Source organism: Bidens hawaiensis, unplaced genomic scaffold (assembly GCF_021521415.1).
Source record: "Bidens hawaiensis isolate Kalapana, Puna unplaced genomic scaffold, B.hawaiensis_p1.1 tig00046799_1, whole genome shotgun sequence".
Taxonomy (NCBI): Eukaryota; Viridiplantae; Streptophyta; class Magnoliopsida; order Asterales; family Asteraceae; genus Bidens; species Bidens hawaiensis.
In genome coordinates this window covers 2,038-65,055 of record NW_027498356.1, presented here as the reverse complement: position 1 = coordinate 65,055, position 63,018 = coordinate 2,038, and the positions used below count along the sequence as shown (strand labels likewise).

At 37.8% G+C, this 63,018-nt stretch overlaps 2 protein-coding genes and 1 long non-coding RNA gene across 5 annotated transcripts; all 3 read right to left on the bottom strand.

The window, feature by feature from the left end:
* Window positions 1-24,159: 24,159 nt before the first annotated feature.
* LOC143596632 (uncharacterized) lies at window positions 24,160-25,396 on the bottom strand. Its single transcript, XR_013146744.1, has 3 exons — window positions 25,227-25,396; window positions 24,384-24,467; window positions 24,160-24,252 (listed from the first exon to the last, which is right to left on the bottom strand). It is a non-coding gene; the product is annotated as an uncharacterized LOC143596632 (long non-coding RNA).
* A 6,765-nt stretch (window positions 25,397-32,161) lies between these two features.
* Window positions 32,162-32,698, bottom strand: LOC143596629 (uncharacterized). Its single transcript, XM_077075353.1, has one exon. It carries the CDS (start codon window positions 32,696-32,698, stop codon window positions 32,162-32,164), a length of 537 nt encoding a protein of 178 aa, XP_076931468.1.
* Window positions 32,699-48,338: 15,640 nt separating this feature from the next.
* LOC143596631 (uncharacterized) lies at window positions 48,339-55,288 on the bottom strand. 3 transcript variants are annotated; one of them, XM_077075354.1, is made up of 4 exons: window positions 55,058-55,288; window positions 49,588-50,170; window positions 49,406-49,504; window positions 48,339-48,604 (listed from the first exon to the last, which is right to left on the bottom strand). In XM_077075354.1, exons 1-3 carry the CDS (start codon window positions 55,142-55,144, stop codon window positions 49,437-49,439), a joined length of 738 nt encoding a protein of 245 aa, XP_076931469.1. In that variant the 5' UTR covers window positions 55,145-55,288; the 3' UTR covers window positions 48,339-48,604; window positions 49,406-49,436. The 3 variants fall into 3 exon arrangements, with proteins under 3 accessions (XP_076931469.1, XP_076931470.1, XP_076931471.1); XM_077075355.1 differs by having other exon boundaries at window positions 48,339-48,597; XM_077075356.1 differs by having other exon boundaries at window positions 48,339-48,558.
* Window positions 55,289-63,018: the final 7,730 nt, after the last annotated feature.

Sequence of the window (63,018 nt, the reverse complement as noted above, 5' to 3'; positions counted from 1 at the left end):
TATATATTGTAAGCAAATTAGTAATATACTTAGAGCTTGATGATAAAAGGGTTTCACAAATAACTAAGATGTTATATCCCGATTTAAAAGTTATCTGGGTTTGGTGTGACCCAAAATCCGCTTATTTTTTTACTATAAAATTGTTTCTTAATTATAAATGATATCTTTTTTAAAACAAAAATCATATAATAATTTTTAGTATATCCCTATTTTATAGGATTTTCACATCAATAATTTGGTGAGATTAATTTTTAATTTAATGAGAAGTTAACCCGTTTAAGGAATATCTGGGTTTGGTAATACCCATACTCGTGAATTCGGGTCAAATGCATGAGAATCCTTCGTTTACAAATAATGTAATCTGGTGGCTTGAGATAATGTAATGAACAACCAGAGAACATTTAGAGCTTTCGTTTATATATATTATAGATACCGAAGGAAAGTAATATTTTTTTTTCATGTTATTAGACTACTAGCTTTATAGCCCGTGTCACACACGAGATGATCCAAATTATAAATTACAAGTAAAACAGATAATTACATAATGTATATGAAAAATGTATTACATATATACTTGTATCTATATTATGTGTACATAAATTGATTTCATTTATATCACAAAATGATTTTTTTAAATGAACTTAATAAAAAAATACACGTGCAAAAACGTACCCGAGAATGCCCTTTCTATTGAAAATTTCATTATCAGTGTCATATGCGTATAATTGAAAGAATTTTGGTTATGAACCAATTTCGGAAATAGACTTCTCATACAATAGTAGGTCTAACCATTCAACATAAATACAGAAGGAACGTTACCTTTATTGTTACCTTTGTTGATATATTTATCAACTTACCACACATCGAAGGAAATGAGAACATTAAATTGTAACGACAGATGTTTTTTAAGAACTATGTTTTTCTGAGCTACACTATGAAAAAGATTTTAATAAGTTTCAGGAGGCTTCTGGACTTTGTCATAATGACAACATAAAAAATAGCATGTTAACCCATTTAATTTTGTGAAAAATTTGTTTCGTTTGAGCATAGTTTTGCTTGACATTCTTCTCATACAACGTTCTGATCAGTATTGAAGGAAAAGTTATTGCGGTCACAAATATTTCAAATTTGATCAAAGTTAAAAGCATTGATAGGTCTGGGGGGTGGCATGTCGAAAGTGTTCGCAATCATTTCTTAAATTTTAATAGTCGTGAGAATAATAATCAATTTGCCAAATCCCGAAACTTTTCATTATTTTCCAAAAATTCCTATGAAAATAAATTTGAAACCCGAAACTTGTTTAAAATTATAACTTTCATCCGTTTGTCACTTTCAAGTCAACACTTTGAACCCGTAACAAATTTGACGATAAATCTATTTGCATTCTCAAACTTTTAAAAATACTCAGATTTCCCACTTTTGATCCATAAACCTAAATGTAGTTACCATACAATATATTTACCAACTCTTGACTCATAAAAATCAAATTTAAGTTCTATAAAAAATCCGAAACAATCCTTGATAGAAAAAACAAAGGAATTAAATATGATAAACTTTGTTATGTCTAAAAATGATTGGTATATTAGTATATATTATATAATAATTTACAACAACAATAATATAATAGATAAATGGATTGATTTTAAAAAAATTGATCGACATATAAGAATATATTTATGATTAATGATTAAAAAAAATACTTTGTAAAATAAAAGCATATTCGGGTTTTGTTTTTCTTTATAATCTTGTACAATATACGTAGTACAATATGTTAATGATAAAATTTGAAATTATATTCTTCAATCTTCGAAAAACATGTTTTGTTGTTAATTTTAGGATTTCACCAAGTATTTGGAATGTGTAGTGAAATAATATGTTAATATATATTTTTATAAAAACGTATAAAAAAATATAAACAGAATGTAAAAAAGGAAAGTGAACAATTATTGATCTATTACATATATTACGGTCAATCAAGATTTTAGTTTTTAAGGGAAAAGAATTGTGAGAATGAACCAAAAGATGACAAGTGATAACAGTTGTTTTACTTTATTAGAATAGGGATATGTGTAGTGGATGGAGCCTCTTTGTGGACGCTGTGCGACATGTGGCGCCACGTCAGCATATGGACTTTTAGGCTAAAACACGTGTAGTGGATGAAGCTTTTCAAATCGTTACCACATTATTATTTTATTATCAAAATAAACCCACCAATCACATTCCATTATTTCCCCCCACCCGAAAATGTGTAGGAAGCGCTCCCCCTCAAACGCGCCCCTAGGGGGCAGTGTTCCTGGCGCTTTGGGGGCTTTTTGAGTGAGAAAACGTCCACTACACATAATCTTAAAGCGTTACATTACAACTATGTAGACATGAATGCTTTAACTAACATACCCTAACTACTATATTTTGATGTAAGTATGAATAAATGAATAAATAGCATTAAGCCATAAATTATATTTTTTAATATTAAACAACACAATAAAGAATAAATGCATGGCTAATACTCTATATTATTATTAGGATTGTGTATGTCTTTCTATTTGCTAATAGTCGGTGTATTACGTACCTCATGCGTTTATTTTGTATCCATGTAATGTAAACTTGGAGAAATGGGGACTCTATAAAAGGGTCACTTTACCCATTTCTTCACTATCCTTTCAAAAACTCTCATTTGAAATAAACACTCTTGGAAATAAAGAGAATTTTTCTCTCCACTAAACACTTCAACTTTCTATCTTTTTTTCCTTTGTTTTTCAAACTAAGATCTGAGATCCGAGTGTTGTTAGTTTTTTCGCTAATCAACAACACAGATTGATCCGAATAAGGTTGTGAGATCCATCTAGAGGACCTACAAGTGATATCAGAGCTTTCGGCTTAACTTTTTGTGGTTTTCGGATCAAACTTTTCGGGTTTTAATCTTAGTTTTTGTTAATTTTTAGGTTTTCATGTTACTCACTACTTTTGGAGTACTTTACATCTTAGAAATACCAGAAGATCATCATATCTAAGTTTTTAGTGTTTTTGAGTTTTTGTGTCCGGGCTCAGATTCAGTTGAAAAACTCAGATCTAGGCCGATTTAGTGGTTTCTAGACTAAAGTCCTTTTGACTTTATTGTTTGTTTGGGTTTTATCTTTGCAAAAACAAAAAAAGTCAACCATTCGAATTTGACCCGTTGACTTTGACAAAAAAAATCCATTCGAATGGTTAAACCATTCGAGTTTGACTGTTGATAGTTGACTTTGACAAAAAAATTTCCATTCGAATGGTTAAACCATTCGAGCTTGACCGTTGACTTTGACTTTGACAAAAATCTTTCCGTTCGAATGGTTAAACCATTCGAGTTTGACCGTTGACTTTGACAAAAGAACATTTTCTTAGTTAAAAAAAAATATGTCTCACGTTCCTAAGCTTTGAGGAAGTCCGAATATGTGGGAAGGCCACAATGACACTTTAAAAAAAGAATTTAACATGTTTAAACATGTTCAAGGAGAATCATTTACCTCACTCATCAACAGATACGAGTCACTCATCACTAAATTGAGAAGTGCTGATATCATTAATGATTTGTCAGAATTCAACATGAGGTTGTTGAATTCACTGCCTTACACATGGTACGACAGTGTGGCTACCATCAAGAGAACCACATATCTGAATACCACAACACTCTCAGAGTTAACTTCTACCATCAAGTCTTTTGAGTTAACGGATGCCAAGCTCCGAATAAACAATTAGCCAAAAAAAAAAAAATAAAGCTGGGATAAGGATTGCAAAGGGAAGCAATCAATCAAGTCCTATTATTCCTAATTTTGCTACAGGTCGAAGCAGTCAAGCAAGTCTTATCCTTCCCGAGGTACACACACATGTGCTCTCAAGCTTGTATTAATAAGGTAGAATTATGTAGAACTCATAATGCCGCAATGAATAATGAAAATATTAGCCTTAAATGTCAAAACACTGATTACAAAAAGGCTAAAAAGATTTTTGCCACTAGGATTAAAACTCACAATAATGATATGACTAAATTAAATAAGAAATTGATTCAGTCTAACAAGCTAGCTGAATTTCATGAAAGATGCGTTGTAGAATTAAATGCTAAACTTGAGAAGCTAGAATTAGAATTAGCTCAAAGAAAGATAGCCGTAGAAAGATTTGAGTTAGCTTCTGATAAACTGAATGAAATTATTGGGGCACAGATTGAGGTGAAACAAAATACAGGTATAGGCTACAATCACACAGCAGTTCCACCTCCATTTAATGAGAATTATACTATCCTACCTCATTTTGGCTTAATACCCTACTCGAGGACGAAATAGTCTATTAGGTCATGTGCCAAAACCAAAGACATTTATTCCTCTTGCCACCAAAATTGTTGATCCCATTCCTTCAGCAGTTTGTTCTAGTAGTGATTTATCTTGTTCAACATGTTGTGTAGAAGAAAGTGGGTCGCTGGAAACGGACATGAATTGTGATTATGAAACTGTCTTTGATGAAACTTTCCTTGAAAATTGTGTCAATGATAAAAGGCATGTTGAGGTGAATATATCAAGTTGTTCATTATCAAGTTGTAAGCCTGAGGATAATTCAAGTAAAAGAAAAGTGTTTGAAAATGATAATCAAACGAGTTCATGTAAATATGTGCCACAAAATAAAAGATCATTTTCTCAAACAACTAATCAATCACAAAGTCCTCAGTCATACAACTATTTTGATAATAACTACTATGGTCATTATCAACAAAATTATGTTGATCCATATTACACCAGTGTTTTTGATGATCGAGGTCCCATATCAAATGGGTTTTATAACCATGTTCCTTTCCATGGATCACCTTTCCTACTACACCAACCATATTATACTTCTGATGAGTTTTATGGCTCTCCAAGGAGAAAATGTTATTTTGTGTGTGGTAATTCTTCTCACATTGTAAGACATTGCAAGCACTTTTTCAAGCAACAACTTGATATTCAAAGGCGGCTTAGTCAGTCCTCAAAAGGAATTTTTTGTAGCTCAGATTCAAGGACTGATCAAGCTGATAGTGAACCCAGTGAAGTGGATGTGAGATCTAAAGTTAATAAAATAAAACACAAGAGAAATCTTTTTTGAAAAACTAAAAAGGATAAAAACAAAAAGGATCCTAAGACTGAAAAGTCTAAGGATTCACCAAAAATAATTTTAAAATCAAGAAAAGAAAAGTCCAAAATATAACATCCCAAAATTTCTAAAAATAATATTAATTATATTATTTAATATCGGTGGGAAAGTTTACTCGAGTTAGTGGAGAAATAATAAAATAAAGTAGGAGTTATTATGAGTCGGGCTTGTGTTGGGTTAAATAATATGGGTAATGGACTTGGATTAGAAAGGGAGGAAGATGGACCATGGGCTCAAGCCCATGATCCATAATATATAAACAATAATTAACCCTTAATCCATTCATTTTACACATATTCCATACACCACCCAAAACACACACTTAGCTCTCTCTCATCCTACTGTCTCTAGCCAAAATGAAGAAGGAGAAGAATCGATTCCGACCCGAGGTAATGATAGTATGATATTGTAGAGATCCAAACCCGTTAGATCTAGTCGCGAAACGACGAACCGACACCTTAAACCGTTAAAGTTATGAGATCCGGATGAATCGGGTATAAACCAACCAAAAGATGAGCTTAGGGATCACCCTAGCTCAGATCTGAATCGAACGAGACGAAAAACGGTGGTGAAACAAGCGAGATCTCGCTTTTCCGACGATATCCCGTTTTTCGGGCAAAGCGGCGCTGGAAAGGCTGCGCCGGAGGTTGAGTCACATCAGAGAATGTTCTGAGGTGACATCTAACGAAATTTCAGAACCCTAACCCTAATTCGTTACGGGAATCTAACGAACTAACCCCAGTTCGATATGCCAATTCGCTTGGAATAGATGATGAAATAACTCCAATTCGTTATGACCATTCGCTAAAAGGAATTAACAAATTAGAAGCGGTTCGTTATGTGGTTCGTTAATGGAGGTATAACGAATGAACCCTCATTCGTTAGAAGGTTCAATTCGTTACAGAGGGGTCATTCGTTAACCATACTAATTAGTGAAGGTCCAGTTCGTTATAATAGTTAGTTCGTTATGACGAATGGGTTCATTCGTTAAGAACCCCATTCGTTAAGGGTTGTATAACGAACTAGAAGTTTGGCAGAATGACAGAAAGGTCCCTGGACTTAGAAAAGGATGGTTTAATTACAAAGAAGCCCTCGAACCTTCTAAGTTAGCCAATTAAATAATGATTTAAAAATCTAATGGAAAATGTGTTAAGACAAGTTATGTAAATAATGATTTAAGAGCTCAACCCCAGCCAGGGGCTCTGCCCCTTGGACCCTGCTAAGGGCTGCCGCCCTAGACCCTGCTGCCAGGGGCGCTGCCCCCGAACCCCGTTCGTTGAGGGTTATGATTAGACTAGAAACGCAATGTGGGTAATGATAGTTAATTGATACGTGTAATTGTTATACAGTTAGTCGCACACAGCTAAAGGGAAGGACAACCATTAACAGTGAACGTAACCGAGTTCAGATGAATTTCTAGCCCCATTTTCTTGTTATGTATTCGGGGCTGTGTGCATACTCGATGTGAAGTGTAAATACACTTACCTTAAGTGGTAAGTGTATGCTATAATGCTTGATATGATATACATAGATAGATGTTATGAATGGATGTCTATCGACGCGTGAACGATCTTCGGATATTGCGCGTATCGCCGACGAGAATGATCTCCAAGTGGTTATTAGCGTGTGTGAATGTTATGATGTAACTTGCTTATTATATAAATGATGTAATGATAGAAAGTGTGTTGTAGACAAGTAGAAGTAGAGTGTGATAGAAGTGGCAAGGGTCTAGTAATGGTGTTAGTGGCATGATGATAGTGCGTGGTAGGGTGAGCCTATACGTGCCTTCGTTATTAAAGTGGCACGACGTGAGTGCGTGGTAGGGTAAGCCTATACGTGCCTTTGTTATTAATGGCATAACGTGAGTGCGTGGGAGGGCAAGCCTCTATGTGCTTCCGTAAAACTAGTGGCTAAGACGTAGGGGACAGTTAAGTGGTTAAGTGTAAGGTGAACAGGTCAAACAGTGGACTAATGGTTGTATGGTAAGTTGCTTGATTAACTAAAATTCACTCAGCGTAGCTGATTTTTAGTATGCACGCAGGTAAACAGGTCTAATGAGCTAGCACGAGGATGGCACATGTCATGGATTGAATGACTGGCATCTATTGATAAAAGAAATGATGTTATAACACGATGTTTTATGTTATGATCTAAAGACAAGTTTGTAATGTTTCTTAAAGGATGATCGAAGTTTTATTTATTCCGCGAAAGTTTTAATTAACTCTGATTGTATGAACTGTGTTTATGAGTAAATCAGACGCTAAAGTAAGGCACCGGGATTGGGGCCTTACACAAAATTTCCAAAACAAAGGAACAAGTTTCTACTTGAATTCCTAAGGATGATTTTTCATCAAGTGAAAAGGTTAGGATGGTGTTTAACACATGGGGGTTTAGAATTGAAAAGGTTGAGCTTGAAAACCACCACAACTATCTCCATCATGCTAGATGAGATCATTTCTAAACTAACAAACCCGTAATAGATGATTGGAAAGTAAGGAGAAAAGAGAAATTGTGGAGGAGGGGGGGGGGGGGGGGGTCATCAGATGGGGCTTAGGGTTGAAAGGGTTAGGCGTGAACAATGCAGCAATTGCCTCCATCATGCTAGATTGGACCAATTTGGGATGATTATGGGGTTCACAAACCCGCATTGAATGGGTTATGTTCTTGAGAAACATGAGGGTTTAAGCAATGGAGCTAAAACATAGTCACAAGTTGGCATGAGATGATTATATCTTATTGGTCAGGACCATGGAGGTACCGGTCCTATGTACACATGAGGGTTTGTGAGTATTTTCACTTTTGGTTTGGAATGCATATCTTATGGCCAAATTCATTACGTATCTTTTTGACCTTTGAATATTGATTAATTAAAATACTAAACGACTTAAATGTATGGGCGGTGGATGAGATGAACACGGATACCATTCTCTTAATTCGTGGCTAAGTTACCTACCTAACACCACTTATATAATATTCACAACCTCTCACACCTAACTAAACTACCACCACAATACATACACTTGACCAAAAGAAAACAACAACATGCCAAGATCACCACCTCACCACCACCCACACCACCACCACCACCAGTAGTCCACGTTGTCCACCCTCCACCACCACCGGTGGTTCACCACCCACCACCTCCTGTAGTACATGTTGTCCACCCACCACCACCAGTAGTTCACCATCCTCCACCACCACATAAACCTCATCATCATGGCCACCACCCCTAATTACTAAGATCCACTTGTTGGTTGCAGATCTACAAGCACTATGTGTTGTGTACTTGTCTTATGGTTGCTATGTTATTTTATGTGTTCATAGCATAAAGTCCATGTGTATTATTAGACCATCTATGATCTATCTATTTCCTTTTTCTTGTTTTATTTTTGGTTTGGTGTCAATAACTTTGTTGGTTGTGGATCTGCTTATTTCTATGTAATTTGAATGAATTTTAACTTAGTTATGATAATAAATATTATGTGTGTAAATCTCATCCTTTTTTTCTGTGTGCATGATCATGTTTTCATAACGGAATTGTTGTTGAATTTAATTGGTTTACTGGTTGGATCAGAACAACAGTAGAAAAACATGTTTGTCTTATCAATCGTTTAAAACGTTAAAATTATAAATACTAATTTGAAAGAGATAAAAATATCCATAATCGTTTATGATTCACTGATCCAGTCAACAGTTATAAAACTTCCGGTACGTATAAATTAGAAGATAGGGATGAAATGTTAGCATCAATTTGTTGGTTGTTACACGTCTTTGTCGAAATTAATTGGATCGAGTACACACTATAATAACCAGGTTTTGGACCCAACTTTGACACATGACCTTTTTTTAAATGTTTTGTTAAGATCAAACACAAAATACAATACCCTAACATGTGTACTTATACTACAATGACTTATTTCTTATTCTAACAATAACAATTAATGATTTTGAGAATAGAAGTCTTTCGAAATGGTGATGGATCAAATCCTATTAGTATTGGTGACTAATAAAAAACCCCGATAAGAAATATATAAGTATTTAGGCATACACAACAACAAACCTATACAAACCGCCACATCGTCGCCACATCATATTCCAAACTTTTTTCTCAAAATTCATTTTTTTCCACAACAACAAACCTCTACAAACCCCATAAAAAATTATCAAAACTATATATACATAATGTATATATATATGGATGTGAGATAGGGAAAAGAGAAATATGTCACCTCAAAGTTCATTTTATGTTTGTAGTGAAGAACTTTCAATCCAAGAACTTTACCTTATAGTGGTGAACTTTGTTTTCTTTTGTTTGTAACCCGCCACGTAGTTTCAAACCTCGGAACTGATACTTGTTGTGGATGTCAAAAAAAATTTACATATGGAACTTTGTTGTTTTTAAGAAGAGTATTTTAAGTGAGGTTTGTACTTTAATTGTTTTTTATAGTTTAATTTGTTTTTATTTAAGTGTAGATTTTGTATAAAGTAGTCTGTTTTAAGAGTATATCAAATGAAAATCTTGCACTTTCATTTTACTTTTGGACCACATGCTATTTTGAATACTTTGTGAGGTGGAAATGACTACCGAAACTGGGAGGAAAAAGTGGTGGCTGACCATGGAAACTCCACCCAATATATAATTGGAACTGAGAAGACCACACCTTTAATACTCTTATCTTAATCTCAAATCAAAGTCCACTAATTATAATGGCTTCTTATCCATCCTCTACATCCATCGCTTCTTCCTTGCCAAATCAAACCATGTTTGATGTTTTTCTAAGCTTTAGAGGTAAAGACAGTCGTCATTCTTTTACCGATCATCTCTATACAGCATTACAACGAGTAGCAATTCATACGTTTAGGGATAACGATGAAATAAAAAAGGTCAAGATTTGGAGCCCGAGATTGTTAAAGCAATAGAAAATTCAAGGCCTTGAGGAGCTTTCGTTGATCCTTGAACAGAAGAAGAAGGGCGATCATTTTGTTTTGCCAGTTTTCTATCATGTTGATCCCTCGGACGTCAGGAACCAACGACAGAGTTTTGCCATAGAAGCAAATGTGGGAATCGAGGTGTCAAATTGGACATGGGATGATGTAAATCGGTGGAAATCAGCTCTAAGAGAGGTTGCTAATTTAACTGGCATGGTTGCTTTTGGGTATGATTACTCTACAAGTTAAGCTTTAAAATATGTCATCAACCAATGGAACTAGTTAACTTAATTTAATGTTTTGTATCATTGATATATTCTTATGGTTATACTAATTAGCATGTATGCAAAGTGAAGTACACGATGTTTAAATAATCTTGTGATCGCACAAGTTAATAATCACATAATTTCTTAAGTAGTTATACAAAGTATTTAAATTCTAAAGGGTTCAAATATCATACTCTGAAGGCTCAATTTCTTTCTTTTGTTCCAGGCCTGAAAGTTGAAACAGAATTCATTGCAAATATTGTTGTCACAATTGTTCATGAACTAGATTTGACACTTATTAGTACTCCCGCCCATCTAACTGGAACGGCAACTCGAGCTGAAGAGATCAACTCTTGGTTAAAAAATGAGCACTCCGATACCAATGTGCTGGCCATTTGTGGAATGGGAGCTAGTGGCAAGACAACCTTGGCCCAATATATCTTCAACTCAAACAAGAACAACTTTGAAAGCAGTTGTTTTCTTGAAGACATTGGAAAACATTTCAAAGAAACTTATGGTTTGCTTGGACTACAGAAGCAACTTCTCTCAGACTTGTTAGGAGGGAAAAATAAAATGATATCTTGTGTTGCTGAGAGCACGGCTAAGATTAACGAGGTATTGCAAATGAAAAAAGTGCTAATAGTTCTAGATGATATTGATGAACATGACAAATTAGGCATGTTGCTTGGAACAAAGGCCAACCATACACAAAGCAAGATCATAGTAACAACTAGGCTTCTAGATATACATTCATGGTTTGAGTCCATATCTTGGAGGTGCCGTGTGCACGAATTAAAATTGTTAAATGATCATGAATCGTTAGAGGTGTTAAGTGGCCATGCATGTGGATTGAGATATCCCTTGAAAGGTTTTAATGACCTTGCAGTAGAGTTGACACAATATTGTAGAGGAAATCCACTTGCTCTTAAAGTTTTCGGTTCCTCTCTGTTTGTTAGTGCCAACGACCCAAGGGAAAGGAATAGCATAATAGAAATATGGAGAAGTAGACTGAATTTACTGAGATCACTAAAAGGAGACCTTGATTGTAAAATCCAAGTGTACTACAAAAGAGCTTTGACTCATTGCCATTTGCCTGTTACAAAGAATTATTTCTTCATATTGCTATTTTCTTTGTCGGCGTAGACGAAGATTACGTGGTTAAGATTTTGGAGCATGACTTTCATGCAAAAGTTGGTATCATGACCCTAATCAATAGGTGCCTTCTAACTGTTTCATCAAATAAGAAATTGATGATGCATCAATTGCTTCAAGATATGGGAAGAAATATAGTTCGTGTAGAGTCGAAAGATCCAGCAAAACATGCCAGAGTCTGGTGCAGTGATGAAGCTTTCCGTGTGTTAATAAAAGGAAACATATGTAATATGCTTTATTTATGTATAAGATTATTTTTATTTTGAAACCAACTTTTTGAACTTTATTGATATCTTTTATGCCTTTCTTTATAGGTTTCAGAAACAATTGAAGGTTTAACACTTGATACACGAAAGCTAAGGAAAGAGACAAAGGTAAGGCCATGAGAGTAATACGAGCAAGATGCATTTCGCCTCTTGATGACTTTTTCTCAATTAGTTTCTGATGCAGTTGTCCGCCTAGCGGACCTAATTCCAGAACCCGGTGTCGGCCCAGCAGGCCAACTAAGGTGGACGGCCCGATCGGCAGCCCCAACTAGTCTGGATGGATATGATTTGTAGCTGGAACTATTTAATAATTTTTATTTCTTTGCATATCTTTAATTTAGTATTTATGTTGGACTGTTCAGTTCATATTCCTACTGTCCTTTTAGAGGCCTATGGTTGTCTTTAAATTGTTTGGGTTTCTCTTTGTTGAAGACAGATTTTGATTAATAAACTTTCAAAGAACCGTTCCAGCTTGTTTTCGTTTTCGTGTTCGATCCAACTTGGTTTGCATAAGAAAAACTACATCAGTTGGTATCAGAGCTCAACGAGATCAATGGGCGACGGTGGAGGACGTACGTATAGACATCCCCGTAGAAACGCCGACCGAGGCAACAAGGGCTATCGTCGTGACCCACGAGACATCGAGGAGATTGCACGCCTGCAACAACGGGTCCGGGACCTTGAACTGCAGCGAGAGAGTCGATCCGATGAAGAAACCGAGACTGACTCCCTCATCTGGGATGAAGGGGGCGGCCCTCAACCGTTTTTCCAAGATGAGCGGAGGAACCCATTCGCGAGAATGGAACCCCAACCTGACCCGTTGCGAAACTTGAGGGGTCAAGATTGACATCCCGAAGTTTGATGGAAAAGCTCAACCCGATGTGTTTGTTGACTGGCTTCAAACTGTCGAACGCATCTTTGATCTACGTGACATTCCCGACAGACTCAAGGTAAAACTCGTGGCCATTAAACTCCGTAATTATGCATCTTTATGGTGGGAACATGTTAAGAAAAAGAGGGCTCAAGAAGGGTAGTCTAAAGTTAGAACGTGGGACAAGATGAAGAAGCTACTTCGCGAAAAGTTTTTGCCCGTTAATTTTCGCCAAGAAGCGTTTCTGGAATATCAAAGCCTTTCACAACGATCAACCACTGTTGAGGAGGTGATTTGTGAATTTGATAGACTACGAATGAGGTGTGGTGCTGAGGAGGAGGAAGAGCAGATTATTGCACGTTTTTTTGGGGTTTTACGACCTGAAATCGCCAATATTGTCCAATTGCAACCATATTGGACATATAATGACGTATGCCAACTAGCTCTAAAAGTGGAGAAACAACTCAAGGTAATAGGAAAGCCACCGTTTCCCGGTCAAACCCAAACCGATCCGAAGTCACGAGAACCCCAGCCCCACCAGGAAACCGATTCGGACAGGGCCAAACCGAAGGAAGCTCCTCGTCCGCTACCCCAACGGGATCATCCCGAGCACCGGCCAGATGTTTTAAGTGTGGCGGTATGGGCCATTTCGCAAGGGAATGTTCTAACACTCAAATGGTTACTCTCACAAAGGACACGTTACCTATTTATGATACGGAAGATGATCAATCGAAAGATGAGAAAACTGAAGTTGTTTACCCAGAAAAGGGCGAAGCTCTGGTTGTTCAACGGGTTTTAAGCACCAATCCGACCCGCTCGGTCTATGACAATCTATGGCTTCGCAACAATGTATTTCGAACACGGTGTACGGTGAAAGGAAAGGTGTGCACTATTATTATTGATGGCGGTAGTTGTGAAAATATGGTGGCTTCGGTAATGGTGGAGAAATTAGGATTAAAAGTAGAACCGCATCCCGAACCTTATCAGTTGACCTGGTTAAAAAAAGGTAATGTTGTGAAAGTTAATCAACGATGTCTTGTACAGTTCAGCATAGGTAATCGCTACTCAGACGAGATTTGGTGCGAGGTTCTTCCTATGGATGCGTGCCATATTTTGTTGGGGCGACCATGTCAGTATGATCGGCGCGCGAAGCATGATGGGTTCCTTAACACTTATAATTTCAAAAAAGAGGGGTCAATGTTCAGTTAGTTCCTCTTGACACACGTGAATCGGGAACGGAAGCGCTCATACTTAACAAATCAGCTTTCTTGGATTTCACTAGGGCCTCAAAGCCCCCGTTAATATTTGCTATGGTTATCACCGAAACCAATCCCACAACCAGTGATTCCCCACCCGAGGTACTACCAATACTTTCCGAGTTCCATGATGTCTTTCCATCTGAAATACCCACGGGTCTACCCCTTGTTTGAGAAATTCAACATTGTATTGACTTTCTGCCCGGAGTTGTCATCCCGAATAAACCGGCATATCGTATGAATCCCAGAGTATGAAGAACTACACCGGCAGGTCACTGAACTCCTTGACAAGGGGTTCATTCGAGAGAGTATGAGCCCATGTGTGGTTCCAGCTTTGTTGGTTCCAAAACCTAATGGCACATATCGGATGTGCATTGATAGTCGGTCCGTTAACAAAATGACGATCAAATACATGTTTCCCATTCCCCGTTTTGATGACCTCCTTGACCAACTACACGGAGCAACGATTTTCTCTAAAATTGATTTAAGGAGTGGGTATCACCAAATTCGAATGCGCCCCGGTGACGAATGGAAAACGACTTTCAAAACATGGGATGGGTTATACGAGTGGATGGTGATGCCCTTTGGCCTCTCGAACGCTCCGAGTACTTTTATGAGACTAATGAATCATATATTTAAACCACTTATTGGTCAATGTGTTGTCGTTTATTTCGACGACATACTTGTTTTTAGTCGTGATCTCCCACAACATCTCTATCACTTACGACAAGTCTTTACTATTTTGAGGGATCTAAAACTTTATGCAAATCGTGATAAGTGTTCTTTTTTGTCATCAGAAGTCTTATTCTTGGGCTATCTAATTTCGGGAAACGGCATACGCATGGATAAATCGAAGATCGAGGCGATCACCACTTGGCCCACACCAAACACGATTCATGAGGTACGAAGTTTTCATGGGCTATCGTCTTTTTACCGACGGTTCATTCGCAATTTCAGTACCGCCATAGAACCTATTACCTTGTTTAAAGGGGAAAGTCTTCTGTTGGACACCCGCGGCTACAAAGGCGTTGGAGGAATTGAAACTTTGTATTACACAAGCACCCGTCCTTGCATTGCCTAACTTTCAGATGACGTTTCAAGTTGAGTGTGATGCATCCGGGCTTGGCATTGGGGGCGTTCTTAGCCAGGAGGGACGTCCGATCGCTTTTTCTAGTGAAAAGCTAAGCGAGGCCAAACAGAAATTCAGTACTTATGACAAAGAGTTTTATGCCATTATACGATGTTTGGAGTTCTGGCGGCATTATCTCCTCTACAATGAGTTTATTCTATTTTCTGATCATCAAGCGTTAAGCTTTGTCCAGGGGCAACACAAACTCAACCCGCGCCATGCCAAGTGGGTCGAGTTTCTACAAGATTTCTCTTTTGTCATCCGACACAAGCCCGGCGCAACTAACACAGTCGTTGATGCTCTAAGCCGCCGCCGCCGTCGCGCGCTGCTCACATCTCTACAGGTTCGGGTTGACGCATTTGAATCCTTTTGTACTCTATATCCTGATGACCCGGAGTTTTCTACCTTATGGGTCGCTTGTCAGGTTGCTCTGGCCCATGGATATTCACTTCAAGGTGGGTTTTTGTTTAAGGGTCTTCGGTTGTGTGTTCCTAAGTGTTCTTTACGCGACGCTATTATTTTAGAAGGACATCAAGGGGCGTTGGCGGGGCATTTTGGTTGAGATAAGACGCTGAAACTGGTTAAGGAACGGTTTTTCTGGCCCAAGATAAGCGTGGATTTCACTCGGATTGTTGAAAGGTGTCGTATCTGTCATATTGCTAAAACCCATCACTCGAATGCCGGGCTCTATACACCGTTACCTGTTTCAGAAGGGCCGTGGGAAGATGTTAGTCTTGACTTTGTGGTGGGTCTACCTCGGACTCAAAGGCAGAAAGACTCTATAATGGTGGTTGTGGATCGTTTCTCAAAAATGGCGCATTTTGTACCATGTGCCAAAACTTATGATGCGAGTCAGATTACTCGTCTATATTTTGCAGAAATTGTGAGGCTACATGGAATGGCAAAAACATTAACTTCGGATAGGGATGTTAAGTTTGTTGGGCATTTTTGGCGAACGTTGCGGAAACGGTTGGGATCTCGCCTCAATTTTAGTAGTGCTCACCATCCTCAAAGTGACGGGCAAACGGAAGTTACAAATAGAAGTTTGGGTAATCTGTTACGCAGTCTTGTTGGATCCAATCCAAAACAATGGGACACGGTTCTTCCCAAGGCCGAGTACGCCTATAATCGTTCTACCCATCGTTCCACCGGGATGAGTCCATTCTTGGTCGTTTATGGGCGGAATCCTTTCACCCCGCTCGATCTTGCGCCTTTACCAGCAACAGAACATTTCAGCGCTGATGAAGAGGACCGAGCAGCTCAAATAAAGCTTATTCACCAACAGGTCTGTGACCGTATTATTAATAACAATATTGTGTACCAATGACGGGCCAATGTCAAGCGAAAGAAGGTTGTTTTTCAAGAGGGTGACCTTGTTTGGATTCATTTAAGTAAAGATCGTTTCCCGGGTGGTCGTTCGAGTAAGTTACAACCGCGGGCGGATGGCCCGTTTAAAGTTTTGAAGCGCATCAATGATAACGCCTATAAGATTGATTTTCCAGGGCATTACAATGTTTCAGCCACCTTCAATGTCGCTGATCTTTCACCGTTTGTACCCGAGGTTGATGACCCGTATGACTCGAGGACGAGTCCTTTCGAAGGGGGGGAGGATGATGCAGTTGTCGGCCTAACGGACCTAATTCCAGAACCCGGTGTCAGCCAGCAGGCCCAACTAAGGTGGACGGCCCGATCGGCAGCCCTAACTAGTCTGGATGGATATGATTTGCAGCTGGAACTATTTAATAATTTTTATGTCTTTGCATATCTTTAATTTAGTATTTATGTTGGACTGTTCAGTTCATATTCCTACTGTCCTTTTAGAGGCCTATGGTTGTCTTTAAATTGTTTGGGTTTCTCTTTGTTGAAGACAGATTTTGACTAATAAACTTTCAAAGAACCGTTCCAGCTTGTTTTCGTTTTTGTGTTCGATCCAACCTAGTTTGCATAAGAAAAACTGCATCAGTTTCTTTTAGGAGTTTTGTTTGCTCTCCAACTTAACCATCAACTAAACTACTACATATATACTCTAATTACTAAGGAAACACTAGAGTTAGCATTTTAGCATTAAAAAGATTGCAATTTCCATGATTGATGCTTATCGTATAAGTTAGATAATTTTGATTATGTTTTGAATTACTACTAGAAATTTTACCTGATATGACGAAATTTTCAAGCCCTATAGCGACGACGTGTTGTCACAACACCCTTTAGCAACGACAAGTCGTTGCAAACCATGTCACCGCCTAAGTGATGTTGCTATAGGTCTTGAAATCGTCGCTACTGGGTCGTTGCTATAGAGTTCAGTTATTGTGACGAGTTTTAGTCCTTAATAGACTTTCGTCAAAATCATAAAGTAATAATAGTTAAGATTAAATAAAATTATAATTACCTATTACAACGACTTATTGTATTTATATGTTAATCTATAGCGACGAGTTTTCGTGGCTACACATATCTATTTTAAAATGAATATGAAATGATTTTTCGGTAGCGACGAGACATCGTCGCTATAGGGTAATAGTTTTTTTTTTAAAAAAAAAATTCCAGGTTTTTCATTGTTGTGAAACTGCAAGAAATCCAGATTTTTTTATCAAATAAATTCAGACTGACATATTACATAACACTAAATAACCGTCAAATTACAAACGTTAAACCGTCAAATTGTCTAGATAATTGTTATACCACAAACCATTAAATTGTTCATAACCACTCACTCACAACCTTCATTTTCAGCATCCGTATCTTCGTTATCAACATCCATGTGTTGATTTTCAACATCTTTACTTGATTGACCATTGTTCTTATCCATTCGATCAAGACGAGCAGTGAATTCTTTCATTTGTTGTTGCATGATGTCCCATTGTGATGGTGTTGGTTCGTAAACATACGCCACATTTGTAGATGCATTTTTCACCTTTCGTCCAATACCACGTTCCCAATCACTACGTGCACCAAGTGCACTTTTAAGACACTCAACCTCATCAATCGGTTTATCGTCACCTGCTTCCATTTGCCTCACCTTGAATTTTGTCGTATGTTAAAAAACACAAAAAACATGTCGTGTCAAACGGGTCGTGTTCACAGTAAAAATGTAAGGCCCCGTTACCGGTAACTCTACTTTCGTGTTGGATTTACTCATAAACACAGTTCTAAATATCAGAGTTAATTAAAACATTTATGCGGAATATAAAACTTTCATAAAACATTACAATATTTCATAACTCGTCTCAAAACATCCTTTGTCTTTCACACTAAAACATTAAAATTAAAACATCGTAAGTCTTCAGATGCCAGGCTCTTATTCTTCTGCCATGTGTCCCCGCTCAAGCCAGCTGTCTCATCCTACTCACCTGCGTGCATACTAAAAGTCAGCCACGCTGAGTGAGTTCTAGTTAATCACATAATCATACAATACATTCTTTACATTTCATACTTAACATCCTAACTTTCTTTCATACACACTTAAGTGCTTTTACTTTCATTTTTACCTTCATACTTTCTTTACATACATAATCATACGTTTTAAAGAGCCTTTCGCCCTATAACCTCACAGATATTATAAGGGTCTGGTCCCTAGTTTTCGAATATTAGAAGGGTTCGATTCCCTAACATCACAGATATTATAAGGGTCTGGTCCCTAGTTTTCGAATATTAGTAGGGTTCGATTCCCTCTTCGTTACCATACATTATCCCCGAGTAATTTTAGGGCTCGGTACCCTTTTCGTAACCATACAACCATACATCATACCTCGAGTATTATTAGGGCTCGGTACCCTTTTCGTAACCATACAACCATACATCATACCTCGAGTATTATTAGGGCTCGGTACCATTTTCGTAACCATACAACCATACACCATTATTCCCTTCTTTTATTATCTCTATCACGTTCATACGCATAAGCATACATATCATATTTACCTTATACTTAACATTACAACCTGACAGTACGTGCAATATCCGAAGATTGTTCACGTACCATCAAGCAATCATTCTTACATAACACATATATCATATAGGGCATACACTTATCACTTAGGATAAATGTATTAACAACACATCAAGTATGCACACAGCCCCGAAAACATAACAAGGAATGGGGCTAGAAACTCACCTGAACACGGTTACGTTCTCCGTTGATCGTAATCCCTTTCTTCAGTTGTGCACGGCTGACTGTATAACAAGTATACATATCAATTTAACTATCACTACTTATAATGTATTTCTATCTTTATATGACCCACAACGAACGGGGGTCCGGGGGGCAGCGCCCCTGGCAGCGGGGTCTAGGGGCGGCAGCCCCTAGCAGGGTCCAAGGGGCAGAGCCCCTGGCTGGGGTCGAGCTGCCAGGTCAGCATGGAAAAATTTTATTTCCATTAACTGTCTTAACACATTTTTCATTAGATTTTTAATTTATTTTCTAATCGAACTTGACTTTAGGCGAAGTTAACCTTAGGCGAACTTAGCTTTAGGCGAAGTTACCAGCTAGGCGAACTTAGCTTTACAGCGAAGTTGCCATCAGGCGAACTTGGCTTCAGGCGAAGTTGTCATCAGGCGAACTTGGCCTCAGGCAAAGTTATCATCAGGCGAACTTGGCCTCAGGCGAAGTTATCATCAGGCGAACTTGGCCTCAGGCGAAGTTACCAGTTAGGCGAACTTAACTTTACAGCGAAGTTGCCATCAGACGAACTTAGCTTGCAGGCGAAGTTCATCAGGCGAACTTAGCTTGCAGGCGAAGTTCGTTGCTTTGAAGGCGAAGTTGCCCAGATGAAGGAGAAGTTGCCCAGACAGCCGCTGTTTTAGCTTCTGATCGGCATTTCGAGCGATTTTAACACCCTTGCTATGGTTCAATATCACCCACTACGCTACCCGGCCATTTTCGGTCGTTTATACACTAAAAAACTTGGATCTTTAAACTTCAAAGATCAAGAACCATACCTTTTTGGGCTTGTTTGGATCTCGTTTACTTGCTTAATCACAACCAACCGCTCTCTCTTTCTCGGACCTCGCTCTCCCTCTCCTCGGCTTCCGCCGGCGGTTGTAGGTGGTGTGTATGTTATGGAGTGTTTTTAGGAAAATGATGGAAATGAAGGTATTTTGGGGTTTTGGGGGTATTTATATCCCTGAAATCCCATTCTCATTTAACCCATCTCAATTAATCCAAGTCCAAGACCCGCTCCTTACCCGATATTAATTAATTACGCGAAATCACTAAACATAACTTCCTTTATTCATCATTAAAATTTTAGGATGTTACAAAAAAGATGGCAACCATATATAAACAAAGACAGAATTACAGAAATTATCCTTTATATTTGTAACAAATATCACTCATTGTCCTTGTAAGGCCCCGATTCCGAATCGGTGCCTCACATTAGACGTTGGATTTACTCATAAACACAGTTCTTTATACATAGTTAATTAAAAACCTTATGCGGAATATAAAATTTTCATAAAAACATTACATATCAAATCATAAACATGTTTTTAAACATTCTTCTTGTCTTTCAAAATCAAAACATAACTTATAAAACATAGCAGGTCTTCAGATGTCAGGCTTTTATTCTTCTGCCATGTGTCCCGCTCACGCCAGCTGCCGCATCCTACTCACCTGCGTGCATACTAAAAGTCAGATACGCTGAGTGAGTTCTAGTTAATCATACATCATACAATACATACACTTACCTTCAATCATGCATCCGAAGATACATAATAATTATTTTACTAATTTACTTTCATTTCACACTTTCATGCGTACGTACATACTTTATTAAGTTATTACTTTATATTTACTGTTCATTCTATCTCAGATATTATTAGGGTCTGATCCCTCTTTCCTTTGTCTATCTCAGATATTATTAGGGTCTGATCCCTCTTTCCTTTGTCTATCATTATTAGGGTTTGATCCCTTTCTTGTCTATCTCAGATATTATTAGGGTCTGATCCCTTTCTTCTCTATCTCAGATATTATTAGGGTATGGTCTCTTTCTTCTCTATTTCAGATATTATTAGAGTCTGATCCCTATTTCTTCATCTTCGTACATATTGTCTTTACATACCCGTAACATACATATACTTTCTTTAATCATTATTACATACTCATATGTTATACATTTATTTATATATCGTAAACATTCATCTTTCATATAATACCTCCCTTGTCAATAGGTGCAATATCCGAAGATCGTTGACGTACCGACAAGCTTTCATTCACAATCATAACATAATATATATCACATAAGTTGTACATGGCATACACTTACCATTTAAGGTAAGTGTATTAACTATTACATCGAGTATGCACACAGCCCCGAAAACATAACAAGAAAACGGGGCTAGAAACTCACTTGAATGCGGTTACGTTCACCGTTAACTGTAATCCCTTTCTTTAATTGAGCTCTGCTACTGTATATGAGTTTCATGTATCAATAATCGTCCTACTGTATCAGGTTACTTTTACTCAGGTATTAAGCGGACTTATATTAAGCGAACTTAACATTAAGCGAACATAACATTAAGCGAACTTAACCTTAAGCGAACTTAACCTTCAGCGAACTTAGCATTAAACGAACTTGTATACACACGACCTTAACATCTGGCGAGCTTAGTGTCCGGCGAACTTAGTGTCCGGCGAACTTAGTGTTCAGCGAACATAGAGTCCGGTGAACTTAGTGTTCAGCGAACATAGTGTCCGGCGTACTTAATGTTCAGCGAACATAGTGTCCGGTGAACTTAGGCTTGCTGTAGCGAGCTGCCTAGCCATGGTTCGTTTTATCAATCAAATCACACATTTCGTGCCCCTAATTCGCTTATTATGGTTCGGTCTTAGTCCACCCGTTCCCTAGACTAATTGCAGACCAAACTTGACCCGAACGAATCATAAAGCTTGATCTTTTAAGCTAAAACGTTCCAACTAGGTTTAAGGGTTCATTTAATCGAGCTGTTTCCATTTCCAGGTTCGTTACACTCATGTTCATTATCAAGTTTACAACTTTATCTTTCGTTCATACCCGATCTATTCTAGACTCAAGTTTCAAGGCTAAACGTTTATAAAAATGTATACTTTAAGATCAAGAACATACCTTTACGTGTTCGTTTGGTCTTGGTTAGCTTGTTTATGAACTCTAAATCTTGTATATAGCTCGTGTAATAAAGATCTAATACAAACTAACGTTCGTTTGGTCTCAAGTCCCTCTCGTCTCTCTCTCGGCCATATATATGGTGTAGGTGCATGTGTGTTTTTTTAAGTGTGTAGAGAATAAGATGGAAATAAATGAGGATTTAGGGTTTTAAAGTGGTTTAAGGGAGTATTTATATCCCTTGAGGCCCATGGACCTAAGACCCATCTCACCCATTACTCCATCTTAATTAATCTAAGTCCATCTTTCTTCCTTTATTTAATACTAATTAAATATTAACACACGATAATTAAACACGACTTCTTTATTCAACATTAAAATATTTAAGATGTTACAGTCCTTTATCTTTAAAATTAACGTTTTTTGTACTTTATGTTTCAAAATGTTAAACCGTTTGTCCTTTGATCCTAACCCGGTTAATTCTTCCCGTTAAGTCGAGTCACATGCTTTGCACATGAGGGAAAATTAGACATTTTATCCATTTATTTTAAAACCATTTAATAATTAATTAAAAGATTATACTCTCTCTCTCTCTTCATCTCTTTCTTCTCCAATCCACCACCAAATTCTTACCAACTTCCATGGTAGAAACCTTGTTAGAATACCATCATCAAATTCAATCTCCTTAATGACCTCCATACAACCTGCTTCAAATAACATCAAATATAACCCTCAACCCTCACAAATCTCCCAGACACCTCTCCTCCTACCACTTCAATTTCTCACCTAGAAAAAAAATCCACGCCAACCCCCACCCCACCATAACTCCACCAAGAACGGCCACTCTGTCATATGCAAAATGCGAACTAAAAGAAGATCTGGAAAGATTAGAAAGGTTGCGGTGGCAACAATTGGTTTGGATTCTGCCACACTCAGCCATCGTTTGGATCTGTGTCGTAATGTCTTCTGCCACCACCGTTGACTGGCCGTCCATGACTACCACACGACGACCCCGTCTACCACACGACGACCCCGTCGCCGGCTAGATCTAGGTCGTAATCTGTGGTGGTCGTGGTGGTTGGTGACCCAATATTTCTTCTCTCGGTAAGTGACAGTGGTTTAGTGGTCGTGGGTGTGGTGTGTATGAAAGAGGCAAAATAGAGAGAGAAAGGGTCAACTTAATTAGGCATTTTTGTTGGCCGGATTTGGTAGTGATAGATGTAACGGCGTTGATAGCCGGTGATGGCGGTGGTCACACGGTGGGTTGTCGGATTTTGGATGGTTGCTGGGGTGGTGCGGGGGTGACCGGTGATGATAGGTTTGATGGTGGTGGTAAGAATCTGGGGAGGTTGAATGGTGGTGGTGGATTAGAGAAGAAAGAAAGATATGGAGAGAGAGAGAGAGAGAGAGAGAGTAATCTTTTAATTAATTATTAAATGGTTTTAAAATAAATGGATAAAATGACTAATTTGCCCTCATGTGCAAAGCATCTGACTCAACTTAACGGGAAAAATTAACCGGGTTAGGGTCAAAGGACAAACGGTGTAACATTTTGAAACATAAAGTAGAAAAAACGTTAATTTTAAAGATAAAGGACAATGAGTGAAATTTGGTACAAACATAAAGAACAATTTCTGTAATTCTATCTATAAACAAATATATTTCTATACGTCCAAAAATACATATATATATATATATATATGCATACATATATATATGCATACTAGCTAACACATAACATACATAACACATTATATATCCAAATACAAATAAACAAACTTACCCAATCTTGAGATGCATTGTTGTTAGCCCAACCACGTTTTATATTATAGTGCATGGACCTCCATTTCTCGATTTCACTTGCCTTCCCCCTTTTATATCAAACTCCACAGATAGTGGTTTGTCGTTGTTATTCTTCTTCGCAGTCTATAAATTTTTGTCGCCACCAACCCCTCGCTTTTGTGATTAAGCTACATTGATAACAAAATTGAAATTTTAGCAAATTGAAAAATATATACAATACAAAGACAAGTATTTAACTAGAACAAGTAACTTACATGTCTCACAACCACTAAATATCCTAGAAGGACGCCTATGTGGAGGTCGATCCCCACCATCTCCACCATGCGGTCGTGCACAAATGGCCATATCTACAACAAAAGAAAAAAATAATCATAATTTAACAATTAATAAGCAATATAATAATAAGTCGTGTTCGGGTCAACACACACATATACATTAATAAATACGGACGATATTTGGTGTAGTCGAGAGACGTTACCTTTAATCAAGCTTATGAAAAAAAAAAACGAACCGGAAGACAAGGAAATTGAAAGCCGAAATCCTTCCAATATATTCCAAAAACCTACAACATCAAATTTATTAGACGTTATCCATCAAATAACACAACTACATTACATACAGACACACAGAATTATACAAACATATACATATAAACGTATTCATTTCATGTCAAACGGGTCAAATTATAAACACTAAAATATCAAACTACATATCTACATACAAGTTTTCAATGAATTAAATTTTGACAATGTTTTTGTTGTGTTTACCTGTTGATTGTTATGTTAAACTGGTAACTTTTGCTATTTTAGGCATCCTATAATTCTGTCATTAGATCCATTCAGTCATTTATAATAAAGTATTAATATGATAAAAAGACCAATGCACCATTTCTTTTTACAAACAAATGTTTGACGATTCTTTTCATGTTTACAAAGGCACATAAACTTGCATACAGTTAATTTTAAAACATGCTCTTAGTTTAAGAAAAACACAAATTAACAGAACCAAAAACAACCCAATCAAGACCTCAAACAAACTAAACATCACCTCAGCTAAAAATGTTTAATTTGGGGGATATAATTCAACCAAACAACAAATCACCAACCGAGTTCAAGACACTATATTTCTAACCCCAAACAAAGTTACCTAAAATATACGCTAATTACACTTGGAAAAATCAACATTTTGAAAAAAAAAATAAAAAAAATTAACATCTAACATAACAATTTAACAGAATCAAAACCTAATTATCACTAATTTACACCTAATTTAAGCTAGATATAATAGATTTGGGAACAATGGCTCAAACAAAGAACTATACCAGCAAAGGAAATGGCTACAGTGGCAGAGGCAGAGACGATGGGGGCATCGGAGGCCGTGGTGGCGGAGGCGGTGGAGGTGGAGGAGGCAGCCGGCAGTGGAGGAAGAGGAAGGGTTTGTGAAATGGGAGTGAGATAAGTGTATTTGTGAAAACAAATTTGTGATCTTTTGAAAATATTATAAAGTAAAAAACCAGTAAATAGTTTTATGCACGACATATCGTTGTAATAGGATGAGCATATTAATTTTGGGAATTAAAAAAAAGGAAAATAATAGGTAAACAATCAATCGCGACGATAAGTCGTCGCTATAGAGTTTTCATTTTTGTGCCCCTATTTTGACTTTCCCGCTCAACACTATGTCAACAATTTGTCGTCGTTATAGGTAGTACCGTGGTAAAAATCTGTCAGGAGCTACAGCAACGACAAGTCGTTACTGCTGGTGATCTATAGCGACCACAATTGTCGTCGCTATAGGGTTCGTCATATCAGATCAAATTTCTTGTATTGTGATAATTCAAATATATCTAATACGCTTAACTTTTAAGTCTATTGCATTTAATCCTGGATACGAGGTATGCTAATTCTTTCCCTTCATGATAAATTTAAAGATATTAGCCATTAAATATTAATAAAATTATTATGGGTTGTAATATTTTGCTTGATTATTTTCGTGTATTACAATTGGAAGAAGAAAGGCCTATTTATAGCAAGAGTGCCAAAAATACATGCATGATTATAGGTAAACAATAAGGAAAGAAATAAACTGGAAGCAATAGAATAGAATAGAATAGAATGAGAATATTCCACATTCCATACCCCCCTCAAGTTGGAGCGTGAAGATCTCGAACACCCAACTTGCACAGCAGAAAACGAAGGGTGTTGGTCCCCAAAGCCTTTGTAAGAACGTCGGCGACCTGGTCTTTGGTGGTGATCGGCATAGGGCATATCTCTGTAGAGTCAACTCTTTCCCTCACAAAATAGCAATCCATCTGAACGTGCTTAGTTCGTTCATGGAAGACCGGGTTATTTGCGATGTGACGAGCAGTTTGATTGTCACAAAACAATTGAGTCGGACCACTAGGGGTTATATCAAGCTCGCTTAAAAGCCACCTCATCCATAAGATTTCACAGACGACATTAGCCATTGCACGATATTCGGCTTCTGCTGATGATCTCGAAACAACAGACTGCTTCTTTGTTCTCCAAGAGACAGAAGCTCCTCCAGAAGAAGTAAGTAACCGCTTCTGGATCTTCGAGTCATCGGACACCCTAACCAGTATGAATCGCAATAATCCAATAGATTGGTTCCAGCTTCTTTAGGAATAAAAATACCTTGCTCCGGGTTCCTTTTAACGAATTGGCTCAAAATGTTCACCGCATAAGCAATGTCGGGTCTCGTAGCTTGTAAATAGAGAAGCCTCCCAATCAATGTACGGTACTGATTTGCATCGACCCGGGGCTCCTTTTCACACATATCAAGTTTTAAATTTTGTTCCATGGGAAAGGACTGGGCCTACAGCCCGTCATCCCAACATCTTCAAGAATGTCTAAGGTGTATTTGCGTTGACTCAAAACCATACCCTCTTTTGTCTTGGAAATCTAGATCCCAAGGAAATACTTTAAGGGTCCAAGATCTTTAGTACTAAACTGCTTATCAAGAAAGTCCTTAGTGGTTTGTATTTTGCTCGAGTCATTTCCCACTAGAACCAAATCGTCAACATAGATAAGTGCAGCAACGAATCTTTTGTCTTCTTTGAAGATGAAGAGAGAATGATCGGCTGGAGTTTGCTTGAATCAATGAAGAGAGAAGAACGAGTGAATATTTTATACCAATTTCTTGAAGCTTGCTTGAGGCTATACAACGAATTCTTAAGTTTGCAAACCCTATTGTCATTTTGTTTCCCAAATCCTTGCGGGATTTTCATATAAACATCTTCACTCAAGTCGCCATGCAAAAAGGCGTTATTCATGTCAAGTTGGTGATATGCCAGCCACGCTTTACGGCCACCGTCAAGAGAGTTCGCACTATTACTAATTTCACAACAGGGGCGGACGTCTCGTGAAAATCCACCCCTCCAATTTGTGTGAAGCATTTGGCAACAAGAACTGCCTTGTAACGTTCCACATCTCCATTTGGCTTGTACTTGATCTTGTAGACCCATTTCGAATCAATCGCTCGTTTCCCTTTTGGTAACTCTTCCAAGGACCAAGTATCATTTTCTTCAAGAGCTTGGATTTCACGCTTCATAGCTTCGATCCACCTAGCATCCCTTACTGCTTGTTGAAAGTGCTTAGGCTCATTATTTGTTGTAATGGCTGTCAAGAAAGCTTTATGTTTCTTAGTAAAATTATCATAAGAAATAAAATGTGCCAAGGGATATACCAAGGAGGAGTCTTGATTGAGAGTTGATTGCGTATGGTCTAGAGATGGGTTAAATTTACTTCAAAGCCATCAAGCCGAGCGGGTCTCGACCTGGTTCTTGTTTGTAGGTCCCCCAGGGGCGTCGCCGATTAATACGAGATCCGCACGAGGTCTAGGTGTGCGGAATCCTCCTAGACTCGTTTATGGTGTAGAAGACGAAGAACACGATTACACACAAACACATACACGAACAAACACACGAATGGGATAAACACATCTGCAGATCTTTTATATAATAACCGAAACACTTACATACCAAACATGAAAACAAATGACACGGCCGACCCGAGGTGAGCTCTACCTCGGGTCGTCCCACACGACTCTCTCTCTCGGTTTCTCTCTAGCTACTTGAACTTAACACACAAAACTCTTAATTTTTGGATACCCCAAACCTAACCAAGACATATATATATATATATAAACAACTTCACGGGCTTGGGCCTGTAGGCGAAGTTGTTCTAACTTCGCCTACGGCAGAAGTTGTTACAACTTCGCCTACGGCGAAGTTGTTCTAACTTCGTTTTTCGTTTCCGCTTATCAGAATTGCATAGCGACGGTCACAAAATGCACCAACAGACTCCCCTTTGACCGTTGCTCTCAATTCTAACAAACACAATAGATCATCTGTTACAAAACATGCACCAACAGACTCCCTCTTAACTGATGATCTTCTGTTTGCTCTTCAACCAGCCGTGTCTGAAACTGTCGTGTAGCTTCACAAATCTACCAATCACCCAGCGTCTTCCATATCAGATCTCCCCTTCAGTGTAAGCTTCTCCGACTAAATAGATTGAGGTCTTTGAAATGCATGCATCCCCGTGCCTAATTGATCATCTCAACCAATCACGTGAAGTACTTCTGACTTCACCAACACGTGAAGTACTTCTGACTTCACCAACACGTGAATTTCTTCTGACTTCACTAACACGTGAAGTTGGGCTCCCTCCACAACTTCACCAACACGTCGGCATACGATAAGGTTTAATCTTCAACTACTCAACATCAAGTGATCAATTTCATCACAAAACCACCTTGATAGAATCTAACACACATGACCATTAATTAATCCGAAGCATCTTCAATCACCAGGGATAACGATCAAGAACATAAACACTTTAATTCCCGATTAAATCCAACTTGTTCCAGAATTTTCACTTTAATAAATAAGCATCACGTTTCAGGATCCAATTCTCGAACGCCTTGAAAATAACATAAATAATATGCTCTGACCGCAATCCAGTAATGACGAAAACCTTCAGTTCAATTTGACTTTCTTCGGTTGGTCAACCTCGAACAACTATTTCATTGCCCACAAACACCCAAATATGTGTCAATATCCAGTTTCAATCAATATCCCATTCACAAACTAAACTCCATATCCAGAGTTGACACGTATTTGTTCACACGTAAGACCAAGAGATAAAAAGATTCACTCGTTGACGGAACAGCGTCTTCGGTCTCACAATAATCGTGTACACCTGGCCATACAGACGAAAACTCCAAACACTTTTTTTTTTTTTTTTTGTTTTTTAACTTCGCCTAAAAGTCAACTTCGCCTGACAGATAACTTCGCCTGAGATAAGCGAACTTGTGAGGTAGGCGAAGTTGTGAATAACTTCGCTTAACCTTATATCTTCGCCTAAACCCTAAAATTTAAGCGACAACTTCGCCTGATCCCCATAACTTCGCCTGCGGCGCTGATCGGCCAGAAACGATCAGAAACTTGCCAGAAACACCAAAACGCAGATCTCGAACCATAGCATAAGAGCCTAAGGCTGTGATACCACTTGTAGGTCCCCCAGGGGCGTCGCCGATCGATACGAGATCCGCACGAGGTCTAGGAGTGCGGAATCCTCCTAGACTCGTTTATGCTGTAGAAGACGAAGAACACGATTACACACAAACACATACACGAACAAACACACGAATGGGATAAACACATCTACAGATCTTTTATATAATAACTGAAACACTTACATACCAAACATGAAAACAAATGACACGGCCGACCCGAGGTGAGCTCTACCTCGGGTCGTCCCACACGACTCTCTCTCTCGGTTTCTTTCTAGCTACTTGAACTTAACACACAAAACTCTTAATTTCTGGATACCCCAAACCTAACCAAGACACACACATATATATATATATAAACAACTTCACGGGCTTGGGCCTGTAGGCGAAGTTGTTCTAACTTCGCCTACGGCAGAAGTTGTTACAACTTCGCCTATGGCGAAGTTGTTCTAACTTCGTTTTTCATTTCCGCTGATCAGAATTGCATAGCGACGGTCACAAAATGCACCAACAGACTCCCCTTTGACCGTTGCTCTCAATTCTAACAAACACAATAGATCATCTGTTACAAAACATGCACCAACATTGTTGGTCAGGTAGTTTCAATTGTGGGCCTATTTTCTTCATCAAAAACTTCAAAACCCATTTCATGTTGGTTATTATAAGTGGGCTCAAAGTCTTCATTGGAAGGCTCATGAGATTGGTCTTCTTGACTTGGGCCTGGTGTGGTAGGCCCACTGGCTTTCTTATTTTGCTCATAAAAACTAGAAATGGTATCTTCTTGATTTTCGGCTAGAGGAAAATACTCATTAGTCTCAACATTGGACTTGTCATGATTGGTTTTTGTGTTTTCGAGATCAATTCCTTGTTCCCACTCTTGAGGCAAAATGAAAATTTTTTCTTTCTCGTGGGCGTTTCTAGCAAACGGAAAAATATTTTCTAAGAATTTGACATCTCTAGAAATTACTATCTTTCCATGTTGAAGGTCATAAATTTTATATCCTTTGGTTCCGGGTGGATACCCAAGGAAAACGCCCGGTCTCCCCCTCATCTCAAACTTATCTCCTTTGGTTTCAACGCTCCTATAATAAGCTAGACAACCAAAAACCCTCATATGATCATAGTTGGGAATCGAGTTGTGTAAAAGTTAATAGGGCGTCTTATTCTCAATGACTTCAGAGGGTAAACGATTTATGACATGTGTTACGGTTAACACACATTCTCCCCAGAACCTTGTGGGAAGATTTGCCTCAAACCTTAAAGCGCGAGCTGTTTCCAACAAGTGTCGGTGTTTTCGTTCCACTACACCATTTTGTTGAGGTGTATGTGGACATGTAGTTTCTAGTACGATTCCCTTCTCAGCATAAAAATCAAGTATTTTGTTTGAAACGAATTCCCCACCATTGTCACACCTTATTCTTTTAATATCTTTCTCAAATTGGACTTTAACCATTTTGTGAAAATCGATGAGACAGGTGCTTGCTTGATCCTTGTGTTTGAGAAGAAAAACCCATACAGAACGACTAAAATCATCAACTATTGTTAAAAAATAACTTGCATGTGTAAAAGAAGGCGTGCGATACTTGCCCCATATGTCACAATGTATTAATTCAAAACAAGCATTCGTCTTAGTGACACTAGTTGGAAACGGTAACCTTGAAAATTTTGCTTTAACACAAGAATCATAAAAAACCTCAAAATCCAAAGAAGTGTTTTTGAGAAAGTCTAAATGACATAATTTAGAATTAGACGAATGACCTAATCTCTTGTGCACGTGCTTTGAGTAATCATCATAGCATGTTGCTTCCTTTCCAGCATCCCCATCTTGTAGAGACCATCTTCGCAATCACCCGCTCCAATCAATCTCCTCGAATATAAGTCCTGCTTGGTACAAAAATCAGGAAAAAAGGTAATGGCACATTGAAGTTCTTTAGACAATCTACTAACAGAAAGCAAATTGCACTTAAAATCTGGTACATGAAGAACTTTTTTAATAACCACCCCACTTGGGAGAGCACAGCCCCCTCTCCCTTCAACAGAGATGGCTTCACCATTCGGTATAATAACGAGGGCTCGTAAACCTTTTTTCTTTTATTTTTAAGTAAAAAATCATTATAAATAATGTGCTCGGTTGCGCCCGAGTCAATTATCCATTTACCTTCTTTACCATTCTTACCTGCCAAGTTGGCCTCGGGTTTGTTTTCTTCTTCGTTTTCACCGACTTTATTCCCGAAAAGCTTCACGAATTGTTGGTATTGAGAGTCACTTAATCGAGCAATTGGACTCTTTTCATTTTCAACACATGCGGCTGACGGTTTGGGCTTGTCTTGCTTACCGTTTTCCTTGCCACCACTCCGGATAACCTACAAGTTTGAAACAACCATCCTTGTTGTGCCCGTCCCTCTCGCAATGGGTGCTATGTTCCACTGGTTCGCTGCTGCCCCGTTTTACTTCTTTTTTGTTTCAGCCGATTTTGGAATTGGTTTTGGTCTCGTTTTCCCGGGACATATGCCTTGAAGGCCACCGAATCAGAGGTGGGCCTCTTGGTTCTCGAGATAATACGCTGCTTTTCGTCCTCAGACACAAGGCGGTATGCATTCACAAGAGATGGTATAAGATTCATGGCAAGAATTTGTGTTCTGATCGTCCCGAACTCCGCATCCAAACCAAGCAAGAACTCATAAAGCCTCTCTTTATCTCTTAAATCTTGAAGCTTTTTACTTATTTCACATTTGCAACCATCACAGTCACACCTTGGGACGGGTAAGACGGACTGGATCTCATCCCATATTCCACGAAGTTTCGTGTAGTAGGCCGATACTGAGGTTCCCTCTTGCTTGGTATATTTAACGATTGCTTTAACTCATACGCTCTAGGAGCGCTCACCGTTCCAAACCGCTCCTTTAGATCGGCCCAAATCTTGCGAGTCGTCATGGCGTATTTTATGATGGTTCTGATCTCCTTTTCCATAGCCGTATGCAGCCATCCCTTGATCATAGCATCACACCTTATCCATGGCATGTACTTGGATGAGTCTTCTTCCGGCTTCTTGATCGAACCATTGACGAATCCGATCTTATTTTTGGCAAACAAGAAATTTTGCATCTCCTGTGACCAATCTGCATAATTCCCATCGGTAAGCACGTCGTTAACATGCATTTGTCTTGGGTAGTCAGAGGGATGGAGATAGTAAGGGGAATCATGATCGATTCCTTCTTCTTTGGTTTTACTCGTCGGCTTATCTTGGTCGCCGGCCATGCTTCTGGTATTGTTTTGATCAGAGGATCTTTAGATAGACCGCTCTGATACCATAATAAAATTATATGGGTTGCAATATTTTGATTGATTATTTTCGTGTATTACAACTGGAAGAAGAAAAGCCTCTTTATAGAAAGAGTGCCAAAAATACATGCATGATTATAGGTAAACAATAAGGAAAAAAATAAACCGGAAGCAATAGAATAGAATAGAATGAGAATATTCCACATTCCATAAAAATAGGCTCACTTGCAAAGATGAACAAACTAAAATTGCTCCAAATAAATTATGTGAAACTCAATGGGTATAACAAGAATTTTCCAGAATTAAGATGGTTGTGCTGGCATGGATGTCATCTGAAAAGCATACCCTCGGGCTTATTGATGAGCAACTTTTTGGTGGCTATAGACATGACTAATGGAAACTTACAAACGTTTGAACCGCCCATGGTAGGAATTAAGCTTTCTGTTTCTTCATCTGAATATTGTATCATAAGCTAAACTTGTTTTTATTTTTACTTTATTTTAACTTTTTTTTCATGGATTAGGTTCTTAATTCGCTGAAGATTTTAAATCTTAAAGATTGTTATAAACTTGTCGGTGTCCACAAGCTCTGTTGGCTTCCTAATTTAGAGACTTTGATCCTTGAAGACTGTATCAATCTGATTCATGTTTGTAAAACCATAGAAGGCCTTGAGAATCTTGCTCTACTAAACCTGAAATGGTGTATAAATCTGTGGAAAACATCATGGAATAAAAAGTTGTTATCCTTACCACGGTCGTTAAAGTTTCTGTTCCTCGATCACTGCAATCTTAAGTACCAAAGTGACCTTCGTGTTTTGTTCAGTGGTACATTATTTGGCATTAGTTCAAGTTATAATCTATTTGAATTAATGGCCAACAACCTTGATCTTAAAATACCTCGGGTACTCAACTTGGCTTCTTGTAAAAACCTCAAGTCCATTATGTGTCTTCCAAGTATGTTAGAGGAATTGTATACGTACAATTGCTTATCATTAGAGAAAGTAACATTCCAATCAGGTCTCAAACTGCGAAAGTTAGATTACAGAGATTGTTTCAACTTTTTTTTTTTATTCTCAAAACTGGATTTCATTTCAAATAAAAGAATCCAATTCCAATAAAGAGGCAGGTAAGCGGGCAACAAGCTGCGCCGCCACCCCCTTATCTTAAGTTTCTTTTTAAATTGGTGGCCATACAAGAACTTGATGAAGCAGATCTTGGATGTATGAAATGAATCAAAGCATGTCACGATCATAAGGTTGACCTGGCCATTGGCGATGAGCTTACCAAAGGCAAAATTTGGGATATACAGGTGTCTCTTGAATTAATGCAAACATACACTTAAAACATGTTTTATGTCACACCTTGAAACTAAAGGATATATGACTAATATGATTTTATGCAATTTGTGTTATAGATGTTGTATGAATATGGTATTAGGAGCACGTATCTACAAGGAATAAAAAGTCAAAGCATGATGGCATTTGAGTATACATCAACAAACAATTTCTTACCCTTATGTGTTTCTTCGCATCCAAAGAAACACCAGATCCGAGGGTTAAATGTAAGTTGCTTATACAGATCATTAGGAGCCAAGGATAAAGATAGGTTGATGTTCTTCACACAAATCAGCAACATAACCAAGGGTGTTACTTGGATATACAACCCTTTTGTGTATTGCAAACCTAGAGTTGATGAAGATACAATGTGGTTAAGTTATTGGCCACTTGGTAACACATTAGACGCTGGTGATGAAGTCAATGTATATCATTATGGAGGAAGGAATGATAATAAGCGAATGTGGTGTCAGCTTTGTGTATATGGATGACGATGATGTAGACAAAGAAGAAAAATGGGAAAATAAGATGATGAAAAAGGAAGAAGTGATTGGTGGAGATTTATCTGAATTTGAGGTAAACGCGGGAGTGTACTACCTTTGCCGTCGTGATTTCCTCAAGTCGTTTACCGATGATACAATAAAGAGATGCTTTGGTGATCATACTATTCACTCTATAGGTAAGTTCCCCTTTGAAATAATTTGGATATTTATGAGACTCCAAATACTGATACCACACATTGTCATAGACTCACAAGGATGGAGAAAGTCTTAAGAGTCATTGGATGCATCATGCATGCGGCTAGAACTTATGAAGGAGCTGAATAGATATACCCTACATAGTGACACCCTTTACAAAGTAAGTACATATTAATTATTCGTCTTTAAAACAACTTTTTTACAAGCTTCTTAATCATGTTTTATTAAGCCTTGAATAGATTAAAACGGAAACAAGAGAGGTATATTATGCCTAATGTTGCTTAATACTATCCTTTGTTTTTAATTTCATTTTGAGTTTCTGAACATTTCAGAGAATTTTGTAGGGATGCCTTAATAGCGAAAGTGATATCAGCAATATAAAGAAGGCGGTATCTAGGCTTGTGGGAGTTGAGTTTGTTCAATATCAGTTGAGTTTGTTCAATATCACAAAGGCGAAAATATGATGCATGTATTGGGCAGTGTTGATTCCATGATTGTGGAAACATGCGTGAGAGAATTCCAGAAGACGGTAAGGGTCTTATACGTTGATTACAACGTAAAGCGTAGGTTCGAACACAACTTTTATATATTTATAATCCATCAGATATATTTGTGTATCCATGGTTCAAAACAGTAAGAGTTGTGCCATTTTATTTTGCATCCTTTCTATCCATTTGTGTAAATCCAATTTGGTTGTCTTCTCTAACAAATGGTTAATGAAAACCATTTGCTGACTGGGCGCCACGTGTCGCAATTCGTTCAATTTGTAGCCCTCCACTACACATAGCCTTAGGATTCATATTTTATTAAAATTTACAAATCCAAATCGACTGATAAAACCGTTTTATATTTTTATTTTAATCCAGATTAATTTCATATATATACTTAAAAACTATTTTTAAGAAAAATACCCAAACAAAATTTAAAATATCATATATGCCCTTATAAAATAGTTAAAATATTATATATACCCTTTCAAAATTGTTAAAATATCATATATACCTCCATCTATTAATAACAAATTAAATAATAACCATTATACCGTTCTTTTTATAAAATTTTAACTTTCATACATGGCAATTTTTTAACGAATAGACCATTCTACCCCTCATAATTTACCGAATCGCTCATGTAAATTTAACACCCCTCGCAGGCGATCAATTTTTCACGCAACTTGAATCGCTCAGATTGATGTCTCGTAGTTGCCTCGCACAACCCTTGCTCCACTTCGTTAGGACAAATACGAACAACTTAGTCCCGAACTACTTTTCAGAACCGAATCTGTTTGTTCGCCGTAACACCAATCACAAACACCTATTGAAAAACAAGCTAATCTTGTGCAAAACTTTTAAAATTGCAAAAAAAATATTTTTTCCTATCTTTGTTCGAGACCTGTGCAAACTGCAAAGAGCAAATCCTCCTTTTTGACCTTTGTACCTTATTTAGAATGATTTTATCAAAAATTCTGAAGATACCAATAGAAACTGCCATTTGTTATATTTTAATTACCAAACCAAACAACCACGTGGTAATTCATGTTTCTTCTTGCGCCTGATACAAAAACCTAATTAAAGAGAACCTCTTATTCTTTCGTAGCAACCGCCGTATAGATAGAACGCTGCCGCAAGTCCCGCTGAATTGCCGCCCCCGTAGATATCGATTTCAGAATTATGATTGCCGCCGTAACAGCCTACTCGTTGTTTCTGTAATTTGATCGCCGACTCGTAACTCCTTAGCCGCCGTTCTCCGTTAACTCGATTATCGATTTCTTGACCATGGCTCTGATACCAATTCAAGTCAGGATCGATAATCAAACACGATGTTGGGGAATTTCTGCAAACGATTATCTTTGGATATCTGAGAGTCGTGAAAACACTATCAGATCAAAATTATATGTGGTTCCCAAATATTTTGACCGGATGAAACTCAGAATTATGTGTAAGAATCAAGTATGGATTTGTGTATGTTATGATGAACTAGAAGATATTACGTATGATCAAGATGAATAATATATTAGGGTTGGGTCAGTTATAACTGCTTAGCAGTTATCACAACAACATGTTTGAAATTCAAAAACATAAAAGACGCTCCTGTTGTTTCATTAAAATTAATAATAATATTTGTTACAAAATTTAATATAATTAAATATCGAACACGATGTCCGAAATAAAAATTTTCCAAGTTGACCTGGCAGCTCGACCCCAGCCAGGGGCGCTGCCCCTTGGAACCCCCATGACTTAGGGGCTTCGCCCCTAAGTTCCATTATAATAAGATCAAATAAGTGTGCACCCCGTACCCGACTTATTTAGATTCATATTACAATCAACTTGATCAACAAGATAATCCCTAGTTACACTAAAATCACTAACACAAGATGTAAACAAATAACACTTGTTTATATTAATCAGAAAATCTAACTCCAAAAACTGATTACAATCCTCAAACCCTAACTCGGTTTGACTCTTGATGAACCCTAACTCGGTTGAACCCTAACTCGGTTACATCTCGTGTGTCTCTCTAGATGAACACTAACTCGGTTGTATCTCACACCACACTCTATAATGTCTAACCAAAACTTGGTTAAATAGACTAACCTAACTTGATAGCCAAAACATTACCAGTTATAATTACAATACAATTAAGAAACATAACCACTATGACCTACTTGTCAATATTGGTCCCTCAAGTTCACCGAATTGTGACTTGGTGTCCGAAATGTAGGTCCACTTTGGATGGATCTAACAACTTTACTCTGATCAATCCGTATTGTTACTAGCGGAAATCACTAACAACACTCGGATCTCGGATCTTAGTTGGTAACAAATAAAAGAAAGAAAGGTAGAAAAATAGGTGTTTGGTAGAGAGAGAATCTCTTTATTTCCTTAAAGTTGTTTTTGAATTATGAAGAGTTAGTTGGAGAAATGGGTAAGGTGACCTTTTATATGGTCCCCATTTCTCCAACATTTACATTTTTCCTTACAAAATAAACGTATTGAGGTACGTAATACACCGACTCTAAGCAAATATAAAAACATACACAATCCTAAAACTAATACAGAATATTGGCCATACAATCTCCCTCTAGGATTGAGTATGTCCAGGAACCTTCATCAAGTTCCTTGCTCCATCTTTATTTCTTGAAATCTAGTACTTGTCTTGATCCAACAGCTTGAACGAGATTGGATCTTGGACAATTCTTTATTTTCTGATCTTGAAGAATTGAACTTAATCTTATTTCATGGGAAGGATTGGCAGCAACAAATTTTAGAAACATCAGATGCGGGAGGTTCGACATATAATTTTCTTTTGTTGACTTTCTTGTGCCGACTTGTTTCTTTGCTTTGTCCATCGACTGAGACAAGATCAGTTCCTTTTAAGGTTCAACCGCCAACTGTCACGTTCTCGTTTTCTGTTAAGCGCTTCAACATCAGCAACTTCAATCTCTGCAGCCCAGGACACTTGATCTTGATCTACATGTCCATGTACTGCTGCACAAAACTTAGAGCGAATAAGATTTGTTCACGAACCCACTTGAGGGTCAAAGAAGAATTTTCTTTTTCAAAGCATGCTCTTGGTTTGAAGTATTTGCATAATAACTTTGAAATTTTATTTTATATAGATTTCTCACAAAATATCAATTTCAGTCCCTCAACTTGTAAATGATTTGTTTAACTCCCAGGTTTTCAACGAACTTTGTATGAATGACCTTTACAACAAAACACATGATTTTGAATAAAACAAAGATTTAACAAAATATATATAAACACATAAAAATATAAAATCTTTTTAGAAATTTCATATATTAGACAGAATTACAAATTTTGTCCTTTAAAATAATACGAATTACGGTTCGTGTCCTTTTCTTAGTTTCCTTGCAGGCGGTGTACTTTAAACTTTTTTTTCCTACAAGTTTTGTCCTTTACGCTAACTGGGTTAAAAAAAGTCAGTTAAATCCCATCACGTGAGGCGCATGTGAGGGTAGTTTTGTCCTTTCATATATCTCTGCAACTAACCACATCTTCTTCAATCACCATCATCAATCTCACCAACCAATTACCCATCACAGAATCCACCCTAAACACCCCCGTCAGACTCACCACCACCACCACCGGAATCACAACCTCGCCATCATTAATCTCACCAACCAATCTACCGCCCACAGCCTCGCCGGAGCCGCCGTAGCTACTGCCGTAATGGTGGTCGAAAAACCGACTGTGACGGCGATGGTGATTCTAGGGAAGTAGAAGCTGCCGTAATGGTGGCCGGCGAGGAAGACGGCAGCACCATCTTCGGTATTCTTCTCCGGCGAGGAAGACGGCAGCACCATCTCCGATATCAAAATATTGATAATAGTTAATTACTCTACTCCATCTCTCTTCTTTATATCTTGATATAACAACCACCGGACCATCACAGCACCACCACCACCACCACCACCACCTTTAAACCCCAGCCTCTACCAACCATCATCTCATAATCTTTTGAAACTCAACATCAAGAACTAAACTTGAATTTGTGAGACAAACTGTTGCCAGACTTTAATCCTCTCCAAAAAAATTACCAACCACCCTTTCACCTGCAGATCCAATCACTTACTCCGCCGCCGCCACCAGCACCAAATATACACCCCCCACCCCGCCACCGTACACCGTAAGACAAGGCCTTCAGATATGAGGCAAACCACTAACAATATATTGACATAATAGGTTGGTCGGAAACATGTATGCAGATCAGAGGTGCGATAGTTTTAATGGCATTTCAGATGGTGCCTGTGGTAGCGGTATCAATGGGTTTTCAGATGGCGGCGGCGATTTTAGTATAAATTTTTATATGGTGGCGACGACGGTGTGGAAGTGGTGATGGCTAGGGTTTAAAGGGGTGACGGTGGTCGGGTGGTGCTTTGGTGACGGTGGTCGCCGGCACCCGGCTGTGGTGTAGAGAGAAACAAAAAGACGGAGTAGAAAGAGAGAATGTTGGTGTGGAGAGAGAGAGAGAGAGAGAGAGAGAGAGAAGATGGGAAGAGAGAGAGAGAATCATTTTAATATATATTAGACAAATTACAGGCGAAAAGACAAAAATGCCCTCACATGCGCCTCACGTGAGGGTATTTAACTGGGTTAACCCAGTTAGCGTAAAGGACATAACGTGTAGGAAAAAAATGTTTAAAGGATACCGCCTGCAAGGAAACTTAAAAAAGGACACGAACCGTAATTTGGCTTTTTTTAAAGGACAAAATTTGTAATTGGGTCCATATATTATAATATTTCGAATATATACACATAATATTTTGAAGTTGAAACATAAAATATAACAAGAAAAATAAAAAAATATAGGAGTAAATATGAAATTAATATTATATAACAGTAATATTTACAGAATTTTCTAATGACTTTAATATTTTTGCGAGAAAAATCACAACATGGAATCACATTGATCGATAACGTCCAAGATCACACTTCTATTTGGATATTATTATGCCAAGAACCCAAAGTCGATTGTAAATATATTTTGTCCACTTTAAACTTAACAAGTATTTTGATGTCAGCGTGATACGTTAAGGTATGAATTAAGCACATCACTTATGTGGTCCCCTGTTAATCTGACAAATTACAAACTCCATCATACCTCGGGCATAATTTGTGTTCATCAATATCACCCCGAATTGACTTCGTCCCCCTAATGATTGATCAAAACATTTTGAGCTTGTTTGAACTTTTTGCAAATTTTCTTTCAAACAATATTAAAGGTTGAACCATGGACTTACATGCCTTCATATAAAGTGTTTAGGTCTTACTTGTTTGCCCCACGTCACGTAATTATAATATACCCTTTTATGTTTGATAAATTATCAACATTTTTGTTGTTGATTTTTGAATACTTTTTGAGCATTTTGCAGTTGATATTTCAATATTTAAGTTTAAAGAAAGAAATAATTTTTATTGTGACCAAACATTAACAGACTCGTGTATGACTGACTATTAACATTTTTGCCTACATCGATATGACTTATTTTGGAGTCGGCAACCGTTTCATAGGAGTGTAACCACTAACATAGGCGAGTATTTAAGTTTATATCATTATGACACTTACTCATTTGTCAAGCCTATCTACACATAAAGCAATGATCTTGATGCCTTTTGATATACTCTTTTCATGTGCTAGGATCACTAAAGACAATTTCTTATCATTTTCCAAATGTCGGATCCATTTATCAAAATTTTCTTAATTTTAATTATACGACTCTCTCTAAGCTGGAGCTCCCTCTAAACTAGAGAATATATTTTTGAATCTTTTTTAGATTTTCTTAACGAAATATAATTACATAATAATATATATAATATTTTTGGTAAGCCAAGTGACTTAATTTTGTTTTTCTAAAAGAAAGTAAAATATTTTTGGTGAGTTAAACTTGACTCATTTTCTCCCTCTAAAATTGTGATATATTTGAAAAATATTTACAATTTTATATACAAAAAGATGGATATGTTGTTTTATTCAAAATTGATCGATGGCTTTAGTGAAAATGTCAACAAAGCTATTGTCAGATGAACTATCTTAAGCATGCATTATCACATCATATAAAAAAGTTGAAGAGATTCAAACAGAAGCCAGTAGCTGACGCTGGATCCATCACTTGAGAAACGCTCGACAAGTTGTGGTTGATCTATTTGATCAAGGTTGACATTGTTGAAGTACAAAGTATGAAACATTTCCATTCCCTGAAGTTTGTCATCCCATGTCGCTTATGAACGACTCGAATCCGCCATCGAATGGTTTAATATCAAATAGCAAGGGTTCTCCTCCCATCATATGTCGGGTGCAACTACTATCTAAGTACCTAGTACTCTTTATAGTCCTCCTTGATTGACCCTACACTACTAGAAAATGAGGCTAATGCAACCCTTAGAATGCAACCTTTTTAATTGTGTTGCATTTGACTCTAATAAAACTTCGTTTAATATAAAAGTTGCATTAGTAGATCTAATGCAACACTTTTCATAAAAAGTTGCAATTTTTATTACTTACTGCAACCTTTTTTCTTAAAAGGTTGCATTTTACTAAAATTCGCAACTTACTTCTTAAAAGGTTGCTTTCTTAAAAACTTTGATGTAACTCTTAATTTTTAAAAGTTTGCCTTATTTAATAAAAAAGACAAAGTAAAGGGTTTTGAATTTAAATTAGTAAAAAAAACATCCATTACAATTTGGTGATATTTGATATTTATATATTTTGTTTATATTTAAATAGGTGATAAGATTAATATAGGAATAATTCAAAGTTTGAAATAATATACAAGTTGAACAGATTAAAAAAAAATAGTTCAATAAGGATGGCTACTAAAATCATAAAACTAATACGAATTCTTATCAGAAAGACTCAAATTCGAGTATTTTGGCAGAGATCTATACATAGAAATTATGGAGCTAAAGAATAGTTGATTTCATACCGTTTACTTAAACTAAAGAAAAGATGGCAATTAAATATTATTAACCTTTTACATCACTAATAATTTATGTAACTTAAATAGCACTAAAACATATTACTAACATATTATAGATCCAGCCATAACTACTTTTTAAATAAAGTTATTAGAAACTAAGAAAATTAACCCTTTTTAAAAACTAATCCACATAAAATTTCCCTTGCATCGAAATTTCATAACCTTTTCCCACCAATTACTACATCAATATTCCCCCCAAAATCTCCATCATAAGTCATAACTGTAAAATCCTAATCCGATGATTCACAGCGAAGGTTTTTCCTAATCGCCAGCCACGCACAAAATCTCCAGCATGTTCTCCTCGACAGATTCAGTGGTATGTCATTTGAAGCCCTTATTACTTTCCCCTGTTAATTGCTCGAAGCACTTTAATAGAATTGACAAACGATAGGTATCCAAGAACAATATTGCTTACATGTATGTGCTTAATTTTGATTAAAATTGTTGTTCCATTTTATTTTCAATCAGTGGGAATCAGAATTAAGTTTGAAATATGTTTTATGCTGGAGATCAGTTGTTTTTTTACACTTACCTAAGCTTTCTTTTTAGTGTTTGAAATCTGTTTTATGTGAAGTTTCTTATATTGGTTATGTATTTAATCGTTTAACTTTGGCTTCCAGCCACCAACCATAAACATCATAATTATGCTCTGAGTTATACTTCAGGAGTCCAGACTCCCTTTCAATCCATGGGATCTTGTTTCGAAAGTTTATGGTTACCATCATATATTCAGCCTGACTAGTACAAGCTCCTACCAAGTTTTGAAATAGTAACATTGCTAGTTGGTCCGAAAATTGACTAGTACAAGCTCGTACCTGGTTCAAAATTTATGCATTTAGGAGTTCATAAGCTGTAATTGAGTTTAGCCATTGTTATAATGTTTATTCATTTGGAAAGGCCCTACAGGTTTGTCTTTAAGTTTTAGAATAAAATCGATTCATATCTATGCATAATGATCCGTTTAATGTTGTGTGTTGCTTACTTCTTGCCATCTTGTTTTCAAATGCTAATCACTTTTGTGATCCCGAATTTTGTCACCATGGCTGGTCATGGACTTATTAGAGGAACTGCCAACAGTGATCTTGTATCCCGACCTAAGCTCTTCACTTCTTTTTCCTCAGGTACCCCTCCATTTTATTTTACCAATTTAAATGTTGTATGCTATTAACTAGTTAGTTATCTGTTTAAACACAATCGAGTATAAAAGAAATAGTATTAGACTATTGAAGCTATTCTAGTTAAGCAATGGAAGTTATTAGATACCAATGAACTTTAAATTTGAAATATCTGTGAGCTTTATATAATTCCTATCACTATTTTAACTCAATATAGTAAATTAAAAGAGCTAGTAGATGGCATTAACTAGGACAACTTTACATCATTAAATATACTAAAGGTGAATGCTTACTAGCATAAACCAATATTTTATACACTAAGATGTAAAAATCACTAAAAACCAAGAATTTATGAATTTTAATATTTTAAATCATATTGATTTTACAAACAGAGCCCTATGCCCCTAAAACATGTGATTTAAGAACTTGCTCAACAATACTTTCTAAGCTTTGTAATGGTATTGTTCTTCAACATTATTTCAGTAAAATTGATAGTTTAGGCCTTTTAGCAAAATATGGCAATTTTGACTTGTGTGCAGGAATAAAAGAAGAACAGCAAGCCTATAGTGGAAGTCCACGATAAGGTAGATCCTCATCTGAAGTAATGCAAAAATAAAATTACGCATATTGTCGAATTTATGTTAGAGGCATTACAAATACATTGATAAAAAAAGTAGATGTTGCTTGCGCATCATACATGCTTTCCAGGGGCTGATGGAATCATTCAAAGCAAACACTGAAGTTGAGAAAACTAAGTTGCTTGAAATGCCTAGAGATTGAATTGTGGAAGAAAAAGAGCTGGACTCATCGATGCTATACGAGAAGATATTACAATCATTAACAAAACTTGGAAGCTAAGATGCGGAAGGTTACAATATAACTACTTGTTGGAGATCTAGATGAGTAGAATGTTTTCATTTCTCATTATCTTAATTGACACTTTTTGTTAACATTATTGTTTTTTTGTACAAAAATGTAAAATTATGTCTAAGAATCAATGATATTTGTGTTATTATTGTTTTGGTGTGATCTCGATTGAATGCATATTAGTTTATAGCAATTGAATTTACTTTACAAAGTTGCATTTGAGTGTAAAAAAAGTTGCAAAATCTTTTATTATAAAGATAATAATGGTTGTATTAGACATAGAGAAAAGTTGCATTTGAGTATTAAAAAAGTTGCATTTCAAACTAAAAAAGTTGCATTAGAATACATAAAAGTTGCATACTAAAAAGGTTGCGTCTTAATAATAAATGCAACACTTTCAAAAAAGGTTGCAATAAGCCTTAAAAAAAGTTGCGTTAGATCTAATGCAACTGCTTCTAATGCAGCCCTTAATAAAGGTTACAATAGGCCTAATGCAACCTTTTAAAAGCCTAATGCAACATTTTGTTGGGGTTGCATTAGCCTCGTTTTCTTGTAGTGCTACATGCACTAAGCATTTAAGTGGACACGGGTTCCCGAGACTTAGTTGTCTCGGGAAAGTCGACTATAAATCAATTAAACTTCATTTTATTTCTTGAAAACAATTTATTTCTTGGTGACTCATCGCTTGAAGAACAATCCTTAGGAATCCAAGCACAAACGTGTTCCTTGATTTTGGCAATTTTGGACTTTTGTCTTCTTGATTTTAAAACTATTTTTTGGTAAATCCTTAGACTTTTCAATCTTAGGATCCTTTTTGATTTTATCCTTTTTAGTTTTCCAAAATGGTTTTCTCTTGCATTTTACTTTATTGACTTCGGATCTCACATCCACTTCACTGGCTTTACTATCGGCTTGATCAATCCTTGAATCTGGGTTACTTAAATCACCTTCTGGGGACTGACTAAGTCGCCTTTGAATATCAAGTTGTTGCTTGAACCAGTGCTTGCAATGTCTTGCAAGGTGAGAAGAATGACCACAAACAAAACAACACTTTCTCTTAGGAGCACTATAGAACTCATCAGACCTATAAAATGGTTGGTGCGGTGGGAAAGGTGATCCTTGGAAAGGAACATGATCAGAGAGCACATTTGATGTGTGACCCGATCATCAAAAAATTAGTGTAATATGAATCAACAAAATTTTGTTAATAATAACCATAATAGTTGTTATCAAAACATATTTACATGAAGTACTCGGTTGATTATCATTTTCAAACACTTTTCTTTTACTTGAATTATCCTCAGTCTCACAACTTGATGATGAACAACTTGATATGTTCACCTCAACAGGCCTTTCCACCGACCCACTTTCTTCCTCACAAACTACTGAAGAAGATGAACTACCATTAGGACCTACTGAAGGAAGAATTGGATCAACTGTCTTGGGAACAGCAGGAACAAATGTGTTTCGTTTTGGCACGTGACCAATACCACAGAACATTTCGTCCTTAGGTGGTGAGGTAAAACTAAAATGAGGAAGGCTAGTATAGTTATCATTGAATGGAGGTGAAACTGCAGAACTATCATAGCATATTCCTAACTTTACTTTTAACCCCATTTGTGCCCCAATTAATTTATTGCTTCTCAGATGCTAACTTAAAGTTTTCAATGGTAATTTTTCTTTGGGCTAACTCAAGTTCTAACTCAACAATCTTAGCATTTTACTTAATTACATGTCTTTCATGATATTCAGCTAATTTTTGAGTTGCAAAAACGTTTTCACTAAGATTAGCCATGTCATCACCATGTGTTTTAATCCCGGTAGCATAGATCTTTTCAGTCTTTTTAAATTCATCATTCTGACATTTAATGCTTTGAATTTGTTCTAAGATTTTAGCATTACGATTTCTATAGTATAGAACTTTATCAATGTAAGCTTGTGAACAGAGTTTATGTACCTCGGGAATGAGAGAGGCAGGTGTAGGGATTCCACCAGTAGTGCTTGATGAGGTGCTTGCTTGACTACTTCCACCTGCAGCACACTCGGGGATGATAGGACTTGCTTGACTGCTTACACTCGTAACACTTTTCTCAGCTTTATTTTCTTTTGACCGATTGTTTATTCGAAGCTTGGCATCCATTGATTCAAAAGACTTATGGTAGAAGTCAACTCTGAGAGTGTTAAGGTATCCAAGTTTGTCGTTCTATTGATGGTAATCACACTGCTATTCCATGTGTAAGGCAGCGAATTCAACAATTTCATGTTGATCTTAGACAACTTATTTGTGATACCGACACTTCTCAATTTAATAACGAGTGACTCAAATCTGTTGATGAGAGAGGCAACAGATTCTCCTTGAATATGTTTAAACATGTTGACTTTTCTTTTAACATGTCCTTTTGGCCTCCCTCATATTGAGACTTCCTTCAAGCTTAGAATTGCAAAACATTTTTTTTTAACAAAAGACTAAGTAAAAATAACAGTATTTTTGGTCAAAGTCAACTGGTCAACGGGTCAAAGTCAACAGATCAGATTCGAATCCCCATTCGAATAGATTTTTTTTGTCAAAAGTCAAGTGGTCAACGGGTCAAAGTCAAGAGTTCAGATTCGAATCCCCATTCGAATAGATTTTTTTTGGTCAAAGTCAACTGGTCATATTCGAATCCCCATTCGAATAGAATTTTTTTTCAAAGTCAACGGTCAAAGGTTGACCGGCTCGGTTAGCCGCTGACTGGCTGCTCGATTAGCCGGACCGGCTCGATTAGTCGATTTTATTTATTTATTTATTTATTTTTATTTTTTTTGGAAGATATGAAGCCAAAGATCAATAAAGTCTAAAGAACTTTAGCTTAAAACCAATAGATTGGCCTAGATCTGAGCTTTTAAACTAGATCTGAGCTCGGACACGAAAACCAAGAAAACCAAGAAAACCAAAAAACTTAGATCTGAAGATTTTTGGGTATTTCTTGGATGAAAAGTACTCCAGATGTAGTGAGCAACACCAAAATCAACCTCAAATCTATCAAAAACTAAGATCAAAACCCGAAATGTTTGATCCGAAAACCACAAAGTTTAGCCGAAGGCTCTGATACCACCTGTAGGTCCTCTTTGGATGGATCTAACAACTTTACTCGGATCAATCCGTATTGTTAGCTAGCGAAATCACCAACAACACTCGGATCTCGGATCTAGATTGTAAGAAATAAAAGAAAGAAAGGTAGAAAAGTAGGTGTTTGGTAGAGACAGAATCTCTTTATTTCCTTAAAGTTGTTTTTGAATTATGAAGAGTTAATTGGAGAAATGGGTAATGTGACCTTTTATATGGTCCCCATTTCTCCAACATTTACATTTTGTCCTTACAAAATAAACGTACCGAGTTACGTAATACACCGACTCTAATCAAATATAAAGACATACACAATCCTAAAACTAATATAGAATATTGGCCTACACAAAATTACTTCCAACAGATTATGGTTGCAAGGATAGTTGAGGCAATGTTTATACGAGTTAGTTTCCTTTCGAAAATGATTACGGATTAATACGGGGCAAATACACGTACAAACTGATGTAAACTTGTTCAGGGGCAAAGTTGGAATACTGAAAAGTTTCTTTGTTTAAGATGCTTGAATGTGCAGATCACAATTCAGAATAATATTGGTGGTGTCATGATATATAATACTTATAGTTTGTGTTTGTTTTGTAAGATTGAGAAATATTGCTGTTGACTTAAAGCCCACAGTCATTTATTATCTTAGAACTGAATATAATATCAATTGTAATTGAAACATATTTTATTATGCATTAGGCATTTACATTTTGGAATATAACAGCAAATTATGCTCATACTTTATAGAATTCATGTACCTTGATACGTAAATGCAGTGCTTGGAGCCTTTTACTTGCGACTCACGAGCCCGGATATTGATGCGTACGTGCCAATGTCTAGAGACATTCACGACGTGTAAACACACAAACACACCCTCGCGGCTCAACGCGTGGGTTAAAAAACTTGTTATTCTCAATTTATTATAGTAGAAAAACAACAACGAGCACAATAGGCCTTTTTAACTTGTACTCATTAGTTCTCTCTTTAACCCTATAAAATATAAAAACAACTTAACGCAATTGCATTTCAACAAATATTTAAACTGAACATGCAATACTATTAATAATTAATCACAACCAAACATCCACTTGCCGTAAACTATCATGCCCTCCTTCAAAGCCAGCACTAAATGGTAAAGTTTTTTTGACTTCCTTTATTAACAAAAGTATCCAGCTTCAACCCTCTGGCTTTCAAATTTTGGCTCCATCAGTCCCTGAAGTTTTCTAGCTTTTATTTCCAGCCACCAACTTACCTATTCTCTTTATAAAATATAAATATGTCGTGTAAAACAAATGCACAAAATAACTATCTAGTTTTAAACTTATCAATGTTTGCAACTTAATTGATAACTTTTAACACATTTATATCGTGTTACAATGGTTTTTTAATCTTAAAGAGGGTGTTGCATTGTGTATATTGTCAGGGCTGTCTATGAGATTTCAAGTGTCCAAAACGAATATAAGAAATGCATCCTATATAATTTTTTTTTCAACACGCATTTATAAATGTGTTAATTGCTAAATTTATAGAATCCGGACCCAGCCCATTTGAATTACTATTCCTAAACACTTACATAAGTTAAGTTTTATATTATTTATAAAACCAAAAATAGAAAAAGAAAAGCCAATTTACAAAAACAGAAAAAGAAAATGACAGAAAAGTACAAAACTTTACATAATATAACCATGCATGTGGAGAAAACAATACACATTTGCTATGGTCTCACTTTCCCTAGTCTCACAACTAAAGACAATTTATCCTAATATAATTTTTTTCTCTATGTAAATTTAAGGATTTTTGAATATTTTATTTTAGCCAGTAATATCTAACGTTTTAGTTGCATGAACTTGATTACCTGAGTAATTTGTAATGACAAGTGACATAAAACACACAAACCCAACGAAAAATACAAAACATTTGGAATGGATTATGAGACGGGTACGAGACTGGGCATGAGATAAAGTATAACTTTTTTTCTCGGATCTAGGTAGGTACGTGTATACTGGAAATACTAAAAAAATTAACAGTAATAAATAATATTTGATCAAACAAAGTATTACGAAGTCAGTACGGCGGTCGATGTATTGATCATCAATATAACTCTGTAATTGATGGATTTGCCTGCGTAGGTCGACCACTTATCTTCCATCCTTGCAACTCTAGACAATGTGTGATAAAATGAGCACACTCTCTATATAAAATCAATTACAAATACACATAATGGCTTGAAAAAGGGACATACCTGTCTCATCAACTGTATCTCCAACTAATACTCTAAACCAATCAGGAGCCAAACTATTAACCTCCATAAACTTAAAAAAATCATGCCGACAAAGATAATAAGCTCCGGTGCTTAGTTTAAATCTAGACAAATCGCCTCCAAGAGTTTCTTCATGCCTTCCCATGTTAGATTCCAAGGTCGAATTTGATACATCATATGTGTACACAAGACTTGCTCCACACTCGATAACCTCCAATCCACTCATCACGATGATAGACACAGTAATCTTATCTCCACTGTGTAATTTGTTTCCGATTGGCCAATAGCTAAACCATACACCAACTTCTCCAAATCCAGGTTTACCAAAGACAGTTGGGTTGTACATCAAATCAACACCATTGTTTGTACTGATTCTAGCAAACCATACCGAATTATCACTTGAAATTGTATATTTGAAAGTGACATTTAATCCTGTAAGCCTCCTACTTTTGGGATATTGAGGAACATCAAAGTACAAAGATGACGATTCTGATATATGTTGTGTCATGTTTGGATCCTTTGTGTCTGGCAATGATGTGCTCATTATACCAAATTCGCACAACATCTACACAACACAAGAAAAAAGTTCAGTTATTCACATATACTTAGACTGTAGGTGGTATAAAGATGTGCTCGTGCAAGCTTATGCATCTGTAGAGAGCAGAAAATCAAACCTGGACCGGAAACTTCTGCCAATGGTGAGCTCATTGTTGCCAATGAGGCAGACCTCATGATCTTGATATTCTTTTAGCCACTTCATATGTCCCAAATAACTTCCCTCAAGTTCGCCTACTGGTTCCAGTTTGATAATGCCTTCAACTTCTGACATCCAAACTCTTGCAATGTGAACCTGTGTGATTCGAAGGTTACTATCTCTAGCGACTCACAGTAGTTTATATACTATTCTGTAAGAGTATTTGGAAGATATGGAAGCCTCTTCAATTTTGAGCACATAGTCACATCGAGGACCCGTAGATTTATAAGATGACTGTAACTAGGAAGTGATTCAAACAGATTATTGCTTAAAGTCAAGTATTGCAATGATGATTGATCACTTAAACTAAGAGGAAAGTAATTAGTATTCTCAATATTGCAGTCCTTGAGGAACAACCGTTTTAGTGAACGTGGCAATGAAAACGAACGCCTTTGATTGGAATTTGAAGTTACTAGCCGTAGTAGTGTACTGGTTTTATCTCCCTCCAAACAATTTTTCACACTGTGTCATGTCTAATAGAGTAAGATTTGTAAGGTCACCAAGGGTTTCACAAACATGAACCAACAAGTGACAGCAAGAAAGAATCAAAGTCTCAAGATTAGGAAGTCGGAAAATGTTGCAGACTTTTTGTAGGCTTTGTGAGTCTTTAAGATTTAGGATCCGCAATGATGGAAGAATCTACAACAAAAAACAAGTTTTACATAGTTCTCTAAATCCACAAAACCATAGAAAGTGAAAAAGTTAATAGGAAAAGCAATGGTTTGAATCTGTACCGTGGGTGGTTCAAAGTTTTCCAATTTGCTATGGCTCATATCTATAGCCACCATGTTTCCCATTAATAACTCAGAGGGTATGGTCGCTAAATGAAATCCATGGCAACAAAGCAATCTTAAATCTTCAGGGAAATTATCAAAAGATCCTGTTAGGGGCACATGTTTGAGCAAGAGCAATTTTAGGTTATCCATTTGTTTAAGTGTATCCGTCCTAAGCATATTTCCTGACTGCAACGAAAGCAAGAAGACTGTTAGTAATAATAAAGTAAGTATGGCTACGTATTAAAAGACGCCCCTAAGGCATTGATAGGAAGACTTGTAGAAACGTGAGGTTAAACAATCAAACGCATATATAAAATAAAGATTAAACTTCGATTTTCGTCCATAAGGTTTGGTCCATTAATAATCAACTGTAAGGCCAATTTTAGTGTCATACGATATCAAATTACGAAACCCGTTATATATTTAATGGTCAAGCAAATAATTGAGGCCGACAAGAAACCGGACACGAAACGAGAGCTTCAACACGCGTTTAGCTTCAACGGGGAGAAAACTTCTAGATTATGTATTAGGCTATAAATAGAACCACTTGTAGTCTTTTATGTGTGTGTGTTTGTAAGATGTAAATCACCACCCAAGGGGAGCTCACTTTGGGTGGGTCGGTTCTTAGTTTATTATATAAATCTTTTAACCGATTACGGAGTCGTTCACTATACTTATTATCTTTATATTTTTGTTCGATCATTTGATTTACCGCACCCGTCTCGACACGTTTATCGAGAGCAAAACCGTTCCGTGGTCGTTTTGGGACCTACAATTGGTATCAGAGCGGGTCGAATCTTATGATTCAACTTTGCTCTTGATATTCGGGTTCTATTTCCGCTATTACCTGAACCGAGACGTTAATTTCTTGAAGTTTTTGAAGATCTGTTGAAGTTTTGAAAATAAAGTTTGGTGTTTGGAAATAAAGTTTGATGATTTAAGGAAAATTTTGTAAGAATCTATCTTGTGTGATGTCATGTGGCATTAAGAACTTTTATTTATTATATAGTATAGATAGATGTCATGTATTGTAATCTTTTGTACGCGCTTAATAAAATACCTTAGTTGCAGCCCGTGGACGTAGGTCGCCTTGACCGAACCACGTAAAATCTCGTGTCTCTTATTTATTGTTTTCGTTTGTGCGTGTGTGTTTGTGTTTCGATTGTGTACCAACTCTGATTAATACCTAACAAGTGGCATCAGAGCCGAAGGTTCGTTAACTACTCGAGTGCACTGAGACGGAACGACACCATCATCGATTTGAAGGTTATGCTGCTAAAACCCTTGGAAGGAATTTTTTTTTTTGCTTTGGTTTGGCACAATATTCTAGAAAAAGGAATTAAGGGTTATTATTGTTGGTGAAGAGGAATTCCTTTTCTTTTTGTTACATTCTGTCGTGACTTCAAATAAAAAAAATAGAGGTTTTCTATTTTTTTGCTTATGACCTGTTAGACGGCGACGTATACGAAGAGAAATAAAACCATCTGTTTTGTGTTCAAGCAATTGGGTTGGACTTTTTAGTCCTATTGAATCACCGCCGTGCCACCGAAAGTACACCACCGCCGTGCCGGAAAACACCATCAACTACAGTCGCGCGACTGTAAATCAAATAAGTGGTGTCGGCTGCTTCTTGTTGTCGGATTAAAACTGATAGCCGCTCAACGGGAAGTCTACAACCTCTGCTTCAACCGTCGATCAGGAGAAACCATGTTTACTCGTTTCTTGTCTTTTGACATTGGTTGGGTGTTTAAGATTCGGTATGTTATTCGGGTTTGCTTTGATTGTGTGGGTCGGATATTTATTGACAGGTGTTGCGGGTTAGAGTATTGTTTATTCGTTTTTTTTCTTTGTTTCTCGTTTGCGATGTCTAGAGACGGGAAGGTTCGAATCGACAAGTTTAACTAGACTGATTTTGCATGGTGGAAAAATGCAAATAGAGGCGCTACTTTGTGAACATGATTTGGATATGGTATTGGAAGAATATCTGGATAAATATAGATAAAGCTGAAGAAGAAATTTGGAACTCAAAGGACAACAAAGCTAGAGGTAAAATTACATTGGCTTTGACGAGGAGCGTTGCATTTTATATTATAAAAGAAACCACAGCTTGTGGTATGATGACAGCTCTGTCAAATATGTATGAAAAACCGTATGCGTCCAATAAGGTGTTCTTGATGATGGAATTGTTTACAACAAGGATGTACGAGGGAAGTTCAGTCACGGGTCACATTAATGATTTTAACTCGATCATGTCCAGGTTAGCTTCTGTGGGCATGAAGTTGGATAATGAGACTCAAGCTGTGATATTGTTATCTTCTTTGCCTAAGAATTGGTTCGGAACTGTAAAAGCCATTACTTGTTCTACGGGGGCCGATGGTTTGACATTTGAGGGGGTCTGAGACATTGTGTTGGGACGTTCGCCGGAAAAGAACGAGTGGCGGATCATCTTCTGGCAGAGAAAAGGAAAATAAAGGAAATTAACATGAGCAGTGGGAGTCGGGGGAGGAGTTCGTTTAGAACCCGGAAGAATATGAAGTGCTGGAGGTGTAATGAAGTTAGACATGTTAAGAGTGATTATACAAACAAATTACAAGGAAAGGCTGCTGAGGTTAACACTACTGAACAGGTTAATGAAGGGGTCATTGATGACAAGGCATTATTTTTAGTGTTGATAGCATGGTGGACTCTTGGGTCATGGATTCCGGATCTTCGTTTCACGCTACGCACATCGGGGAGACGATGGTGAATCTAAAGGTTGGTAACTTTGAGAAGGTACGTATTGCTAATGGTGATGTTCTTGATGTTACGGGCATGTGGGATATTAATTTGGTAACTCCATTGGGAACCGTTTGGAACTTGAAGAATGTTAGGGTTATTCCATCGTTTAAGAGAATGCTTATCTCTGTTAGTCAACTGGATGAACTAGGCATGGAAGTAAAGTTTGGTGGAAATAAATGGAAGGTAACTAAAGTCAGTCTGGTTATTGCTCATGGAACAGGTATGTTTCATTATACATGGTGGAAATACCTACTGAGGGAAGTATGTCCCTCAAAACAAAGTCGGGTTCGCTGAGTCCAAATAAGGTTCAATTTGCAAGAGTGGAGCCTAGTGCCAAGGTGATTCAAGCTGGGCGGGGTCGGAGGTCTAAAACAGGTCAGGGGTTTGGTGACAGTGGGAGCGCGGGTTGTGTTCCGGGAACGGTTACAAGACAATGTTGGGATTTGAAAACCTTTATTCCGATTGATAAAATCTCTCCTAGGGAACTCTTGCTGAAAGAGGAGAGTGGTAGTGGTTCTCGGGTTATCTCTGGAACTCAGTTGAAATAGAGGACTGGTCAGTTTTGATTGACGAGTTGGAGCTCGGTGGAGTTTCAACTGGCACTTCTGGTACTTGGTGTTGAAGGGGGTTGCTGCAACTAGGTGATAAGTCTTAGCTTGTTTATGGGATCTGGAAGCCTGGAAGACTTGTTAATAAAGATTACTAATATTACTGATTACTGGGTTGCTTTGTACTTGAATGGTGGGCTGGAGTTTATCGCAAGGCCTTCAAGTGGGAGATTGTTAGGATTAGTGAAGGCCTTTGGGTCGGGTTCGTTGGTTGATGATTAGAAGACAAAAGGGGCGGCCATTTAATTATGGAGGATGTCCCATTTAGAGTTTTCTTGGTCCCTACTCTATTAAACCTAATTGTTACTATATATATCATGCCATGTATTGTAATCTTTTGTACCATGTTTAATTAAATACCCTAGTTGCTGCCCGAGGACGTAGGTCGCCTTGACCGAACCACGTAAAATCTCGTGTCTCTTATTTATTGTTTTCGTTTGTGCGTGTGTGTTTGTGTTTCCGCTGCATACCAACTCTGATTAATACCTAACATTCTCGTGCAAGCTTAAGCATATGTAGAGAGAGGAAAATCAAACCTGGATACGACAACTTCTGCCAATGGTGAGCTCATTGTTGCCAATGAGGCAGACCTCATGATCTTGATATTCTTTTAGCCACTTCATATGTCCCAAATAACTTCCCTCAAGTTTGCCTACTGGTTCCAGTTTGATGATGCCTTTAACTTCTGACAAATTAATACAGCCTTCACATCCAAACTCTAGAAGTGTGAACCTGTGTGATTCGAAGGTTACTTTCTCTAGAGACTCACAATAGATTGGATCGATTGATAACAAATTGGATCGATAACCAATAATACGAACACAATAGATATTGGAAACGATTTCTTTATTAATCTGAATGTGTTTGTGATGTTTACAATCAACCAAGGAGGGGTATTTATACCCTCCAGTGACGGTTATTGCCGGAGACGGTTATTCCGATGGTTACTCCGGCAAGGGTTCGTTATTTAAAATCTTTACACAAACTATCATCTAATTACATTTATGGCACTAAACTATACTAACGGTATTTTCTAATAAACTTAACAGGGTCGATGATTAACTAACAATAACCCCCTTAATCTCGATCTTGTATTGCGAGGTCCTTGACACCGAGTAGTTCGCGCATCTCCATGAACTTGATTCTTGGTAATGCCTTCGTTAGTATATCTGCCTTCTGTTCCTCGCCACTAATGTGCTCCACTTCGATTTGTTGCTTCTCCACGCATCCTCGTATGAAGTGGTATTTTGTACTTATATATTTGCTTCGCCCATGAAACACTGGATTTTTCATCAATGCTATCGCTGACCTGTTATCCACAAACAGTGTCACTTTCTCTTGCTTCCAACTAGTCAAGTCTTCTAACAATCCTTGTAACCATAAGGCTTGACATGCAGCTGAGGCGGCTGCCATGAATTCTGCTTCACAAGATGATAGAGCAACTGTAGATTGTTTCTGAGTATTCCATGCAATTGGAGCATCACAGAAATAAAATACAGTTCCAGTTGTGCTCTTTCCATCATCAATGTCCATGTTATAGCTGCTATCACTATAACCCTTCAATACTTTTCTGCCACCTTTCTTGTACTGAATTCCATACTCGATTGTACCTCTTACATATCATAGTAAGTGTTTCACGGCTTTCATGTGAGCTACTTTTGGCGAGTGCATAAACCGACTTGCATATCCTACTGCAAAGTTGATGTCTGGTCTTGTATGAGTTAGATACCTTAGACATCCTATCAGCTTTCAGTATTCCGTTGCATTTGCTTCAGCTCTTCTTCATTCTTTGATAATTTTAGACCTGCTTCCATCGGGTATCGCGTAGGATTACATTCTAACATCCCAGCGTCCTTTAATAGCTTCTTTGCATAACCCGATTGCTTTAACGTCACCCCTTCTTCATTTTGTAGTACTTTGATCCCTAGATAGTACTTTAGTTCTCCAAGATCACTCATTTCAAATGATTTCTTCATTTGCTGTTTGAATTTTGAGATATCTTCTTTATCGTTTCCTGTTACGATTAAGTCATCAACATAGACGCCTACTATTAACTTTCTTTTTCCCTTTTCACGTGTATACACTGCTGCTTCTCTTGGACATTTCTTGAAACCAAGGTCCTTTAAAGTATTATTTAATTTAATATTCCAAGCTCGTGGTGCTTGACGTAGTCCATATAATGCTTTTATTAGCTTGTAGACCTTGTTTTCAGCTCCTGGTTTCACGAAACCTTCAGGTTGTTCTACATATACCTCTTTGTTTAATTCACCATGCAAGAATGTTGTCTTGACGTCGAGGTGATGAATAGTCCATCCTTCATGTGCAGCTAGTGCAAGTATTAATCGAACGGTTTCGATTCTAGCTACTGGTGCGAATACTTCTTCATAGTCAATACCATGTCTTTGTATGTACCCTTTTGCGACAAGGCGTGCTTTATATTTTGTTACTTCACCTTTCGCATCTTTCTTCAGCTTAAATACCCATTTCAAACCAATGGGCTTGTGTCCAGTAGGTAGGTTGGTCAGTGTCCATGTTTTATTCTTTTCTATCGAATCTAACTCGTCTTTCATTGCCTTTTCCCATGCATTATTTCCAGTTGCTTCTTTGTAATTCGTTGGTTCTTCGTGCATCAATAGGAGTTCATTTCCATACATGTCAACTCCTTGAATTACAAAATCTCCATGCTCGTCCATGGCTGGAGCTCTTTCATATATTTCGGCCAAATTACGTAGACCTTGAATTGGTGTGTCATCTAAGTTAGGGTCTATCTCTTCACTTTCAGTGTTTTCATTTACTGATTCATTTTGCGAAAACACGGGAGATTCATCTTGACCTGGACTGGATGAGTTAGAGTCTGTTGAGGGTGTACTTTGCCCTATCGACTGTGATCCTTGGCTTGGTGGGGTACTTGGGGTTTCTGGTTCATCGGAATCTTCCCCATAGGTCTCATCTTGATTATCATATGTTGTGGTTAATTCTCCTTCAACCACAAAGTCTACCCATTCGGGTCCTTCATCAGCGTTTGTGAGATGATTCTTCCAATCCCATGCCTTGTTTTCTTTTTCCTTAAAATCTTACGTTTGATTTTGTTGTGTTACTTTAAACAAAAGATATCTTCTTTATTAAAGTCCTTTTTGACTTTACTTTCTCCACTACGTTTCCAAAACACTTCCTGGAATTTCTTTTTCCTTCACCGGCGGTTCACTTGGCCGATTCTTTTCCGGTTCAAAAGCCGTTATCTCTTACTTCAATCGCACGTTTAGCGAAATCTCCCTTGTCGTATCGCACCTCTTGCGATTCCTACACACGGCTTTGATGGTGTTAGCAACAAACCGTTACCCTAATTTATGATTCAGGGTTTCGACAATCTGGGTGTTGCAATCTGCACTGTTATGAAATCCACAGTCACTTCGGGATTTCGATTTCGGAACCGGTAAGCGCTTTTCTCTATTGTCAATTTTAGGGTTAGTAAAATTGAATCAGAACACAATAGATATTGGAAACGATTTCTTTATTAATCTGAATGTGTTTGTGATGTTTACAATCAACCAAGGAGGGGTATTTATACCCTCCGGTGACGGTTATTTCTGGAGACGGTTATTACGACGGTTACTCCGGCAAGGGTTCGATATTTACAATCTTTACACAAACTATCATCTAATTACATTTATGGCACTAAACTATACTAACGGTATTTTCTAATAAACTTAACAGGGTCGATGATTAACTAACAAACATGTCCCAATATCTTTGCTACATAATCCATTTCTTCACCGATAAAGAAGCAAGCAATATCCAAAAACAACTCTTTCTCAAAGTAGTGTGGCAACGAGTGGAAGCTGCTCAAGAAAACATCTAAAACCTAATAAGGCATCTCTCTATTCCACCAACTCAATATGCTTTCACAAGATTCAATATTTTGGCTAAACATTTGTGCACCACACACTTCGAGAGCTAACGGGTTTCCTTCACAACATCTTACTGCCTCTTTTGCTACATCTTCATAACCTTCCACCGGAGTTTTGGATCGAAAAGATGTAGACATAAAAGTTTTAATGCATCACAGTCATTCAGTAATTTCATTTTGTACTCTCGGAGTCTCCATGATCTGGAACCAATACGTCTAGTTATACTAGCATCCCTGGTGGTTATGATAATCTTGCTTTGTTTATTAATATTTCCGGTTCCTAGTAAAGATAGCAACTGGGACACTTCCGCAATGTCATCGAGAACAATAAGTGCCTTTTCTCTTTGTATGACTTCTTCTAGTTTACGCCTACCCTCATCATCATTGTATAATTTTATCTTCCTACTCCCTGAAATGTCACTCAGAAGTTGTTGTTGTAACTCAACCAAATCTATTCCCCTTCCACTCCACCTATGACCAATATCTTGAAGAAAACTAACGCTTTCAAAATCACGCTCCAAGGAATTGTAAAGGTAGCGGGCTAGTGTCGACTTGCCACTTCCTCCCATGCCACCAATTACTAAAGCTTCTGCATCAGGTTTTTCTAACCAGAAATGGATCTCTTTAACTCGAGCATCCATCCCTATTAGGTTGGGTGGAGTAACAACTCGTTTTCTTTCAACGTTATGGTAAATTGCATCAACAACTTGCTTTATAAATTCGTCTTCAGATCTGAACATGAGAAACAAGAGGTTAACAAAGGGCATTATATGGCTGTTTGATATTTATTAACGTATAACGATGCATGCATATAGTTTATACTCCCTAATGAAAACCAATAGTGTTTTGTCACTTGCTATACATACAAACATATATGTACTTGAGAAATAAGAACTTTTTAGACCTATTTTAGAATACTCATTTCCCTTCAAGCAGTTTAATTTGTTTTACAAAAAGAGGACTTTTCGAGGTTTTGCTTTTTTTTTTTTTGTAATTTATACATGTGTGTATAAAGAAAAATATGTGTCTACATAAATGTACATACGTGCTTAAAACTAAAAAAATGAGCATCATACATATATGTATAAAAATTAACAAAATTATCAAATAATGTGATTGGATAAGGAAATGACAATATATAGATAAATACAAATTAACAAATGATGTAAACTGAGATGAAAATAATAATGATGTAAATTGAGATGAAAATAATAATGTTTAATAATTATATTATATAGTATAATTAAGATGTTTGATGTCACAAAGAATTTAGTTGAATATTTTATTTGTTTTTATGTAAATCAGTTTGAAATTTACTAAATTGTGATGCTTTAGTGTGTTGGTTCTTGGTATCTTAATAATGCTTAGAACTCTAGATGGACGCCGCTCACCAAAAGCGTCACCGAGATATTCGCCACTGAGGAGCTCCCATGGCCAAAGCCTCCAATAATCCGACATCGTCCCAATGCTGATCGGAGCAAATACTGTGACTTTCACAGGACAAAAGGCCACAACACTGAAGAATGCACAGACGTAAAGGACATGGTCGAAGCATTTGTCAGAGATGGGACGCTCGCGCACCTCGTGGCGCAATGAACGCTGAGCAGGCTGATGCGTGTAGAACCCCAGCTGGGGAAAACACGAATAAAAATTCCAGCTTCAATGTGGAGACTACATGCTGCGTAAAGAACGAGATCCCGAACCAGGTGCGTATCGGCTCGATGGCACTCCCATCCCAACAACATGGAAGGGAGCTCATTTACACAGTTTGCATGTAGATCAATTCCAAATTTGTAAAGGCCAAGAGCCACTTCTAATGGAAATGATTCTCCTTAGAACATCGACGCTGATGATTTTACATTTATACTTTTATGAACTTTGAACACGAATATGCCGGTTTTTACCGCATAATTACGTGGAAAGTCGTTGCGTGGGGAAGGCGGCAAAACCCGCATAAACCCAAAAAACGGCAAACCTTCACGCAGGTCAGTTGAAGGGGAAAAGCTCAGTCATCCCACTAAATGAAAGTGCCGGTCTATCCGCATGAATCATGATAGAGGAAACTGAACACTAACCTATTAACAACCGCGCGTCGAACGGTTAATTTATTCAACACGGATATGCCGGTTTTCACCGCATAATTACGTGGAAAGTCGTTGCGTGGGGAAGGCGGCAAAACCCGCATAAACCCAAAAAACGGCAAACCTTCACGCAGGTCAGTTGAAGGGGAAAAGTTCAGTCATCCCACTAAATGAAAGTGCCGGTCTATCCGCATGAATCATGATAGAGGAAACTGAACACTAACCTATTAACAACCGCGCGTCGAACGGAAAACTTATTCAAAACAAAATTTCTAACAAAAGGATGAGGAAAACCTACACGCAGGTCAGATGTACGTAAAGTTTAGCCATCCTACTAAGTGCAAGTGACGGTCCTACCCGCACAATCACGAAAGAGGAAGCAAAACTTCAACCTATTATCTACCACGTTCAAAGGTTAACTTATCCTAAATACTTAGAAATTTCAAAAAGATAAGGAAAACCTCCACGCAGGTCAGACGTAGGTAAAGTTTAGCCATCCTACTAAGTGCAAGTGACGGTCCTACCCGCACAATCACGAAAGAGGAAGCAAAACTTCAACCTATTATCTACCACGTTCAAAGGTTAACTTATTCTACACTTGGAAAATTGCTAATTTAAACTAAAGTATGCAAGTCATATAACGTTTATAAAGCAAGGAATCCAAAGAAAGTAGCGGTCTTACCCGCACAAAGATTTATATTTCATAATATTCATTACAAGAATGGCCGGGTAACTACCCGCCTACAAGAAAATAAATCTATACAAGCTAAATCTATCCTAGCAGTGGGAAGGGATCTTCAGGATCAGGCTTCAGGGCCACTTCCACTTGGACCCGCACCATCAGTAGAACGTGGCGGTTCAAGGAAAGCTTTAAGGATAGCTAGCCCATCATCAGCAGCAACTTGGTTCACCTTCTCCACCACCGGATGCGGGAAGGCGGCATACTGATTCACTGCTTGGTCGTAAACAGCTTCAGTATCAACATTATACAAAGGGAAGTTGGAAGGCGGGATGCCTTTCTCAACGAACCCTAGACCAAGCAGGAAGCCGGCCTTTTCCCCATCCTCGTGAGAAGCGTTGAGGGCTGCGCTCATAGCATCGTCATAAGACGTATCAGCAAAGACCCGATGCACAACCTACAAGAAAATATACAGGTGTCAAAACCATTTCTATTTACAAAGAAAAGCGTAAAGACATGAAAAGCATACCTGAGACAACGCTTCTCGAAGAAGCCATTCCTTGGCAACCAGAGCTTCTTGGAGGGCAGCTTGAGCTTCGTTACGGGCGCGTTCGGCTTCACTCTTGTTAAGGTTGGCAAGCAACACTTCTTTAGCCGCAGCCTCTTCGACGCCCTTTAGCTTCCGCTCAGTATGGTCAAGCACCCCCCTCTGGTCCAAGATCTCCTGGAGCTTTTTGGCGTCTTCCATCGCCAAGGCATCATGAGCCTGCTGGAGAGCCTCTAATTTGGCTTTAAGCTCTTCATTCTCCACGCGTAGAGGCTCAGCAACAGCTTCAGCCTTGGTGGCCCTCTCGGTTGCATTCCTTGCAGTTTCCTTAGCCAGCCGAAGCTGTTCATTAACAGCTTGGGCAGCCTTGGAACGGGCCTCGAGCCGGGCCTGAACTTCAACCTCGAGGGCCTTGAAGGCCTTCTCCTTTTCCGCAGCCACTGCGGTAAGCCTTTGGTTCTCCTCCCGGACAGCCCGCGCCTGAGCTACTTCTTTAATGCGAGCTGCTTTTAACTTGTCGTTTTCACGACAAAGCAGCTCGACGCGCGGCTGCATCCGGGCCAGGAGAACCCGAAGCTCATTGGTTAGCCTACCCTCCTGGTAGCTAGCCATGGCTTCCCCCAACGCACCACTGGGAGCAGCGTGACGAGCCCATTCCACGCACTCCACAGGGGTGCGACGGGTTGTTCCTCTGCGGATGTTCCATCGTGGAACATACACTTCATTGGAATCCGACACTGCAAAAAACATAAAGCAGTTAGGAAAAGATGATAAAAATATATAAAATAGGCCAAAAGAACCCTACGCACCTGTAGGGTCAATAACAGGCCGATAGCCTCCAAACCCATCACCTGAACCCAAGGGAAATCCATCCAAGAGGTCAGGCAGATGGGAAGGAGGCAGAGGTTGGCGAAAAGCCCCATGCATACCTGACGGATCGGCCGTCGTTGCCGATGACGGAGGCATGGTAGAAGCCGCCGCAGTCGCCGCCGCGGAATCCGCAGCAAAAGTAACCGCCGGCTCAGTAAAAGATGCGGTAAATATCGCACTGACGGCCGGCGGTGACGTCATCACAACTGGAACAGTCGGCTCAACGGAGTGAGCAACTGAACCAGTGGAAGCAGGCGCAGGCGCAGCCGCCTGGGTCGTCGCCTCAGGTAGGCTGACCGGGCCTACCGCAATTGGCGGGGAGGTACTACTCTGCGCTCCACCCTGGAATGCGTCAACATCCACGCCTGCACAAAGAAGATAAGCATTAATGATGGAAAACTATGAAGTTAAAG

Excerpts from the sequence above, each read along its gene's own strand:
- LOC143596629 (XM_077075353.1), bottom strand. The coding sequence starts at position 32,698 with ATGGCCGGCGACCAAGATAAGCCGACGAGTAAAACCAAAGAAGAAGGA.
- LOC143596631 (XM_077075354.1), bottom strand. The coding sequence starts at position 55,144 with ATGAAGTGGCTAAAAGAATATCAAGATCATGAGGTCTGCCTCATTGGC. Across the intron at positions 50,171-55,057 it reads GCAGAAGTTGTCGTATCCAG|ATGTTGTGCGAATTTGGTAT; the intron begins GTTTGATTTTCC and ends TGTGTTGTGTAG. Across the intron at positions 49,505-49,587 it reads AGATACAGTTGATGAGACAG|AGTTGCAAGGATGGAAGATA; the intron begins GTATGTCCCTTT and ends CACATTGTCTAG.